The sequence below is a fragment of the Pongo pygmaeus genome, chromosome 3, assembly GCF_028885625.2.
Source record: "Pongo pygmaeus isolate AG05252 chromosome 3, NHGRI_mPonPyg2-v2.0_pri, whole genome shotgun sequence".
In the NCBI taxonomy this organism is placed as follows: Eukaryota; Metazoa; Chordata; class Mammalia; order Primates; family Hominidae; genus Pongo; species Pongo pygmaeus.
This window is the reverse complement of record NC_072376.2, coordinates 64,611,395-64,683,483: the sequence shown is the minus strand read 5'-3', so window position 1 is coordinate 64,683,483 and position 72,089 is coordinate 64,611,395. Positions and strand designations below refer to the sequence as shown.

Sequence of the window (72,089 nt, the reverse complement as noted above, 5' to 3'; positions counted from 1 at the left end):
AAAAAGATGGCAATATTATATAGTAAAGATACTACCATTCCTGTGTTATCAGTGAGAAGGCCTAAAATCTAGCACTTGACCTGCTATGAATTAACTAAATGATTCTGAGAAGGTCAGGCATGATGGCTCACACCTGTAATCCCAGCACTTTGGGAGGCCGAGGCAGGAGGATCGCTTTAGCCCAAGAGTTCGAGACCAGTCTGGGCAACATAGTGAGACCCTGACTCTATAACAAATACAAAAATTAGCTGTGTGGGGTGGCACATACCTGTAGTCCCAGCCACTCAGGAAACTGAGGTAGGAAGACCACTTGAGCCTGGGAGGTCGAGGCTGCAGTGAGCCAAGATCACGCCACTGCCCTCCAGCCTGGGTGAGAGAATGAGACTCTGTCTCAAAAAGAAAGAAAATGATCTTGAGAAAAATCACGTATCCTCCACTTCCAACTCTTCACTTATAAAATGGAAAAAACTTGTATCTACATACTTCTCAAAAATGTTTTAGGAGAAAAAATACAGAACATATAACAATGACTTGAATTCTTTACAAAAAAAGTATCGGGATTTTGCCCTACTTCACTATGTTTGACGATATGAAGGAAACTTAGAAGCAGGAAAACTCCCACCAAAATAACAAGTTAGCCTGCCACGGTTCCATTAACGCTGACTGAAGGCACTAGACCCCTGAGCTACAGACAAAGGACATTCTTAGCTGCAGCAGAACAGTAATGAGATTTACCAGCATGGTTGCATCAGTTTCTCAAGTCCCAAATCCCATAGGGCAATATGGAGGGCCCAGTAGAGCTTGCAGATACAGTGGGGTGAGTCACAGGAGAGGGATCCAAGCTTAGGGAATGTGTTGTTTTTAAGCAAGCCTATTCTTTGTCTGGAAAAAGCCCAAGTGCGGTGTAAAAACTGCAATGCACCATCATCTCAGAATTACCAGGTACATGAGCAATCCCGAGAAGTGACCCAGGTATAATAGTCAAAGCCCTGGGATGTTGGCAAATGCAGCAAGTTGTGTAGGAGCCCAAGAGGCCCATGGTGGACTGTATCTCAGCATACAGGGCATAACAATGAAAATGAATACAATTGTTTTAAAAGGTTATGCAGTTACTTAAAGAACTATGATTCTAGTTCCAAAGGAAAAAGATGGAGGAAATTTTACCATGCTGTTTTCACTGCCTTTGGAAAGAGGATCAAAAGATTAAAATGTGGAGACTACTGACTTTCCATTGTTTATGTTCACAGATTCCAATTTTTTGAAAACCACTACTTGAAGCCCATAGACTTGAAAAAAATTATTAAAAATTGTTAAAGCAACTGCCACATCGTGTAAATATCCTCAAAATAATGGTTGGTTTCTATGAACTAAGAAGAAAAGAATAGTCCTTTGGACCACTGTGGAATCATGAGAAGGAGGCCAATAAGATGTGATAGAAAAAGAAGGAGAAGAGGGCATGTAGAAAGGTTACAGAGGGAAGAACTGATATGTGGATGATATTTTTTCCAATAGAAAAAATCCTGGTTTTGAAGACTAAGTTGGGTTTAAAGCATCACAGAAAAAGCAGGAGGATTCCACATCCTGTTTCCTCTCTCTTGTATTGTAAAAGTATGGATGAGGGCCAGTCATTCTCAGCCAGGCTTTGAATTGCACCATTTGGCTGCCAGATACCCATTACACTAATTGGATCACCAGCCTCATCTAGATCTCATTGGCACAAGGATTCCAGGGCTACCCATTTCTTCTGCAGCGTTAAATTGACATACAATAAACCATAAAATATTCACATGGACCTGTACTCTCCTTTTGTATTATATGGTAACCCCAGAATGATTTTCCAACAGGCTACTTGAATTATGTGAAGAAATGCTAATACTAAATATGTTTGTCGGGCTTTAAACACTTAATTTTACACTTCCAGAGGATTTGAAACATTTGCGAATGGAATCACTGTCTGCCTTGAGAATTTTTTCTCATTAAGCCTACAGACACAACTGCTCCAACCTAAGAAATACGGAAATCAGAATATGCTTAAGAATAGAAAAAGAAAGATTTAATACATTCACATTCAGAAAGAAAAATGTCTACATCAACATACATATGGCTATATATAGTCATGTGCTACATAATGACATGTCAGTCAACGATGGAGATGGTAGCTCCATACCTATTGTTGCTCCTGAAGACCCTTCAGTAGGACAAGATGCAGAGGTGGAAGACAGTGATATTGATGATTCTGACCCCGTGTAGGCCTAGGCTAATGTGCATGTTTTTGTCTTCATTTTTAACAAAAGAGTTCAAAAAGTTTTTAAAAAATTAAATAGAAAAAAAGCTTATACAAAGGAACAGAAAGAAAGAAAATAAGTTTGTACAGTTGTACAAGTATTTGTATTTTAAGCTAAGCATTATTACAAAAGAGTTTAAAAGCTTAAAAATTTAAAAGTGTATAAAGTAAAAATGTTACAGCAAGCTAAGGGTAATTTATTATTGAAGAAAGAGTCTGGCACAGTGGCTCATGCCTATCATCCCAGCTATTCAGGAGGCTGAGGTGGGAGGATTGCCAGAAGTTCTAGACCAGCATGGGCAACCCAGCAAGAACTTGTCTCAAAAAAAGAAAGAAAGAAAACAACAACAACAACAAAAACCCTAGCTGAGTGTGGTGGTATATGCCTGAAGTCCTAAGAACTCAAGAGGCTGAGATGGGAAGATGCCTTGGGTCCAGGAGTTTGAGGCTGAAGCAAGTTACTGCCATTGCTCTTCAGCCTGGGCAACACCACAAGATCCCATCTCTAAAAAATATAAAGAAGGAAAAAAATTTAAATAAATGTAATGTAGCCTAAGTTTAAAGTGTTTATAAAGTTTAAAGCAGTGTACAGTAATGTCCTAGGCCTTCACATTCACTCACTACTCATTCAGAGACTCACCCAGAGTAACTTCCAGTTCTGTAAGCTCATTCATAGTAAGTGCCCTACACAAGTGTACCATTTTTAATCTTTTATACTCTATTTTTACTGTATCTTTTCTATGTTTTGATATGTTTAGATACACAAATAATAACATTGTGTTATAACTGCCTACAGTATTCAGTACAGTAACATGCTATACAGTCTTATAGCCTAGAAGCAATAGGCTACACCATATAGCCTAGGGATGTGGTAGGCTATACCACCTAGGTTTGTGTAAGTCCACTCCACGATATTTGCACAATGATAAAATCACCTAATGACACATTTCTGAAAACATATCCCCATTGTTAAGCAACACATGACTATATGTAAATTTTATACTGAAATCTAAGAAAAGCCTATGAACACTATTTATAGATATATTGATTTATTTTTTGTTTTTATTCTCCATTTAAAACAGTAGATTTGAATGAATATCGATGTTAATTTTTATTGAAAGAACTAATGCTTAATGAAAGTAACTCTCCACTAAAACTTTTGGATATCCACAATTTTTTAAATGAGACTTCATGTTAATGCTACACTATTTCCAAAAGAGTCATATACTCAACAGATTTTATATTAGAGATTTCTGAATTTCAGACAACAGAATTCACTCTGATTAGCTTAAGAACAAAAGGATTTACTGCAGGTAGCAGGTCGCTTACAGAATCTTTGGAAAGGTTTGTAAAAGGGTTTCTAGTCCAAACTTCCAGCAACAACTCTGGTGAAGATGCTGGGCAGACCTCAGAACCACAACGTCTCCACCAGAGTTAGGAAGGGGGCCAGGGGCGGGGGGCACCACATCTGACCAAAGAATCGCGTGATTTTTGCCAATGTCTGCACCAGAAAAATGGATGCCCCATGTCCTTCCTTTTTCCCCACATATATTGATTTTAAATGAAAATATCATGAAGAGCTATCTAATTGTCAGAATCTAAATCATTATACATTAAAAAGAAAAGGTAGGCTCAGAAAGGTAGCCTTTAGTTTGTTTTCTCTTTTGTTTTGTTTGTATTCTACGTTGAGATGATGGTGTTTACACTGTGAAAAACTATAAAATTATTAGAATCTGTTAAAAATATTTGAGATAACCTGAAATTACAAATGTTAACTGTATTTTATTTATCATAAAATGTAAGGTCTTCACCTAACACATTTTGCATGTTTTTTCACATTCTAGATAAATAAGTGGATTGTTATAGCAGTCTAATAACCTTTTTATTGTTTTGGTACTTTGCTTATATTGTTTGATCATTATCCTATCTTCCTTCCTTCTTCCTTCCTTCCTTCCTTCTTTCCTTCTTTCCTTCCTTCCCTCCTTCCTTCCTTTCTTTCTCTTTCTCTCTTTCTTTCCTTCTTTCCTTCTTCTTTCTTTCCCTCTTTTAATTTTTTTTATAGGGCCTCACTCCATCACTCAGGCTGGAGTGCAGTAATGCTATCTTGGCTCATTGTAGCCTCAATCTCCCAGGCTCAAGTGATCCACCCCAGCCTCCGTAGTAGCTAGAACTACATGGATGCACCACCACACCTGAATAATTTTTGTATTTTTTGTAGAGATGGAGTTTCACCATCTTGCCTAGGCTGGTCTTGAACCCCTGCACACAAACAATCCTCCTGCCTCAGCATCCCAAATTGCTGGGATTAGAGGCATGAGCCAGTATGCCCGGCCCATCATTCTAGTTTCAATCCTACTTTCCTTCAGGCTGGTTTGAAAACTCACCATTATATTACAGAGTTCAAAGAACAAACCCCAAATTATTACATACTTTTTGGTCAATATTTATTTGTAATGTGTCTTTTGTCTTTGAAGTTTTGTTAAACTCTATTCACTACCTGCCACTGCCTTTCTTAGGGGACTGCCAAGACCTAAATGGAATATTTTTGTGTTACTTACTCTTGATAGATTGCAGTCTGGCAAAGTTGAAGTTGCACTGTACTTGGCAAACTGAAAAATGACCTATTCTTCCTCAGCCATAGTTGAATCTTCAAAAGAAAATAAAGAAAATGAAAAAATAATAGCTTATAGGAAGGCTAAAGGAAAATTGTTACAATGCTTTGCTATAATCTCAAATTCCTTCAGTGTTTCTGAAACCAAAACAAGAATAGTTTGCACGTGTTCTCCAAGGTATAGTCATTTTTTATGTGATAGATGCCAGGAAGTAAAATCTTCTATATACAGATTCATGAGAATTTGATATGATCCTAATAAAGCAAAACTTCTCCTATGGAAGGGAAGGAGACATCAGATCCAGTAAGGAGCACTCTGAACTTCCGTGATGCTAGGCCACCTATCTCCATGAAGAAATTGGTAAGGAATCTTGCAGAACCTAGCTTGCCCAGCAAAACAGGATAAGCCAAGGACCAGAAAAATAAAATCTGATGGTGTTCAGGAGTCCTTCATTGGAAGACATTACAGGTGAGATTTAAACATGTCTTTTTTTCCTCTTCCAAAGTATTAGGTTTTGAAATGTATTAACATTGCATCTGCCTGCTATTTTTAAGAAGGAACAGTCTTAAAGGAGTTATTTAAGCAGAAACAAAGGATGACAATTACTTTCATGAATACATATGAAAGTATAACACTCACTGGTAGAGGTTAATACATAGTCAAATCCAGAATACTGTAATGGTGGTATGTAAATCATACACATCTCTAGTATGAAGGTTAAAAGTAATATGATTAAATAATAACTAAAGCAGCCAGGCATGGTGGCTCACTCCTATAATCCTAGCACTTTGGCAGGCTAAGGCAGGCAGATTGCTTGAGCTCAGAAGTTTGAGGCCAGCCTGGCCAGCATGGTGAAACCCCGTCTCTGCTAAAAACTACAAAAATTAGCTGGGCATGGTGGCAGATGCCCGTAGTCCTGGCTACTTGGGAGACTGAGGCACAAGCATCACTTGAACATGAGAGCACAGGTTGCAGTGAGCTGAGATCATGCCACTGCACTCCAGCCTGGGTGACAGAGTGAGACTCTGTCTCCAAAAAAATTAAAATTAAAATTAAAACTGAAGCTATAATAAGTTGTTAAGAAATATACAGTTTAAAAAGATATAAACTGTGACATCAAAAACACAAAATTGCAGGGGGAAGGGTAAAAAAGTCTAGATTTCTTTTTTTTTAGACGGAGTCTCACTCTGTCGCCCAGGCTGGAGTGCAGTGGTGCAATCTTGGCTCACTGCAAGCTCCGCCTCCCGGGTTCACGCCATTCTCCTGCCTCACCCTCCCGAGTAGCTGGGACTACAGGCGCCCGCCATCACGCCCGGCTAATTTTTTGTATTTTTAGTAGAGACGGGGTTTCACCGTGTTAGCCAGGATGATCTCGATTTCCTGACCTTGTGATCCGCCCGCCTCGGCCTCCCAAAGTGCTGGGATTACAGGCGTGAGCCACCGCGCCCGGCCAAAAATTCTAGATTTTTTGTATGTGACAGAAGTTAAGTTGTTATCAGCTTAAAATAGTAGACTATAACTTTAAAAGGTTTTATGGAAGCCTCATGGAAACCACAAAACAAAAATCTACAGTACATATTCAAATGATAAAGATAAAGGAGCCAAAGTTTAGCATTAAAGAAAAATCATCAAATCACAAAGATGGACAACAAGAAAGGAAGAAAGAAACAAAGGAGCTACAAAACAACCAGAACATAAATAACAAAATAGCAGTAGTAAGTCCTTACCAGTAAATAATACTCTTGAATGTAAATAGATTAAATTCTCTAATCAAAAGATATAGTACCTGACAAGATTTTAAAAAAAAAAAAAGCAAGAACCAACTGTATGCTCCCTGCAAAAGACCCAACTAAACTTTAAGGACATGCATAGGTGAAAGTGAAAGGGTAGAGGATGATATTCCATGCAAATAGTAACCCAAAGAGAGCAGTGGTAGCTATACTTATATCTGATAAAATAGACTTCAAGTCAAACACTGTTGCAAGAGACAATAAAGGTCATTATTTAATGATACAGGGGTCAATTCATCAAGAGGGCACAACCATTGTAAATATATATGTATTCAACATTGGAGCACCTAAATACATAAATCAAATATTAATGGACCTGAAGAGAGAAATAGATAGCAATACAATAATAGAGACTTCAATACTCTACTTTCAACAATTGATAGATCAACCAGACAGCAAATTAAAATGGAAATACTGGACTTGAATGAACAGTTTTGACCAAATGGACCTAATAGACATACACACAATATTCCATCCAACAAGAGCAAAATACTCATTCTTCTATAGTGCACATGGAACATTACACAGGATAGACTATAAGTTAGACTACAAAACAAGTCTTAACAAATTATTGCAATCGTATCTAGTATCATTTCAGACCACAAGGGTATCAAACTAAAAGTCAATAACAGGAAGAATCTTAGAAAAGTTACAAACACATGGAAATTAAGCAACATACTCCTGAAAAACAAATGGGTCAAAGAAGGAATCAAAAGGAAAATGTAAAAATAGGTTGAGACAAATGACAGTGGAAACACAATATGCCAAGACCCTATGGGATGCATCAAAGTCAGTTCTAAAAGGAAAGTTTATACTAGTAAATGCCTACATTAAAAAAGAAGAAATCTCTCCAATAAATAGTTTAATATTATGCCTCAAGGAATAAGAAGAAGAGAAATAAACTGAAGTTAGCATGAGGAAAGAAATAATACCAATCAGAACAGAAATAAATCAAATAGAGAACAGAAAAACTACAGAAAGAACTGATAAAACCAAGAGTTGGTTTCTTGAAAAAATAAAATTGGCAAAACCTTGGCTAGTCTATCTAAGGAAAAAAAAAGAATATTCAAATAAATTAAATCAAAAATTAAAGTGAAGAAATAACAACAGATACCTCCACGGTAAAAATGATTATAAGGGACTATTATGAACATTTTTATGCCAACAAATTAGACAATCTAGAGGAAATGGAAAAAATCCTAGAAAAATATAACCTACCAAGATTGAAATAGAAAGCCTGGACAGACCAATAACAAATAATTAGATTGACAGAGTAATTTTAAAACCTCCCCCAAAAGAAAAGCCCAGGACCAGATGGCTTCACAGATGAATTCTTCCAAAAATTCAAAGAGTTAATACCAATACTTCTTAAGCTCTTTTGAAGAACAATGCTAGAGGAAATACTTTCTCTAGCATTTTATGAGACCAGCATCACCCCAATACCTAAGCCAGACAAATACATCATCGTAAGAAAAGAAAATTACAGGCCAATTTCTCTGATTAACAATGATGTAAAAATCCTCAATAAAATATTAGTAAACCAAAACTAACAAACATCAAAAAGATATTATACATCATAATCAAGTAGGATTTATCCCTGACATGCAAGACTGGTTTAACGTATGCAAACCAATAAATGCGATACATCACATTAACAGAATAAAAGATAACCAATGATCATCTCAAATGACTCAGAAAAACTCCAACATCCTTTCTTGATAAAAACTCTCAAAAGTTTAGGTATAAAAGGAAAGTTTCTCAATGTAATAATGGCCACTTTTTAAAAACCCACAGCTAACATTAAAATCAATGAGGGAGAACTAAAAGCTTTTTCACTAAGATCCAGTACAAGGCAAGGATGGCCACTCTTGCCACTTCTATTCAACATAGTGCTGGAAGTACTAGCAACAGCAATTAGACAAAGAAAAAGAAAAAAAAAAGTGAAATGAAAGGCATCCAAACCAGAAAGGAAGAAGTCAAATTATCTCCATCCGCAGATGACATGATTCTATTTGTTTAAGAAGCCCACCAAAAAATTGTTACAACTAATAAATGAATTCAGTAAAGTTGCAGGACACAAAATCAACATGCAAAAATCATTAGCATTTTTATACACAAATAACAACATAAATGAAAAAGAAATCGAGAAAGTTATCCAATTTATGACAGTGTTAAAAAATTAAAACACTTAGGAATAAATTTAACCAATAGGTGAAAGATCTGTACACTGAAAACTATAAAACACTGATGAAAGAAACTGACGAAAACACAAATAAATGGAAAGATATCTTGTGCTCATGGACTGGAAGAATTACTATTGTTTAAATGTCTGTATTATCCAAAGCAATATACAGATTTAATGCGGTCCCTATCAAAATCCCAATGACATTCTTCACAGAAATTTTTTAAAAATCCTAAAATTTTTACTGAACCATAAAAGACCCCAAATAGCTGAAACAATTTTGAGAAAGAAAAACAAAGTTAGAGGCACGACACTTCTGCTTTATAATTATATTACAAAGTTACAGTAATCAAAACAGTATGGTACTGGCATAAAAACAGACACATAGACCAGTGGAATACAATAGAGAACCCAGAAAAAAATCCAAACATATATATGGTCAACTAAATTTTGACAAGCACACTAGGAGGACACAATAATAAAAGATTGGTCTTGTCAATGAATAGTGCTTGGAAATTTGTATTTCCACGTGCAAAATAATGAAACTGGACTCTAATACTATACACAAAAATCAACTCAAAATGGATAAAAGACCTGTATATAAGATCAGAAACCATAAGACTTCTAGAAGAGAACATACAGGAAAGGCTCCTGGACATTGGCCTTTGCAATTATTTTTTGGATATCACACCAAAAGCTCAGGCCACAAAAGCAAAAATAAATTAATGGGATTACATCAAACTAAAAAGCTTCTGCACAGCAAAGGAAACAATCCACAAAATGAAACAGGAGCTTATAAATTAGGAAAAAGTATTTGTAAACCATATATCTGGTAGGGGTTACTATCCAAAATTTAAAGAACTCATACAACTCAATAGTGAAAAAACAAATAACCTGATTTTTTAAATGGGCAAAAGTTCTCATTTCTCCAAAGAAGACATAAATATGGCCAATAGGTATATGAAAATGTGCTCAACATTATTAATCATCAGGGAAATACAAATCAAAACCACTATGAGATACCAACTCACACATGACTATTATCAACAAGTCAAAAGATAGCAAATGTTGGTGAGGGTGTGGAGAAAAGGAAACTCTTGTACATTGTTGGTGGGGATGTAGACTGGTACAGCCATTGTGGAAAACAGTATGGAAGCACCTAAAGAAATTTAAAATAGAACTACTATGTGACTCAGCAATCCCTCTTCTGGGTCTATACCTAAAGAAAGTGAAATCACCACCCTCTAAAGATATCTGCAATCCCATGTTCATTGTAGCATTATTCACAGTAGCCAAGATATGGAAACAATCCAAGTATCCACTGATGAATGAATAGATAAATGAACTGTGATATGATATGATATGATATATGTTCATTGTAGCATTATCCACAATAGCCAAGATATGGAAACAACTTAAATGTCCCTTGACAGATGAATGGATAAAGAAACTGTGGTGTGTGAGTGTGTGCGTGTGTGTGTGTGTGTGTGTGTAATGGAATATTATTCAGCTCTAAAAAATAATGAAATCTTGCCATTTGCCACAACATGGATGAGCCTGGAGGACATTATGCTAAGTAAAATAAGCCAGACACAGAAAGAAAAATATTGCATGATCTCACTTATATGTAGAATCCTAAAAATATCAAAAATACAGAGACATAGAATAAAACAGTGGTTACCAGGGGTATGGGGATCCAGGGGAGGAAATGGGGAGATGTAGGTCAGAGGACACAAAGTAGGAGGTGTGTAGGATGAACAAATCTAGAGCTCTAATGTACAGCATGAAGACTATAGTTAATAAAATTGTACTATGTATGGGTTTCATGCTAAACGAGTAGGTTTTAGCTGCTCTTGCTACTAAAACAAAAAAGAATAGGTAACTATGAGAGATGATGAATATGTTAATTTGCTTCACTGTAGTAACTTTTTTTTTTTTTTTTGAGACAGGGTTTCACTCTGTCATCTAGGCTGGAGTGCGATGGTGTGACCATAGCACACTCTAGCCTTGAACTTCTGAGTTCAAGTGATCCTCCCACCTCAGCCTCCTGAGTAGCTGGGACTACAGGTGTGTGCCATCACACCCAGCTAATTTTGGCTCTTTTTTTTACAGATGAGACTTCACTATGTTACTTAAGCTAGTCTCTAATTCCTGGCCTCGAGCGATCTTCCTGCCTTGGCCTCCCAAAGTGCTGGTATTACAGGCGTGAGCTGCCAAGCCTGGCCTATCGTAACGTTTTTACTATATATGGACCTTATAACATCGTGTGGTATACCTTAAATATACAGAATAAATTTTATTTTAAAAAATAGACAAAAGATTAACTTAGAGTTGATGATCTAAATAGAAGAGTTAAAACCATTAAAGCAGAAAACAAGTCTTTATGACCTTGGATTTCATAACAGATTCTAAGCTATGACACCAAGAGCACAAACATTAAAAGAAAAAATAAACTGGACTTCATCAAACTACTTTTTGCATCAAAGGACTTCCTCAAGAAGGTGAAAAGACAACAAAATGGGAGAAAATATTTGCAAATCATATATCTGATCATATCCAGAATATGTAAGGAACACTTACAATTCAATAACAATAAGGCAAACAACTCAGTTTAAAAATGGGCAAAGAACTTGAATAGATATTTCTCCAAAGATATACGAATGGTCAGTAGGTATTAGAACAATTGCTCAACATCATTAGTCATTTAGGAAATGCAAATCAAAATCACAATGAGATACCACTTCATACCTACTACAATGGCCATAATAAAAAGAAAAGAAAAATAACAAGTGTTAGCAAGAATGTGGAGAAATTGGAATCTGTGGGCATTGCTGGTGGGAATGTAATATGGTGTAGCTGCTGTGGAAAACAGTTTGGCAGTAACTCAAAAAAGTAATTGATTATATGACTCATCAATTCCACTCCTAAGTATATACCCAAAAGAACTGAAAACACGTACTCAAACAGACATTTGTACACCAATGTTCGCTGCAGCATTATTCACCATAGCCAAAAGGTGGAAACAATCCAAATGTCCATCAACAGATAAATGGATAAACAAAATGTACTATGCACATACTGTGCAATATTATGCAGCCATTAAAAAGAATGAAGTTATAATACATGCTACAACATGGACGAACCCTGAAAACATCATGCTAAGTTAAATAAGCCAGCCACAAAAGAAAAACTTATATATCTAGAATAGATACATATCTAGAATAGGCAAATTCATAGAGACAGAAAGTTGATTAGAATCTATCAGGGGCCGGGGGAAGTGGGTAATGGAGAGTTATTAATTAATGGTCACAGGATTTCTGCATGGGGTGACAGAAAAGATTTGGAAACAGATAGTGGTGATTGCTGTGCAATGGTGTTGTATGTGTAATTAATCTCACTGAATTGTAAACTTAAAATGGTTGGAATGGCATATTTACATTATACATATTTTACCACAATAAAAAAATCTTAAGATATGCTCATAACAGGTAGAAGCTATTACTTAAGGTTTTAAGTACCCTAAAATTTCAAGTGTTTTTAAATCTAGTAGCCATTGCAGAAAATTGTTGCCTAGCAGGTCAGAAAATGAGGTCAGCACTACAAAGGAATTTGGGGGACAATGAAACAGTTCTGTACATAACCATTATGGTGAATACATGACTGTGTATTTGTCAAGACCGATAGAACTAGAGTTCAACAAACGAAGAAATTATAGATAATGACAGCTAGGTTTGTATCTGTGGGAGAAATAAATTACAAACAGGCTAAAGGAAAATTCTAGAACAATCCCTGTGCTAATGGACTAGAGTTAGAGATATCATTATGAACTAATGTTTATTTAATATGTATACAGATGGATATACAGAAATAAATATAGACACATGGATTAGTAGTATACACACAATCATTTGCTAGCTCTAAAAGCTGAGAGGGGCTATAAGCAATGACCATCTAGAGGCAATGGGGAATCCTAGGTGCCAGATTTTGGGTTCTAAATGCCATTCTCCGAAAAAAGGAACCATGTTTCTTAAAGAAACGGGTGATTCTTGGGCTGGAACATGGGAAATAGAAGAGGTTCATCTTGCAACGACAGAGGTAAGTTAGTGCTGAAAAGAAACACGCAAAAAGATGAGAGAGCTCCTAATAATTTGAGCAATACAACAAACAAGAACAGTAATGAATTGTAACCCAAAAAGTAAAATAACTATCCATAAGTCAATAAATATCCATGAGTCCATATACAACAGAAAGAAGGAAAGAGGAGGAGGGAGGGAGAGAGGAAGAAAAGAAGATAGGGAGGGAAGAGGGAGGAAAGTAGGAAGGAAGGAAGGAAGGAAAGAAGGGAGGCAGGGAGGGAGGGAGGGATGGAGGAAGGGATTTTCCCTAACAGAATAATTCCAATTAATACATGGAGAAGAAATGTGGAAAATAGAATGTCACTGTTAGGGTGCCACAGTTATAACTGCAGCAGGCAAGACCCACTGACAAATGCTAAAATTAGTGAGCAAAACTTTAAAGAGGAGCAGGGCATTCACATTGCTTCAAAATATCTGCCATCAAATATTTATTAATAACTGTGGTAGTTTTAACATGTCTACAAATCCTTAAACACTCTCCCTCCAGGAAGTGAAGCTTAATACTCCTGGATTGGACTTAATAACTCCAGGGTCTGGACTTCGTAATTCACTTCCAAAGGACAAAGTATGGAAAGGGGAAATGGTAACTTTACAGTGCACAGACCTGGCAGACAGTACCTTAACCAAGTGATCAAGCCCAACATCACTAGTAATAACACAGTGACATTCAGCACCCAAAGTCCATAACCTCAGTCTAATCATGAGAAAACATCAGACAAAACTGAAAGATGCTCTACAAATCATCTAACTGCTGCTCTTCTAAAGTGTCAAGGTCATGAATGACAAAGAAAAACTGAGGAGCTGTCATAGATTGAAGGAGATTAAGGAGGCATGACAACTAAAGGCAGTGCAGTATCCTAACCTGAATCCTGGAACAGGAGAAAGATGTGAGTGGAAATACTGGGGAAATCTAAATAGTCTGTAATTTAGTCAATTTGTTGAGCTCATCTTAATTTCTTAATTTTGATTGTTGTACCGTGGCTATGTGAGATATTAACATTATGGGAAGCCAGGTAAAAGGTATATGGGGACTGTCTGTACTATCTTTGAAAGTCTTCTGTAAGCTTAAAATTATCAAAATAAAGAGCTTAAAATTTGTTTAGTCTCAGCTGAATACAAGGGTTATACTCAGCAACTTGGAGTGGAAGGGTTTCAAACCCCGGTGACTGAAGTTGAAAATTAAAACAACCCAGCAGTAACCACTTACTCCTTATTACTATTCACCAGGGTAATTTGTGTCCAAGTTTCCCAAACTAAAGTCTACCAGGAAATTGGCTAGGGGAGTGTTCTCGGTTGTTGCTCTGCCAGCTGGCCCTATTTCAATCCACCTAGCTGCAGGCCCTGCAGTGGACTAGGGAGATTCAGCTTCCAGTTCAACCCCTTTCTCTTGTTATCCCTGCATCATGGATGTGGTTTAGCCCTGGTGGGTAATTTGAATGTTTGGGATGGCTAAGCTGAAACAAAACAGATGGACAGATGGAAATTGGTGATAATTGGTACTTTGTAGAAAGGTGAGAAAAGCATAAAGAATGTACAGTTGATCCCTAAACAACATGAGTTTGAATGGTGTGGGTACACTTACACATGGATTTTCTTCTGCCTCAGCCACTCCTGAGACAACAAGACCAACCCCTCCTCTTCCCTCCTCCTCAGCCTACTCAATGTGATGACAACAAGGATGAAGACCTTTATGATGATCCACTTCCACTCAATGAATGGTAAACATATTTTCTCTTCCTTATGATTTTCTCAATAACATTTTCTTTTCTCTAGCTTACTCTGTGGTAAGAATACACTGTAACATATGCATAAGAATACACATTACATACAACATACATGTACATATAAGAGTACGTATAACATACAAAATATGTGCTAATCAACTATGTTATTGGTAAGGCTTATGGTTGACAGTAGGCTATTAGTAGTTTTGGAGGAGTCAAAAGTTGTATGTGGATTTTCAACTGCACAGGGAGTTGACACCCCTAACCCCTACATTGTTAAAGGGTCAACTGCAGTAATGTTCAGCTCTGTCCTTTCTTCTTTTTTTTTTTATTTTTTATTTTTTGAGACAGAGTCTTGCTCTGTCGCCCAGGCTGGAGTGCAGTGGCATTATCTCAGCTCACTGCAAGCTCCACCTCCTGGGTTCATGCCATTCTCCTGCCTCAGCCTCCCGAGTAGCTGGGACTACAGGCGTCTACCACCACGCCCGGCTAATTTTTTAAATTTTTAGTAGAGATGAGGTTTCACCGTATCAGCCAGGATGGTCTCGATCTCCTGACCTCTTCTTACTGAAAATGCATGCGGCATTGAGGTAAGCATCTACCTTAAGGACAATGCAGAGGAAACCCTCTGGCTGACAGAAATTTTATTCCCTGAACTGACAACTACTCTTACCTGATGAAATACAAACTTTCCATCCCTGCCAGTATCTTTTTGACAAAACCCAGAACAGGGATTTCCAACCTATCCCCTCTGGAGCTCCTTGAAGAAGTAAAAGGGGATTGGGGATAAGTGGGATTTTGAATTTTGAATATTTCCAAATGTCTAATGAGATCATTTATTTACCTGTGATAAAGCCACCCAGAATAATATGTAAATTGTATTTGCTTCAGCTGGAATCACATCCACTCAGTATGGAAATATGGGTTATTTTTACCATATTTTTATTTATAAAAAATAACTGATCAAAAGTGCTGATAGGAAGATTGTCTTAAATTTTCAAAAAAGGGAGATAAATGGACTATTAATGAATGACTTTTGTTCAGGAGGCCAAAACCTTTGAAAACATAGGGTTTGTGGGGCAGCAATGATTAGGAACTAGTGCACTACTGGGTAAGATAGATACCCTGCCCTTGGCTCTTGACTGTGAAAGTCCCCACTCCTACCCCATCATCAGCATCCTCACCCCCAGCACTTCTTCCTACCCTGGAAAGCCTTTTCTGGTGATCTTTTCCTGTAAATTAGAAGTGCTTGGTAATTTAATGTGATCTTAATTGATTTATGCATATACAAGAAAGCTATCAACCTCAAAACATGCACATGATTCATAAAGACTTGAGTAAATATAGTGTCTATTTTTACATCTTCAGGATTACAATTTGTTATTTAAAATAGATTCTCTAAGAAAGATGAACTGAATTTAAATCATGTTTATTTATACTCCTTTTTCCAAGTTGCAAATTCACTGTTAAATTGAAGTCTGCCTATGCCCACACACGAATTTCAGCTCATAGTAACAAGAATTTATATGGCTTTGATATTTACTAGTGTTAGATCCTTCTGGGCTAAAAGGATGTCAGTGAATTCAAGGTAATGTCATAAGCACAGAAAACACTGACTTTTAGAAATGTCTGGTGCCAAAAGATGATGAAAATACTTGTAATACAGCACTTTATTCTTAGGATATTCTGAAATGCTTTATATCTTAAAATGTTTAAAAATCAATACTGCTTTTTACTTTATAGCTGGTTTACAAAACGTAGTACACATCCTTTAGAAGCTAAAAAACAACAATTGTAAATCCAGTTTACCCAAGCATACAAAAATTTTCACAGAAGCAGAAAAGGTTCACCTAATATTTTAGGGACAGAAATCTATATCTATATAATGGATCACTGAAGTCTGCTAGTGAAGTGTACTAGTTCCTAATCATTGCTGCCCCATGAACCCTATGTTTTCAAAGGCGTTTGCCTCCTGAACAAAAGTCATTCATTAATGGTTCATTTATCTCTCTCTTTTTAAAATTAAAGACATATCTTCCTATCAATCAGTACTTTTGATCAGTTGTTAAATACATTAATTTATATTCAAAATTAATTATCTATCTCAAACACATTCCACAAAAAATACACATATTAGGAACTCAAGGATCAGTATTTCTTTAATCAGCGTACAAAATACATGAAAGGAAAGAACTGCTTAATTAGACCAAAGAAAATAGAAATATCCCAACCACCTTTATTTAATACCATTTTGTTTTCTAAAACACTAAAACTAAAGGAAGGATTAAGAGAGTAGAAATGTAAGAAATATAATTTGACATGATGTTTTTTATAGTGTGATATGGTTTGTCTCTGTTTCCTGACCCAAATCTCATCTCGAATTGCAATCCCCCCATGTCAAGGGAGGGCAGTTCCCCCATGTTGTTCCCGTGAGAGGAGGGAGTTCTCATGAGATCTGATGGTTGTATAAGTGTTTGGCATTTCCCCTGCTTGCACGTCTCTCACCTGCCACCTTGTGAAGAAGGTGCCTGCTTCCCCTACACCTTCTGCCATGATTATAAGTTCCTGAGGCCTCCCTAGCCATGCAGAACTGTGAGTCAATTAAACTCTTTCCTTTATAAATTACCCAGTCTCAGGTATTTCTTTTTAGCAGTGTGAAAATGCACTAATACATAGTGCTAGCCTGTATTTGCTTAAAATAATAAAATAAAAGCATACCTGGATAGTATTGGAATAATCATATATCAGAAAAAAATCTTTTTTTTTTTAACCTATCTGAGATTTTCTTGGCTTCTTAGATTAGGTTGAATGAACAACAATGTCTTCAGCTTTTCAAAATCTTTGCTCTATAAAACAAAGTGTATTTATATTGAATGCATCCCACTTGTCCCATGGACACAACTTCTTCTAAAAACTTGGAAAGGATTTATTGCCTGTGGAGCATGAGGTGTTATGTTTAATTTTGCACACACATTTTGTTGAAATGACTTTAAGAAACAGATTTACTTAAAACAATTGAAGCACCAAGCATGGAATTCATTGGTCATGTTATAGATAGACAAGTTTAATTATAACTAAGACAATAGGCCCATTATAATAAATTGAGAGTTGTTTGCATAACGAAATGCTATTTCTTGAGTTATGATTATGATTTACCCTATGAATATAGCTTAATTTCAGATCAACTAAGTCAAATAGGGTTCACATTCACCAAACAGATTTCATGTACCTATAAAAAAGGGTCAATAGTAGTCATTTTCTTTTTATCTAGGGAATTCAGTTTGAAAATAGTATTACCAACTAAGGGCTATGCCATAAGGCGAAACACAGCTCAGTTCAGTTGTGTTTATTTATCCCAATTATGCATTATCTTTAACTATTTATTCCAGGTCTTCAGTATCAACATAAAAAATTATTTCCATGCTATATCTTGCTATCACCCTACTCTTCACATCACATATGTGATGATAAAAATCTGAATACAGGCCAGGCATGGTGGCTCACGCCTGTAATCCCAGCACTTTGGGAGGCCAAGGTGGATGGATTACCTGAGGTCAGGAGTTCAAGACCAGCCTGGCCAACATGGTGAAACCCTGTCTCTAAAAAAATACAAAAATTAGCCGGGCATGGTGGTGGGTACCTGTAATCCCAGCTACTCAGGAGGCTGTAGTGGGAGAATCACTTGAACCTGGGAAATGGGGGTTGCAGTGAGCTGAGATTACACCATTGCACCCCAGCCTGGACAACAGATAGAGACTCCATCTCAAAAAAATAAAAATAAATTTTAAGAATCTGAATACAGATCTAAGATACTCCTTGACCTACTCTGATAACTGTTTTTTCTTAATAGTAAAAATAATAATAATAATTTATTGAGCATTCAGTATGTCAGACACTTTTCCAAGCACTTTATATGTATTAATTAACTCATGAAGGCAGTTTCCATTTTTTGGTTTCCTGTATAAGAAAAAAACTCTCCTGGTTATTTAATATTTCTATGAATGACATACAGGCAATATTCTGACTTAATCCTTCTGGTTTTTTGTAGCTATTTGTAAAAAGGGAATGAAGGAGAGCAGTACCATATAGCCTATCAAAGAAATGTAGCAAAGATGACACAACACGTAATCCTATACAGCTTGCCTACACAGGGAATTATTAATACATCATAAAGTGTATTATTCATTAATTCATTCATTAAGTCATCATAGCTGAAATTGTTCTAATAGGATCTAATACCATTCACATGAGCTCATGAAAAATGAAATTTTACCCAGTCTAACCCTAATGAGTCCAATCTACTCAAATGAATGCCAGCAAGCAGCAGAAAATTATTATTGATGTAATAAATAACAATGTACCAGTACCAAATAAAAATAACAGAGGAAAGTAAATTGTTTTATTTGATGTCGGTATATTCCCCAAATACATATATCAAGGAATTTAACTATATTAAGCATAATAAACTGTAATTTTCAGAATTAAGCTTTAATCTGTGATGGAATGCACATATATAAGCTTGAATTATTTTAACATTAAATGTGTTAAATTTCAAACTAGTCTACAAAAACACATAACTATGAAAATAGCTAATACATTCATGTGCATAGAAAAAATGGAGGAAAATATACCAAAATGTTAAAATTAATCATCTGTCATTTAGGAAATAGAATTTTTTAGCCATTTTTATTTTGTTCTTGATAACCTTTCTATAATATCCAAGTTTCCTACACTAAACCTGTATTACTTTTATTTTAAATTTTTAAAAATAGCTACAATTTTTTCTGATTATAAAAATAATACACTTACATTTCAAAAGTGAAAATTTGTTGAAATTCTACCAACCATAATCACTGTTAGATTGTGATGCATTCTAGATCTCTTTGATTCTCTGTGTCTTTGTCTGTGTGTGTCTATAGAGTGGGAGAGATGGAGAAAGGGAGATGTTTATATATGTATATGTATGTTAGTATGAATATATATTCACACACACATATATATATACATCTGTACAAATATAGAAACATAATTTTATAGAAATAAAGTTATACTATTCTGTTTTGTAGCCTGATTTTTTTTCCTTAATGGTTTATTGATTTTTTTCCCATGTGTATATCATTCTTTCTAATAGCTGCATCTTATTCCATTACATGATACATTAAAATACATTTAACCCAGTCACTGCTCAGCATCCAGTTTAAATATCAGTTCATCTAAGAAGCCTTCACTGCCTCTCCAAGTTAAGGTTCAACACCCATCTTATGTGCTCCAACCACAGTCTATACCACCAGCACCACACTCAATTAATGTTTAGTTGACTTTCTTCTTTACTTTCTTCTTTCCTAAACTGTAAGGTATGTGAGGACAGGGATCATCTATCTCTATTTAACTTTTATAGCCCAGTACCTACTACAGTGCCCAGTAGAGGTAGGTACCCTATAAATCATTGTTGAAATATAAATTGTTTCCTTCTTAAAAACTATAAACAGTAAGATGAACATCCTTAAACATACAAATCTGTGAACCTATCCAATCGTCCTCATGAAGAAAAAAAATTTCTAAAATTGGAATTGCAGAAAAAAAATGGTATGGGCTTTTTGAACTTTAATACATATTTTTAAATTTCCCTCCAAATCCCTGTAGGAATTTACATTCTCACCATCAGCGAATGAGTGTATCCATTTTACCATGTCCTTAAAATACTGAGCCTTGTTATCCCTTTAAAAACCTTTCCAAATGTGATATCTTATTACTTTTCAGCATTTTATCATTACAAAAACATTTTAACATATTAGAGATTTTGCTATCCTTAAAACTAGATTGGGATGTAAATAAAAAATACTAACCAAGTTATATTTGGAAAAATTGTTCATGCTAAATAATGGTCCATTCACTGAATGATTCTTCATATTCAAGTAAAAAAGTGCCCACTCTTCTGTGTGACTCTTTTCAATGTACCTAAAGATGATATAAATTTAAAATAGAAACACATAGAAAAAATATATATATAAGTACCTACTTGATGGAGAAAATCTGCACAAAAACAAGCTAACATTGAGATAAATCATGGATTCAAAAAACAAGGTGAAATTTCAATTTACTGCCAAGGAGGTGATGTGTTGCTCTGACACAGGAAGTTGGAAGATGCTCTGTTGTGCATTCCAATGGTCTGTTTTCTCCATCCACAGGGATGCTAAACAATACCCCAAACTCACTGTATCCAAAGTAAAACTCATGTTCTTCCTCTTTTCCCCAAGAACACTTAGTAAATTTTAGATCCAAGGCTATCATATTATGTCTAAGAGTTGTGCTGCCCAATATGGAAAAGCAGTTAATATAAACTGAGATGTGCTGTAAATGTAAAAAATACCCACTGCATTTTGAAGACTTAATATGAAAAAAGAATGTAAAATATCTTATCAATAATTTTTACATAGATAACTTGTTGAAATGACCATTGTTACTGGTGGAAGGTATCTGAGTTACCAGTGCCAAATCCGTACATGTCTGCAGCTACCTCAATTCTCGTCTCCTCAGAAGAAGGTATTCGACTGAGGGGCATAAGGCGGAAAAAGAGACCGAGGCAAGTTTCAGAGCAGGAGTGGAAGTTTATTTAAAAGGCTTTAGAACAGGAAAGAAAGGAAAGGAAAGTACGCTTGGAAGAGACCCAAGTGGGCGCCAAGGTCAAGGGCCTTATTTAACTGTGATCATAGGACTTTATAGGCTCACCTATTTCCCATGATTCATTCTTCCCTTAGGGTGGGCTGCCAGCATGCTCAGTGCCCTCCTTACCCTTGGGAAGGGGGCATGTGCAATGTGTTTAGGAAGTTGTATACATGCCCATCTGAGCCTTTCTTCCCTTTTCCAGTGGAGTGTCCCCAAAAGGTCATACTTCACCATTGTGTCTCCTAAGGAGCATGCCCAGGAAGTTCCTTCTGCCTGGCATCTGCATTCAATTAACACTTTAACATTAACAGCTGTGGATCATCAGGAGATTGTCTCTCCTTGCACCCTGGTGCCTGGTTGCCGAATTATCATTTTTAGAGAGGCAGTGTGATAATTGTTGAACCATCACCTGACATCCCTAGTGGGCTGGGGAGAAGAGCCCTCTCCTGCCCCACTCATGCCTGTCTAACTACCTGTAACAACCATATTTTTGAGATATTAGGTTGAAAACATATCATTCTGAATAACTTTACCTGTTTCTCTTTTCCCTTTTTTTAATGTGGCTACTAAAAAATTTAAAATTATATATGTGGCTCATGTTTATGACCTGTGTTATATTTGTATTGGACAGCTGTGGTCTAGACCGGTGAGATCAAGGGCTAGATTATAAAGCTAATTATCAGGTTGGATGTTATGTCCTAATAATCCTGCAGAAAGGAACAAGAAAGTGAGAATAAAAAGCAAAAAGGGAAATCCCGTGAATTGTGTTTGGCCTGGACTTTGGCAGTCAGTGAAGGGATCTTCCAGGCATGAGAGACAGAGTAGAAGCTGAGGAGAACCATAAACCTGAAGATAAGAAACCTATGTTATACATGCCAGATTGTCTAAATCTATGGCTTTCACTGTGTTATCTCTCTGATGTTGTTGCCAGAGCTTTTAGCAGTGCCTCGGGACATTCTAGTCATGTCTGAGTTGGACTATGAGGTAGCAAACTTGAGCTAGAGTTAAGGTTAAAATGAGAAGGTGTGGAAGCTAAACAACTCCATTTTGGATGCTAATCCACCATGTTGACCCAGTTCTGGGAATGCCTCTAAGATTTCTATTTGATTTACCATTCCTTGTGTACTTACATCCCCTTAGATCAAAACAATCTTGACCATAAATCCTGCCCTTAGGTAGACTCACATAGCATTCCTGCCTTTCCCTGAGGGGTCAACTGTAATTGTTCTACACATTCCTTCCCTAAGGTCTGGGGGGTAATGGGGTTAAGAGTGGGTAATCCACCATCTTGTGTTACACCACCTGAGGCACAGACTTGCTTCTAGTCATAAGTCCTTATTAAATGTTTCTTTCTGAGAAACTGGATTTGTCAACCTCTTTCTTTGGCCTCTCTGCTTCCTTGGACTCTGGGGGACATTTTGCATAGACCTGCCCACCACGGAATGATGGTATGTCTCCCATCGCCAGGAGTGACCCTAAGAGAGCCAAGAGGATTTGAAGGACAGAAATCTGCTGCCCCACCTACCAGGAAAGTCCTTTTCCACTGCCAGCCTTGAAGTTCTGGGTTTGGGTTGGGGGTTCTGTTTGTATGTTTTTATTTTGGTTGTGCAGTTCAAGGATGGCATCATTCCCTAAGGACCTCCTTTAAAGGACCTGCAAAACCCCAGTCTACCCCAATCTTAAAGTTTACCTGAACCCAATCTGAAGTTGCCACATGCTTTGGAATCTGTGTCCTGTTATCACCAAGTTCCTCTTTGTAACCATCCCCTTTCCCAGTGAGCAGATATCAGCCTAGCCCCAGTTACTTCAACTTCCCTCCTGGTCTTATTCCATGGAAATCTCCGCATGCTGAACTACTTGGTATCAAAGGCTAATGATCTCTGAGGTCTTTTTCAATCTATTGTTACCATAACAAAAAGCATATCAGTGGTTGCCTGGGGCCAGTATGGGAGTTATTACAATAACTTTTGGAAGTAATGGGTACTTTCATTATTTTGATTGTGTGATGGTTTATGGGTATATATATATATATAAAAAAATATCAAAATGTACACTTTACATATGTCAACTACACTTTCATAAAGCTGTTAAAAAACAGCATTAACATGTTTCCTTCTCATAATTAATTTCATCAAACGAGAAATCAATGATGAAATACTTATGTATAACCCACTCTAGCTATCTGAGTCCCTGGTAGGAATAGGGACTCTCTTGGCCAAACAGCATCTCAAAGGGAACTTATTCTATCATCTGCTTTACACACATAAAACAATATTTTGGCAGCATACCTTCCATAATATATCTCAAGGTGCTCATCAGAAGAGAAAGTCATCTGATATACATTTGAAACCATTGGATTGGTTGGTTGTCTTTCCATACAAAGAAATATCTCTAGTGAATAAAGAATAAAACTCTGAAAACCTTCACCACCCGGTATAGTAGAGTCATTGTCTTAGATCAGGTTTCATAGAAGCAGAGCCTGAGAGGAGAATTCTTGTGAAAGTGATTTGAGGCTCTTGAGTGAGAACTCTCAGGAAGTGCCACAAGCAGGACAGGAAATGAAAGCAGCCAGGCAAAGATGCAGGGCCAGCTGCAGTCCAGCCCCAGCCTGATCCCACAGGGAGCAGTGGAAAAATGACTGACACCACAAAGGTGTTCCCTATAAGGCAGCAAGGTTGGCTCTATGTACCCCCTGGTCAGTCATCCTTTAGCTATTGACCATACCTGAAAGTCTTGAGGTGCAACCTCCTGGGCATCTCCCAGCAGGCAGCTTCCATCAGCAAGGACAATTCTTGAGACAGGGTGCAGCTGTGAGCTGTTGGCAACCTATGCTCGTAGCACCTGGAAAATGGGGATATGATTTGTCCTCACTAAACTCATGTTGAAATTTGATCCCCAGTGTGACAGTGTTAGGAGGTGAGGCCTAGTAGGAGGTGTTTGGATCATGAAGGTGGATCCCTAAGAATGGCTTGCTGCCCTTCTCGTGGTAGTGAGGAAGTGCTCACTCTGCCAAGGCTGTATTAGTTCTTGCAAGAATGGATTAGTTCTTGACAGAGTCGGTTGTTTTAAAGCCAGGACATCCCTCATGTTTTATCTCTGTTTGCATTTGTCCACTGCCCCTTTGACCTTCTCTGCCATGTTATGATGCAGCATGAAAGCCCTCACCAGAAGCCAGGGCCATGCCTTTGAACTTCCTAGCCTGCAGAACTGTGAGCAAAATAAACCTCTTTCTTCATAAATTACCCAGTCTCAGGTATTCTGTTGTAGCAACATAAAATGGACTAAGACATCATATAATCTTAGAAAAGTTACTTAACTCTGTATTTCAGTTTTCTCATCTGTAAAATGGGGCTTATGAGAGCAGCTGCTTCATATGCTTGCCAAAACTAAATAAAATAACAAAGCACTCAGAATAGTACTTTATAGTAAACTGTATATACAATTTACTTAAAGTTATGCATAGCACATAATGATCAATAACTGTCATAAATTTTATTGTTGTTGCTGTTATCCTGTCCTCAGGGATGCCCACACCAGGTGTCTCAGTGCTCAAGTGCCATCCAGGTGCTTTATACATCTGGACACCCAGGAGTGAAATTTTTTGTCTCAACATTGAACTTAAGGGTAATCTAAAGATTCCACATCTAGGTGACTGCCTAAATAGATACATGCACATATCCATTTAATCTGACATTTCTCCAAGCTCAAAATCAAACAAGTGTAGAGCCAGGCCAGGCGGCTCATGCCTGTAATTCCAGCAACATGAGAGGATTGCTTGAGCCCAGCAGTTAGAGGCTGCGGTGAGCTATGATTGCACCACTGCACTTGGCCCTATCTCTTAAAAAAAAAAAATAAAAAATATTTAAACAGGGGTAGCCTTTTGTCTGTTTCTCTTTAAAAAGTGGGATGGGTGCTATTTCATCATTGGCTGCTTTTTACTTATGTGGAGACCCTCAATAGGCAGATTCTTCTTCTAGTCTGTGGTAGGAAAAACAAAGAAAAATAAAACCCCTCTCTTTCCTAAGCCTCCAGACCCCAAACATGAAACCAGAGTTTCCCTCAGGCAACAATGTCCCCACAAAGTTACACCCAAGTATAATTTTGCACAAAGTTATACTTGAAGCAACACTTCAAATCAAAGTCCCAGTGGCCAATCCTCTGATTCTTGCACCCTCCAGAGGCAAATGTGAAAAACTTCAGACGCTTCCTCCAGTTCTGTCTTTTAGTTTGGGGAAACAAACTGGTATCTCTGACCCACACCTGACTAGAGAAGGTGGGATGGGTCAGTGGCGAGTAGGCACGGCTCTCGGCAGAGGGAAGGCAGCGATTCCAGGAATCGGGGTCGCCTCGCTGCGATGGCAGGTTCAGCTTCAGTTCACTAATCGCAACCAGCTCCACCGCGGGAGACGGGGAGAGCCCTGGCGGCTGCAGGCCGGCACCTGGGTAGATGTTACCTTTTCCTGCACAGAGTCAGTCCACAGACGTGCACTAGCACCCCGGCGACTCGTCGCAGCCTTCCCCTCGCCCCGGGCGGGCGCGGCCTCCGGGAGCCCGCAGAGCTTGGGGCCAGGACCATGGCCATCCACGCGCTTCGGCCTCGCAGTCCCCGGGGATGCTGCGGGCCCTCTCCATCCTGGGAGGCGGGGACCGGGGAGGACACACCCCCGGCCCCGCCTCTCGGAGCGACCCTTTGGATTTTTCTCTTCCACACCGGCTCATCCGAGTGGAGCCCCCCACCCCACACCCCGCAGTGATCTGGGGATGGGGAAGAGGGACGGGCGCTAGCGGTGGCTCTGCAGCTGGAACCGACCATGCGTATGTGGAGGTGGGGGATTTGAACTTTTATTTTATATGAAATTAATAAGGATAAACTGAGGAGGCAGAATATAACATCTTCTTTCATTTTTAAAAGAATACATGGCTTTTAAATAAACGTAGCGGGGCAAGAGAGACCCTAGGGGTAGCGTTGCCTTGGGTGCAAGTTTGAGAAGCGGCTTTTAGGTACACAGGTGCTTCTTTCTAAATTCGAGTTATTGACGCTAGACCCCGCGACGCGCTCTGGGTCTGGGTCTAGGACACGCCTTCTGGCTGCGATCCACGTTGACCCCCAGAAGCCGAGGTGCTAAGGAGGATCGCAGACCTTCGCCCGGGTCAAACTCCTTTACCGAGAGACCGTGTAACCTGCATCTGGGCCCTCCTGGAGAAAACAGAGAGGCCTGGCGCATAAAAAGCCATTTGCAGAACGTTAGACAACTGGGCGGTAAAAGCAGAGGTCTCTCCTTGGGCTGTAGGATAAACCGCACTGATGGCTCAAGAGGCCCTAGAACAGTTCCTTCTGTTAGATTGATTCATAAGTCATTGCTGCGTTGGTGGATCAACAGAATAGGCCCGGTTGCTTTAAATTTCCTGGGAAGTGAAGCTAAATATGCTTTAGTCATCTATAAGTAGTTACAATGCCATGAGCAACAGCCATGTAAAGAACTGTTCATTAAGAAATGTAATGTTTTCTATAATTTTCACGTTTTTGTTCCATTAGAAAGGCCTCAGAATGGAATTATGCCAGAAATACATGAAAACACACATGATTTTATTAGACTTAACTAAAATATGTGGTTTATAAGGAAACTAATCTAAAACAGTAAATCTGTGAAAGCCACTGTTGCCTTTATAATTCAGCTTAATTTTTTTAAAAAAAGTCATGAACACAATCAAGATTTTTTTTTTAACTGGGGAAGGATAGAAGGATGGGTATAAGGATGCCCAAATCTCCAGATTTAAGCTGATTCTGAGTCTGATATAAATAATGATCATGAATTTAAGAACTATCTAGTCTTAAACATACACTGATTTAAGAACTATCTAGTCTTAAACATACACTGATTTAAGAACTATCTAGTCTTAAACATACACTGATTTTTTTTTTTTTTTTTTTTTTTTTTTTTTTTTGGAGACAGAGTCTTGCTCTGTCACCCAGGATGGAGGATGGAGTGCAGTGGTGCGATCTCGGCTCATTGCAACCTCCACCTCCCGTGTTCAAGCGATTCTCCTGCCTCAGCCTTCTGAGTAGCTGGGATTACAGGTGTGCGCCACCACGCCCAGCTAATTTTTGTATTTTTAGTAGAGACGGGGTTTCACCATGTTGGTTAGGCTGGTCTTGAATTCCTGACCTGGTGCTCCGCCCGTCTCGGCCTCCCAAAGTGCTGGGATTACAGGCATGAGCCACCATGCCTGGCCAAACTTACACTGATTTTTCTTATGCAAAATCAGCTCAGTAAAAATAAATAAAATTTTAAAACTGTTGGAACTCTCAAAAACACTTTAAGCCTTGACAAAGATGTGGCTGATCTGAGTCACATATGGTTACAACTTCTGTTCTCGGATTGTAGATTAACTCATTTTCTTGTTCTCTACAATGACTAGTGAGAATTAAACAGCATCAGGGACAAAAATCTCCTGCCTTCTTAATTCATGACCCTTGTTATAGATTAACTTCTCTCTTGTTGTCCTGCTTTTCTTAGACCAGATGAGAGAAAACTCAGGACTGTTAGACCCTCTGTTTTAAAAAAGTGTTTTATGTACATTTCCCAAAAAAGAACATTCCCATAACTAATCAAATTGCTGTAACTATTTGCCAAACTCGTATGAATAATGTTGCAATCCTGCTAAAAACACCTCTGTCTCTGCCAATAGAAACGAAACCTTAACTTCCCTACTTGTGAATGCTTACTCCATTCCTTTGGAGTTGGTGTTTCCAGGTGGTCCATTCTCACACTTTGCACTTGAATAAACTCTCTTTAAATTAGATTCTGATCTTTTTGATTATTTTAGATTGACAGCTCTGATCAATTAGATCACTCCCCTAGATACTATAACAGACTTCCTCCCCCCAACCAGAGGCTGTTCCCTGTCTCAGTGAATGGCACCAACTTGTCCACTTGTCCAAGACAGAGACCCAGGAATCATTTTTTATTCCTCCCCCATTCTAGCGGCTCTCAAATTCATTCTCTCTGTGGCTACCACAATGATCTTTATAAAATACAAATTTGTACACGTCATTCCTTTGCTAAAACCCCTTAAATGATTCCCCATTGACCAGAGGATAGTCCTAACCCCCTCATTAGATTTTAAGGCTCCTTCTAGTTCACTTCATCACCTCCACCCCTTCCACCTTCTTCTTGCCTCTTTTTACTCTCTTCACCTCCTGCCATCCCTCCTTCCCAATGGCACTTGTGGTTAAATTGCTCCAATTTCCACAAGGTACACGAATGTCCGTTTGATCACTGAGCCTGAAACACCCTTCAGTCCTTTCTTCCCTGACAAGCTCCTACTGCTCCATCAGATCTCTGATTAGATTATTTCCTGTAGGTAGCTTCTCAGATTCCCTGCCTACAGGTTCTTATAACCCCACCAGCCCTTATCACACAATATTGTAATTACTTTTTCCTCCATTTCACCACTAAACTAAGCTGCTGATCTGTGCCCAAAAGGAAGCTGCATTTGGAAAGAGCCCGAGCTTTCAACTCAGAGAGACCTGGGATCTAAGTCCAGGTCTTGCATTTACAAGTTATGTGCACTTCAACAAGTTTCTTAACCTGGCTGGCTGCATCTCAGTTTCCTATCTGTAAAGAAAGAGGATCATAATGAAAATTAATGAGACAATGTGTGTAAAGCATTTTGCAGGTAGCCAGGCGCTTAGTAAATGCTCAGTAAATAGTAGTTACCAGTGGTAACCCTTCTGCCCTAAAGCTCCTCCCAGACTGGGCTCCTCCCAAGAGAGTGGACAGCTATTATCACACCAACCACAGACAGATGAAGAAGACTATAATTTTTCCTAACCCCAAAAAGATTCATATTAGCTGTATATATTCACAGAGGTTATTTGACTGGTCTGTTCCATGCCTGTTTATCTATGTGAACATGCTTCATGCCACCAGTATAATCAAAGAATAGCATGAAAGTATGTTGAACAAAATATAGCATTTTGAAATGATATATTCCTTTTTTATTATTTGTTGAAAAAATGTGATTTTAAAACATTAAAATATTTGAAACTATCTTAGGGCTAAGGGACCATAAATAACTTAAAACAGCAAACCCTCACTTGTAGCCAAGATCATCGACATTTTCCTTTAGCATCCTTTTTACCAGAAAAGATAAGTTGTAAAACAAATTGTTAGGAATTTTACCACACTTTCTGCCACCATCTACTATGATAGTGATATAACTAAGCAAGTGAACAGCTAGTATAATAAGACAGGCCCCAGGAATCAGGAAAATCTGTATCTTGTATAACATAGCCTTAGATAATTAAGATTAGGGTTTTGTTTGTTTGGTCGGTTGTTTTTTGTTTGTTTGTTTGTTTACAATTTATCATACACATCTTAGACTAACAGATTATTAGAACTAGAAAATATATAGCATTCTGGAGAAAAGGAGAAGATTGAACACATACATACTTACTTTCACTACCTCCAAATTCCACAAAAATGATAGTAAAAAAAGGTGGTTGTAAAACACATAAGTATGGGAGAGGAAACATTGCAACAAAACTGTAAGCTGGAAAACAGTGGATGAGAGGAAACTTACTCAGACAGCTGATTTAGACCTCAATCCTAAACCTGCAGGAGAAAGCTAAAAAGCAACCCAGTTTCACTACAGAATCCAGGATGTCTCCGGAATAGGCAGCACCAGGTACTTCTGAAGGTAGGGACAAAACTAGGGCCAATGAAGGATTGGATTGGTTAGTTTAAGAAGCGATTAGAACTTCTGATCACTCATTGTCACTCAGTGTAGCAAATCAAATGCCTCTCTAACACCCCATCCGAACACTGGAGGTTTACTCACTTTAGATAGAAAAAAGAGTTTCTGGACTAGGAGTTATTAGGCACAGTTGAGGGAGTATTATGCTGAACCCAGTCATATTAACAGAACATTGACATGCCGAATGTTGAGAAGACACCCCTTCCCTTCCAGTCTCTCTTCTTCAGCTCCAGAATGAAGAGAGCCAGCACTGTGTATTTTAAGCAGGAAATGTAAAAATACTTCTCTAGGAAACATGAGTAGTCCTAATTAATATATATTAAGGATACCCACAAAATGGCCCTGGCAAATCACCCTCCAGGAATCCCACAGTCAACAAGCTTAGAGCTCTTAAATATGAGCAAGTGGCCAAAGATCACCAGATTATCTGAGGGAAAGCTATGGCGTGAAATAAACTAAAAAAAGGAATAAAGGGGAATAGCAAATTGAAGAAATAGAGACCACTGTAGGAAGAATAAGTCCTTAAACAACTATGATTAATGTATTCAGACAAATAGGAAAAGTTATTTTATTCATAAGACAATAATAAGATGTTCTCTTTAAAAAAGAAATATTCTGGAAATTAAAAGTTCTTGGAAATTGCATGTATAACAGTATAAATAAAAACTCAATAGAAGAGTTGGAAGATAAAGTTAAGAAAATCTTCCAAAAGTAGAAACCAAAAATACATAGAGTTCTGCTTTGGCAGCATATATATTAAATTTGAATGATACAGAGAAGATTAGCATAGCCTGTTGCAAGGATGACACAAAAATTCATAAAGCATTGCTTTAAAAAAAAAACAGAAAGTAACAAGTGTTGGAAAGATTGTGGGGAAGCTGGAACCCTTGTGCACTGTGGGTAGGAATGTAAAACGGTGCAACCACTATGGAAAATAGTATGGCAGTTCCTCAATAAATTAAACATAATTACTATATGATCTGGCAATTCCACTTTTGGGTATATTCTCAAAAGAATTGAAAGCAGAGACTCAAATAGATATTTGTACACTCATGTTCATAGTAGCTTTATTCACAATAGTCAAAAAGTAGAAGTAACCCAAATTTCCACTCACAGATGGATAAACAAAATGTGACATATACATATAATGGAATTTATTCAGCCTTAACAAGGAAATCCTTACACAGGCTACCACATGGATAAACTTCAGAGACATTATACCAAGTGAAATAAGCCAGTCACAAAGAGACTAATGTATGATTCCACTTATACGAGGTACCTGGAGTAGTTAAATACATAGAGACAGAAAGTATAACAGTGGCTGCTAGGGGCTGGGAGCAGGGGTTAGTGAGGAGTTATTGTTTAGTGGGTACAGGGTTTCAGTTTGGGATGATGAAAACATTGGGATGGATAGTGGTGATGGTTGCATGACAATGTGAATGTGCTTAATTCCATGGAGTTATACACTTAAAATGGTAAATCTTATGTATATTTTACCACAATAAAAAAACTGGCACTGTAAGCATTAACTTAAGTGATATAGAGGCAAATATTAAAAGAAATAACCAGAGTTGGAAGTGGTTTCTTCCAAGGATGGGAAAATGTCAGAGGAAGGGTTAATGTTTTTCAAAGAAGCTTTGTAAAACTATTAATCTCTTTAAATTATGTGCATGTAAAACTATGGTAACAATTTTACAAATAACACTAATAATGAACTTGAAGACTGAGCATGATGAACAAATAACACTAGTAATGAACTTGAAGGCTGAGCGTGATGGCTCATGCCTGTAATCACAGCACTTTGGGAGGCTGAGGTGGGTGGATTGCTTGAGCCCAGGAGTTTGAGACCAGCCTGGGCAACATAGCAAAACTCTGTCTCTACAAAAAATATAAAATTAGCTGGGTGTGGTGGCATGCACCTGTAGTCCCAACTAATAGGGAGGCTGAAGTGAGAGGATCACCTGAGCCTGAAGAGGTTGAGGCTGCAGTGAGCAGTGATGATGCCACTGCACTCCAGTCTGAGCAACATAGAGAGACGCTGTCTCAAAAATAAATAAATAACATAAACGAGATATTTTTAATTCCCTCAATTTCATGGGAGAGTAGGACCTTTGGCCAAAGTAATCTAAAACAGCAAGTGGCAGAATAAAGACTTGAACCAGTATGTTCTAAATCAAAGTTCAGCATCTTACCACCACAATGCATTGTAGTCTATGATAGCATCTTCCGTAGTACCCTAAAATAAACTTTTCTGGGCGTCCTGCCTTAAACCTTCTTAAATTACGTTTCTTAATGTTTTATTAAATGCCTAATAATACTGCAGATTTTTCCATTTTTACCTAGCATTATTCATTAATACCTAATGACATTTTTTCTAATCCAAATATGCTTTTGAAATAATATACTTTTCCTGACTTTTTTCTCTATCTTCATACTTAAAATTGAATAGGTTTTGGGGTCCTATATTTAGGGTTGCTCCTTAAATAGTTGGAGAGACTTTGCTATTGCTGAATAAGATACTGTTCTTTATTTCTTTTCTTTCTTTCTTTTTTTTTTTTTGAGACAGATTCTTGCTCTGTTGCCCAGGCTGGAGTGCAATGGCGTGGTCTCGGCTCACTGCAACCTCTGCCTCCTGGGTTCAAGCGATTCTCCTGCCTCAGCCTCCTGAGTAGCTGGGATTACAGGCGTGCACCACCACACCTGGCTAATTTTTGTATTTTTAGCAGAGATGGGGTTTCACCATGTTGGTCAGGCTGGTCTCAAACTCCTGACCTCAAATGATATGCCTACCTTGGCCTCCCAAAGTGCTGGGATTGCAGGCATGAGCCACCACACCTGGCCAGTCCTTTATTTCTTGGGTGGGATATTTTGTACTGAGTCCAAAGAGCTACACATGGTCACCTTTATGACAACAAAAAGCATTGCCAGTTCAATTCAACTCAAGTCACTAGTCTAATATTAATTTTAATCTTAACTTTTTCCATTAGAAATATGATATCATTATAAAGAGCATGTAGACTAAGGAATGATATATAATTTACCATGCTTCAGACTTTACAATGAAGCCCTTATTTGCACAGCACTTCCAATAATACTCCATTAGTTATCAGTTGAACATATACTAATGGACATCTATGAAATATTTTTTAAAGAACTGTGAGGACCTGTCATAAGCATATCCTCCAACACTGACAAAGTGCCTTTTCCCAGAATAATGTGCTTGATAAATTATCAATGTGAAAACTCTAAATGAGATCTATTATGCTTTTAAGATATCATCCCTTATCAAAATAGTGTAGATTACTGTGTATGGTTTCTCATCTTATGTGACTGTTTCAACCAGGTTGTGTGCTTCTTGAGGGCAAGGTAGTACAGGACTACACACGTAATAAGTGATCTTTAAGCATCTGTAATAAGTAATGAATCAGGGTATGGAATCATGGAAAGTTACAGCTGAAATGGGGCTTAGGGATCCATAGCCCTACCTACCTCTTTTCACAGTAAAGGAAATGTTAATGGATATTTGAATGTATATTTATGTGGGATATTTCATATGCATTTACTCACAGCAGCCCCTCTAAATAGGTACTGTTATTACCCCATATTAAGATATTAAAAAGAAGATCAGACAGGTCAAGTAATGTACTCAAGGTCACATAGCTGGTCAGTGCTTACACTTGGACTGTAGCCAAGGTGATTGGAGTCCAGAGCCTGTGCTTTGCTAAAGTCTAGAGATAGATGTTAGTTCATTTACATGTGATCACATGGCTGGCTGCTAACAGAGGCAGGCCTAGAATTCAGATTGGTTGGCTGCCCAGAGCAAAAGCTTATCTTGGGACCCACTGATGCATATTTTAAGTTAAAAATAAGTTTCTGTGTAGGGATGCTCTTGGCTATAATTTCTCATTTTTATATAGCAAAATTTGAAAAGATTACATGTAAATTACTCCTGCAAAATTGTCTCTTTGAAACATATATCTCAGAGCTGAAAAAAGTTAGCATTGATTCGCTTCCATTTCTTAAATAAGGAAACCGGCTCGGAGAGATGAAGAGACAAATCCAAGACATCCCACAGCTAAGGGAAGGTGGGCAACAGGGACCAGGTCCCCTGCTTCCTGGGGCAGAGCTGCCTCCGCCACATTCTGGTTCCATGTGTCAACAGAGTCTTCTATTGCCCATGCTCTATAAATCCATATTCCAGATATATCCTTCTGGAACTTTCCATTTCCCTAATTACTTTCATCACACTTCCAATCTCTGATTTACTCCTTATCTATTACTGTCTATAATATCAGACTCAATTTATGCACATCCTCAGATTAGCTCTTGCCATCTGCCCCCTGCCACTTGCTCAGTAGAAAGCCCTGGCCACTGCCACCATTGCCTCTCTGCCCAACACTGCAGGATATCTGTTCATTCTATGGGGGGAGGCCAGAGGCTGCATGGCCTCCCTTGGGCCCCACATGGGAGCAGCCATAACTGCTCACGCATCAAATCCAGCTTATAGACTCTCTGAGGCCCTGTGCTGTGCAGCACGGGATGTGGATTTCCCATCAGCTGTCCCAAGCAGTCAAATAACACGACAAAAATGGGTCAAACTTTGACCAACGAGAGACATAAGACAGGAAGGAACCAACAGATAAGTTTCTTTCATTTCATTTCTTTCCCATGACTTTTCCATGGACAGCTTCAAGGCATAATGGTTTCATATAGCCTATCGGGAGACATCCTTGTAACCGAAATATCAGCTGCATTTTCTTTTGAAGATTTTTCCAGTGCAGTAACGTTCTACCACTCTATCTGTATGGCCCCTCACTCTTGCTACCCTGGCGTTGCACTCCCCAATAAAACAATGGCAAGAACCCTTTACCCTACTCCTATCACAAAAGCTTCATAGCAATGAATGAGTTTTGGAGGAATAAAACTCAAATTAAAAATATCTTTGGCTGGCCACAGTGGCTCATGACTATAATCCCGGCATTTTGGGAGTCCAAGGCAGGTGGATTACTTGAGGTCAGGAGTTCAAGACCAGCCTGGCCAACATGGTGAAATCCCCTCTCAACTAAAAATACAAAAATTAGCTGGGTGTGGTGGTGGGCACCTGTAACCCCAGCTACTTGGGTGGCTTAGGCAAGAGAATCACTTGAACCCAGGAGGCGGAGGTTACAGTGAGCCAAGATAACACCACTGCACTCCAGCCTGGGCGACAGAGTGAGACTCTCTCTCAAAAAAAAAATCCTTTCACAAACTCAGTTGGCAATTGTGGTGGGTGAGCATTCTTTTCTGAGATCTCCTGAGTCCTGGCAAGGAGGAGAAGGGACACACAGAGGTTGTCAAGGAAGAGGTCAAGGGAACTGTAATACTCATCATGGATCTTCATTTCTTTCCTCCACTTTCAAACACTTCAGCTCTCAGCAGATATTTTTGGACCTAGGAGAGGAGGTCCTCAAGTAAGGAGAGGTCATGGATATGTATATTCTTCTAGGATATCTAGAATATCTAGGCAATTAACTTAGAGTGTGGAATCTTTGGGTTGCTCTTAAATTCAGTGCTGAGGGCCAGGTGCTCCCTCCCCTTTGAAAGTGAGGCGTTGCTACCCACTCTGATTCTGGAGGAGGGAAGAGGTTTCACTGATGGGAAGGAAGAAAGGCTTTGGAAAGGAGCTGGCAGCCCTGGAAGTTGAGCTAGTAGCACATGGCTCTGGGTGTCCAGCTATGAAGGGGACCTGGGCAGGACTCAGGCAATCAGGCATCAGGTATGGGCACCTCTGGTCAGGTTATAACTGCTACTATCTACTAAGCATTTTCTACAGTAAGCACTACTTTAAATGCTTTACAAGAGTTAACTTATGTAGTCCTTGCCACAAACTGTAATATACGTAATATTATTATCTACATTTTATAATTAAGGAAGCTAAGACAAGGTAGCACAGGAAGGTTCAGTGACTTGCCCAAGCTCACTCAGCTTGAAAGGGGCAAAGCCAGGATTCAAATCCAGTCAAACTGACTCCAGAATCTACTCTCTTAGCTATTGTAACACTGTAATACTGTCAAGGAAGCTGCGGAAACCCCAGCCCATGGAGAGGACAGAGCAAAACCTTCTTCTGTGGTCATTGCTAAGCTATTGTCTCTCGGCTTCAAACATATCCTATACCTGGCTTGGTGATGCTGTTGCTACGGCTCTGCCAACCACATTTCAGCTTTGTCAACTGGCTTGTCTTTAGCATTGCCAACGGGGGCTCCATGGAATACTTGCAAGGCTGGAAGAGGAAGAAGGGGCTGTCTGTTTCCTATGGGCTTCTTGCTCCTCTCTATCTTCCTGCTCCAGTAAGCAATATCCCAGCAATTCTTCTCCACCCTGCAGGGGCTGTGCCTTTCTGTAGCAGCAGCTAAATTCAGTTTACAGTTTTTCAGCATTTATAGAACCCACCTTCATCACATTCTCATCAGAAACGTCCAGAACTAACTGGCTGAAGGTCCCTCCTTAGAGGTTAGGGTCCCAGTCCCCAGGCCCCCTCCTCTGAACTCAGAAACACCAGTTCAGCTGAACAGACCTCCTCCTCAGAGACCTGAGTTTCAACTCCATGGGTGCCTACTCTAAATTTGTAAGTTTTCATCATTTCAACCTCTTTTCTTTGTTTCCTCAGTCCTAGGGGTGGTAGAGTCACTTCCTGCTGTTGCCACTTCCATGATACAGAGTTCTTCTTTTGTCTTTTACCTAGTCAACAATTATTCATATGAAATTTTCTAAGTCAAAATAACTGTTGTGTTTTCTCCTTCTTGACTAGACCCTAACAAAACAAATATACCATCTTATGGTTAATCCTGGCACTTGAATTTGCATCAGAGTTTAATAATTTATCAATAGCTCGTGAGATATTGCCAAAGTTGGGGGAAGATATGTGTGGAATAAACCCACCCAGTAAAAATTCTGGGAAAACAAACAGATTCAGATCAATTTACAATGTGACATCCTCAAGAAAATAATGCTAAATTCCTCACACCTGCCAATGTTTCATCTTACACAACAATGATATTCTGTCTTCACCTTTTATTAAATCAATACTGGAGACAGATTCAAGTATCTGTTGTCAATAAAGGTCATGATAGTCTTATGGAAATGGAGAGGATTTCAAAAACGTATATATAATGGAGAGCAAGATCTTGCCCTGTGACAGACTTCTCAATGACATCTTTATCTTCCTACCACATAGGAATCACTCAGCTAGGCTAGCTATTTTTGTAATGATGGGGAGTGGGAAATACTCTGGAGTAGGTAGCAAAGTACTTGGGTTCTAATCCCAGCTATGCCATTTCATATTAACTTGGTGCCCTTGGGAAAAGCACTAACTTCTCTGAACCTCGGTTTCTTTATTTCAAATGAAGTTATTAATACTACTTACGCTGCCTCCTTTATAGGCTTACTCAATTTGCTATTTATTCATCATCCATAGGCAAGATGTGTGGTAGGTATCCGAGGATTTAGATAGAAAAGTAAACTACAGGTCAGGCATGGTGGTTCATGCCTGTAATAATCCCAGCACTTTGGGAGGCTGAGGCGGGCAGATCACTTGAGGCCAGGAGTTCGAGACTAGCCTAGAAAACATAGCAAAACCCCATCTCTACTAAAAATACAAAAAATTAGCTGAGCATGGTGGCATGTGCCTGTAATCCCAGCTACTCAGGAGGCTGAGGCACAAGAATTGCTTGAACCCCAGAGGCAGAGGTTTCAGTGAGCCAAGATGGTGCCACTGCACTCCAGCCTGGGCAACAGAGCGAGACTCTGCAAAAAAAAGAAAAAAAAGAAAGAAAAGTAAAATACAGTCCCTGCCCTAAAGAAGTTTACAATTCATTATTTCTTTATGCATTCAACAGTTATGAAACACTATCTGTCAGGCACTGTGCTAAGAGCTAAGAATACAGTGATGTCTAAAGTATGATTCCTTTATTCAAAGAGATTACAGTCTGTACAGCAATAAGACAAGGGTGCAGATAACTAGAACAGGAGGCAGAGTGTACAATAAGGAGATGAAACTAATCAGTTAAAGAAACAGAGGACGTACACTGAGTTGAGAGGGTCAGGAGAGGCTTTGTAGGTCTGGTGTCATTTGAACAGACTATGGACACAAACTTAATGAAGGAAAGACAAAGGGAGTAACTAAAAAAACGAGCTTCATGAAAGCCTAGAGGCCAGGCATGGTGGCTCATATGTGTAATCTCAGTGCTTTAGGAGGCTGAGGTGGGAGGATCACTTGAGGCCAGCAGTTCAAGATGAGCCTGGGCAATATAGCGAGACCCTTTCTCTATAATTTTTTTTTAATTAGCCGGGCATGGTGGCATGCACCTCTGTAGTCCTAGCTATTCAGAAGGCTGAGACAGGAGGATCACTTGAGCCCGGGAGTTTGAGGTTATGGTGAGCCAAGATTGTACCACTGTATTCCAGCTTGGGCAACAGAGCAAGACTTCATCTTAGAAAACAAAACAAAACAAAATCCTGAAGTGGAGTGGAGTTAGTGGAAATTAGAAAGAAAAAATGAATATAAGTGATACTAGATAAACAGTGCTCAAAAATCCATATGGGGCAATTATAATAACAAATGAGTTACTGTTGAGGATATAGTAATGGATAAGGCAGACGTGTGGTCTGTTTTCAAGAAGCTTTTGATTAGTTGAGACTATGAAAAAGTTTTAAGGTTTCCTTAGTATGGTCTGTCTTAAAATATAGTGTATTGATAGAAAATTTGAGGTTCCATAAGGCCAACAGATTGGGAGACTATTGCCAGTGAAAAGATGGCTTCGTCTTACTCACAGATCCCAGGAAGAAGGGAGGAAGGGGCATACCATGTCTCACAATGGAGTCGGGGGAGACACAGGGAAGCACCAGGTTTGGTCAGGAGGCAGAGATAGGGGGAAATTGTGGGCAAGAGCTTTTATTACGGTTTCCACAGGCAGGAAGAGATGACACAGGGTAACCAGGTTTAGGATTGGCTAGTTTGAATAATTTCAGCAGGCTCTGGAGCATAGAGACTGGCCTAATTGTCTAGCACTTGGCTCTGGAGTGATTGGGGCAGATGGCCAGGAATATGAGATAAAGAAAGTAGAGGGTTATGGGATCTGGATTGGTTGGTTTGCAGCTGAAAGTTATACTTTCAGGTGAGGTATTTACTAGCTCTAGAAATTAACGAACTCTGGGAGGAGACATCCCTTCAGCGTCAGCAAGGCCCCAGATGTCAAGGCATCAGATTACAGAAAATACAAGACATAGTTAACACAGCCTCCTTAAAATAGGGGAGCGTATTCAGCTTTGTATCCCTAGCATCCACCATAATACTCTGCACATGAGTGTTGGTTGGATGATCAGATTAATAAATCCCCTCTTTGACTCTTTAACTCTGTTAGAGTTTGACAACTCATCCTTCAGTTCTCAGCTGGGTGGTCACTTTCTTAGGGAGGCCCTCTCTGATTCCTTACACAAAGCAAGTTACCACTTTCGTGGACACGTCGATGCACCGCCCCAACACCCCTTCAGTGAAGGAGGGTTGACAGACAGCCTTCAGTAGGTTACGCATAAAAGCTAAAAAAGCAATCCTTTTAAAAATTAAAGGTACTTTTAAAACAGAAAATGAAAGGTGAATGAGTGGTTATTTTCTTTGTGGCAAGGCTACTTTATATCATAATTAGTATTCTTTCAACTTTGAGAGACAGAAATCCAACCCAAACTTACTTAAGAAAAAGAATTTATTGGTTTATATGACTGGACAGCTATCTTCAGGCATGGCTGGATCCAAGGGGTCAAATAATGACATCAGAATTCTCTCCATCCTCATTTATCTCACATCTATTTCTCTCTCTGTGCATGACCTCATCTTTTTCTTTTTTTAACTGAAAATAGCCTCCCTCTCTGTCACTGGGGACAATGGCATCAAGCAGCTTCTGTTTATCTTATACTTAACAGCTCTCAATTAAGTAAGAAGATAAAGATCATCATTTTTTTCGCAGAACCTGTATAAAATTTCAGAGGACATTTATATCAGTCAGGATCCATTCTGGACACAGAAACCACATCGGTTATCTGAACAGGAAAAATTTAACAAAACAATTTTTAACCAGGGCAGCAGAAGGTGGTTCAGTAAAAGTTAACATCCCCTGCAATTTTTTTAAATAAGTGACCAAAACACCACACACACACAAGGATGCTATTGAGTCCAGAAATAGCAGGTACAAAAGAGCAGCTACTAATTGTAGGCTCGGGATGAATTAACAATAAAGGAACCAAGGACTAAAGGAGCCCTCTCCTGTGGAAGAATGAAGCTGAGACCTCTTTGAAAATGATGTGGCTAATGCAGGAGCCAGAAGCCTGCTGGTGGTAAGTCAATTTGCCATAGGTCACAGACCACAGCCAGTCTATAGAAGCAGCTTGCAATTGAAGGAGGGTGTGGACAGACTGCAACTTGTCTGTTGAAGCAGCCCACTGCTGCCTAAGGGTGTGGCTGAGCACAGCTGCTGAAAAGTGGTTGCAGATGGAGAGCACATGGCCTGAGGATACAACTAGAGCTCCCTGGTGCAGCCCCTGGGCTCCCACCCTAATTAATAAGAAGAACAATAATGTTATATATTTAATACGCAACATATTATAAACATATATATAATAATAATGTAGGACCAGGACCTGGAAAGGAAGATTCTTCTGCTGCTATTGCCTTGCAGGGACACCCCATTGTTCTCGATTGGTGCAGTTTAACATTCCACTAGCAAGCATAGGAGAAATGTTTACAGGTCTCAGTTTCAAGATCCCAAAGCAAGGAAAAGAAGGATGGGTTTGAAGCTGGGAGACAGTAAGTTAGGCACAGTCCTGCTTGGGTCATATACACAGCCCTGAACCAATCACTGTGCCTAGGGGAAGGAGGACTCTGATTAGCTAAGTCCAGGCCAGATTCATGCATAAGCAAGGGGCAGGAGAAACAGCTCCACCTCTACACGTGGAATGGCTTCTTCATAGAAAAGATGGATTCTTCTACCAGAAAAAAGGAAGAATGCTAGGCAGAGGAAAACAATAGATATCCTTTGTATATTATATGTTGACCTTAAAATGTCTGGTTCTATTTGAGGTTGTTATATAAGAAAGGGAAAATTAAAGCCTTTCTTTAAGACCAATGAAACTGTGTTCATTCTTTCATTTAAAAGATGGTTATTAAGCATCTATTATGAGAAGAGTGCATCCTTATCAGTTCTGAACTCCTGGCATCTTTGTGCATGTAGGCAAAATTGAAAGGTCTGGCTGGGCAGGAAACTCATGCCTATAATCCTAGCATTTTGGGAGGCCGAGGCAGGAGGATCACTTGAGCCTAAGAGTTCAAGACCAGCCAGCCTGGGCAACATGGCAAAACCCCATCTCCACACAAAAACACAAAAATTAGCCAGGTGTGGTAGTATGTGTCTATATTCCCAGCCACTCTGGAGGCTGGGGTGGGAGGATCATCTGATTCCAGGAAGGTCAAGGCTGCAGTGAGCAACAATCAGGCAACAGAGTGAAACCCTGTGAAAGAAAGAAAGAAAGAGAGAAAGAGAGAAAGAGAGAGAGAGGGAGGGAGGGAGGGAGGAAGGAAGGAAGGGAGAAAAAAGAGAAGGAACAATCTAAACATGAAAGAAAAGACAGTCAAACAAAAGGTTAAGATAAGAAAATGGTAACTTGGCCAGGCATGGTGGCTCATGCCTATAATCCCAGCACTTTGGGAGGCGGAGGAGGGCAGATCATGAGGTCAGGAGTTCAAGACCAGCCTGGCCAATATGGTGAAACGCTGTCTCTACTAAAAATACAAAAATTAGCTGGGCGTGGTGGCACGCGCCTGTAGTCCCAATTACTCGGGAGGCTGAGGCAAAAGAATCGCTTGAACTCAGGAGGCAGAAGTTGCAGTGAGCCGAGATCGTGCCATTGCACTCCAGCCTGGGTGACAAAATGGGACTCCGTCTCAAAAAGAAAAAAAAAAGAAAGAAAAGAAAATCTACCTTTCTTTAATGATTAAGATGTCCAGAGAAATATGTGTACAATTTTTTGGCAACTTTTTTTCTTTTCTTCAAGGTTTAAGTTCAGGGGTACATATGCAGGTTGTGCACATTTGTTACATAGGTAAACATGTGTCATGGTGGTTTGCTGCACAGATCATCCCACCACCTAGGTAAAAAGCCAAGCACCCATTAGCTATTATTCCTGATGCTCCGCCCAACCCCCCACCTCTGAAAGGCCCCAGTGTGTGTTGTTTCCCTGCATGTGTCCATGTGTTCTCATCATTCAGCTCCCACTTATAAGTGAGAATATGCAGTGTTTGGTTTACTGTTCCTGTGTTAGTTTGCTGAAGATAATGGCTTCCAGCTACATCCATGTCCCTGTAAAGAACATGATCTCATTCCTTTTTATGGATGCATAGTATTCCGTGGTGTATATCTACCATATTTTCTTTATCCAGTCTATCATTAATGGGCATTTAGGTTGATTCCATGTCTTTACTATTGTGAATAGTGCTGCAATGAACATACACGTGTATGTATCTTTATAATAGAATGATTTATATCCCTCTGGGTATATACCCAGTAATGGAATTGCTGGGTCAAATGACATTTCTCCCTCTAGGTCTTTGAGGAATCACTACACTGTTTTCCACAACGGTTGAACTAATTTACACTCCAACCAACAGTGTAAAAGCGTTCCTTTTTCCCCACAACCTCACCAGCATCTGTTGTTTTTTGACTTTTTACTAATAGCCATTCTGACTGGTGTGAGGTGCTATCTCATTGTGGTTTTGATTTGCATTTCTCTAATGATCAGTGATATTGAGCTTTTCTTCATATGTCTGTTGGTAGCATGTATGTCTTCTTTTGAGAAGTGTCTGTTCATATCCTTTGCCCACTTTTTAATGGTGTTGTTTGTTTTTTCTTGTAAATTTGTTTAAATTCCTTGTAGATTCTGGATGTTTGACCTTTGTCAGATGAATAGATTACAAAAATTTTCTCCCATTCTGTAGGTTGTCTCTGATGATAGCTTCTTTTTCTTTGCAGGAGCTCTTTAGTTTAATCAGATCCAGTTTGTCAGTTTTTGCTTTTGTTGCAACTGCTTTTAATGTTTTCATCATGAAATCTTTGCCCAATGTGTACAGTTTTTTTGAGATGGAGTCTTGCTCTGTTGCCCAGGCTGGAGTGCAGTGGTGCGATCTCAGCTCACTGCAAGCTCCACCTCCCGGGTTCACGCCATTCTCCTGCCTCAGTCTCTCGAGTAGCTGGGACTGCAGGTGCCCACCACCACGCCCAGCTAATTTTTTTTGTGTGTGTATTTTTAGTAGAGATGGGGTTTCACCATGTTAGCCAGGATGGTCTCGATCTCCTGACCTCGTGATCTGCCCACCTCGGCCTCCCAAAGTGCTGGGATTACAGGCGTGAGCCACCGCACCCCACCAATGTGTACAATTTTTTTTAGCAAATTTTTAACTACTACTTACAGTCAAATTGGAACAAACCAGTAGATATAGTAGTTAAGAGGACAAACTGTAGCATAACACTGCCTGCATTCAAATCAGCTCTACTAAAATGTGACATTGGACAAGATATAACTGGTAACTCGCGTCTAAGTTTCCTCATAAGTAAAATTTGAACAATAATACCTATTTCATGGGACTGCTTAAAAGATTAAATAAAATACATCTGTAAAGCTCTTACAACAGTATCTGGCAAGTAGTTAGCACTATATGACTGTAAGGATCATTATGAATTGGTTGTTATAGCTATTATAATGATGAATTGGTTATTATTAGTTGGATATCAAGTAATATAATTTTCACTCCATTTGCTAATTTGAAATCCCCTTATCTCCAAAATTAGGAAAAAACTTATTTTAAAAACATCTAACTGCTATATATACGTTGGCACCCACAAAACAGGACATCCTATAGGAATAGTTTTATTCTTTTTTCATTACCTTATGATATTGAAGTAGCCTTTTCATAAACATAAATCATATTTCATAGAACCAAAAAACAAAAAACTTGTTATTGGTATTATCCTATAGAATATGGAGGAAAATACAAACCTTTTCTTTATAAGCTTTATTTAAATATTCATAGATTTGTATGAAAACACAATCTTCCTGAAAATCTATTTGTGTATATATTTTTTCAGAAGAATGTGGCTTTTTTTTCATGAAGTACTTTCAGGATTTCTTTTATTTTTCTCATTTAAAAGGAAATTGCCTCTGTAAAACCAATGTTTTAAAATCACACCAGAACATTCTGAGCAAGAGATGTACTCCAGCTCTGGCTGAGTCAGAGAAACCCATAATGAGGACTCTGGCACTGATTATGAGCCTCTGAGGCCTTCCTACTGTGACACATTCTGCAATATTAGTGATAAACTGATGTCTGAGGTATCAGGCATCTCAAATCCTCATCAGTGAATACTACAATGTCAGGCAGGAGTGGTCACAAAAAGAAGCAACTATATTTCTTTTCCTTTCACAGATAGGGCTGGTCATTTATTAACTCTTACAATCGAATTGTGGGATTACAAATATCCATAACCAAATGGAAACAAGAGAAAACACCTCACAAAGTATACCCACTTGAAACCCACCCTAAATCATCATAGTGTGCACAGACAGGCACTCACATGCATATACACACACTCACAAAACGTTCCTAAACTATAGTCACCAAAGAAGTATGAGATTAAGTAAAACTCATATGATACAATAATAGAATGTTTGTATGTAATAGAAGATTAAATATTTGGATAACAATACTGTCCTGATTCCTACAAATAAATTTAAGCAATACAATACAGAACTGGCATTTTCCAATCTGGTGTGTAATCACACATAAAAAGATATCAAATTCAGGACTCTATTAATAAAGAAGTTTTAGTTACAGCAATGTTTTATTACTAAACATTGATTTAATAATAGTTAGCTTTAATTCCTGAGCTTGTGATTTCAATGTTACTTAAGACATTATTACCAAGGGTGGAAGCAACAAATGTGGATCAGAGATGAATTATTTTCCTTGTCAGGCTTTAAGGAGGGCTACCATGTTGCCATAGAAAGCTCTGTTTTCTCAAGACAAGCCACAGAGTAGGAGAAAATCTTCACAATCTATACATCTGACAAAGGACTAATATCCAGAATCTACAAGAAACTCAAACAAATCAGCAAGAAAAAAACAAACAATCCCATCAAAAAGTGGGCTAAGGACATGAATAGACGATTCTGAAAAGAAGATATACAAATGACCAACAAACATATGAAAAAATGTTCAACATCACTAATGATCAGAGAAATGCAAATCAAAACCACAATGCAATACCACCTTACTCCTGAAAGAATGACCATAATCAAAAAATAAAAAAATAATAGATGCTGGTGTGGATGTGGTGAAAGGGGAACACTTTTACACTGCTGGTGTGAATGTAAACTAGTACAACCACTATGGAAAACAGTGTGGAGAGTCCTTAAACAATTAAAAGTAGAACCACCATTTCATCCAGCAATCCCACTCCTGGGTTTCTACCCAGAGGGAAAGAAGTCATTATACGAAAAGGACTCTTGGGCATGCATGTTTATAGCAGCACAATTCGCGATTGCAAAAATATGGAACCAGCCTAAATGTTCATCAATGAATGAGTGGATAAAGAAATAATATATACCATGGAATACTACTCAGCCATATAAGGGAATGAAATAATGTCGTTCGCGGCAACCTGGATGGAATTGGAGACCATTATTCTAAGTGAAGTAACTAAGGCATGGAAAACCAAACATCGTATGTTCTCCCTCATAAGTGGGAGCTAAGCTATGATGATGCAAAGGCATAAAAATGAGACAATGGACTTCAGGGACTCAGGGAAATGGTGGGAGGGGAGTGAGGGATAAAAGACCACACATTGGGTACAGTACAGCGTACACTGCTCAGATGATGGGTGCATCAAAATCTCAAACATCATCACCAAAGAACTTATTCATGTAACCAAACACCACCTGTTCCTCAAAAACCTACTGAAATAAAATAATAATAATAATAATTTTAAAAAGAAAACTCTGTTTCCTCATAGATAAAATGAAGACAATGATATCTACCTGTTAGCTTTGTTGGAAGATTAAATGGAACAATGTATATTTTAGAGGCCAACACACAAAGCCTGTCATTGATAGTGGTGGTAAATAGTATTTCTCCTCCTGTCCTAGAGGTCACTCAAGGACTTAGTGATGTGAGGCCATACATAACCACCTAAGCCAAAAAGGCTTTGGAATGTGGGCCTAAAAGAAGACACGGAAGTTGGGGCCCAGCCCTTAAATTTTGCATAGTGTTTTCTACTACATCCTTATGCACCTGAAGAGCAGCCCTGAGAAGAACTTTGGTTTAGCAAACTCCCAACAAGGCCAACTCTGTAATTCCAGAAGAGCAATTAACTACCTTAACTATGAACTCTGTACAGACCTATTATTTGAGTAATTTGTGAATGTGCAAAGGGGATTCCTATTATCATTTGCTCACATGATGATCCTATTACTTATGTACAGGTAGCAGACTTCCAGATTTCTTAAGCAAATAAATAATTCTATGGTTGCAAAAAATGTGAAAATTTTAAAGACTAGGTTGGGAAGTGATTAATGCAAGACTCCAAAACTGAAAATTAAAAGAAAAAGTATTATTTCTCTCTGAAAACAAAATTAATAAGGATAAAATAGGTCTGGACTATTTTTAGACTTAGAAATGATAGTTGACCCCTTTAATTGTGGATATTTTAGAACCCAGGCTTCAGTTTCTCAATTAACTCAAAGTTTAATCTATAGATCTTATATGCAAGGAGGTCTTTTCTTCTAAGTATCTAGCCTTCCTCTATACCATCAAGGTTACATCCATATAAACTGAGGCCTCCCCAGCCATGCTTCATCACTTAATCAGATGGTGAACTAGCTGAGCCTCACTAGTGCAACAATAGGTATTAAAAAGTCCTTTCTTGTAGGAAATACACTTGGGGGACACTGGGGTTCTTAAAATGAGTCTTTCCAGAAACATACCATTTTGCCACAGTTTCCTTTTTATCCCCACTGACAATTCTATGGCATTTCAGAAAATAAATTTACAGACTAGAATAATCTTTAGCTGTGAGGAAAAAATATTTTAATAGCTCTATTAAATATCTTACTGAACTTTTTTGGATACATTTGTTACTTTTCAATAACCTCTTGTTTTGATGTTAGTTTTCAAAGTTCTGATATTATACTCCTCTTAATTAACAAAGAAATCAAGGTCTCTAAAAATTTTCCTTTTTTCACTTTTGGTGAATTATCTTTTATACTCCTTTTAAAGTTGAATCCTTTGAATTATTTAACTTAGGTAATGTTTTGATAGATTGTAGAATTATTGAGAACCTTAAGAAAGATATTTATTAGCATTTTAACATGACTTTTTACTTTTCCCTTTGACTCTTATGGTTTGGGTCTGTGCCTCCACCAAATCTCATGTAAAGTTGTAATCCCCATGTGTTGAAGGTGGGGCCTAGTGGGAGGTGATTGGATCATAGGGATGGTTTCTAATGATTTAGCACTATCTCCCTAGTGCTGTATCATGATAGAGTTCTCACAAGACCTGATTGTTTAAAAGTGTGTAGCACCTCCCCCTTGTTGTGCTCTCTCTCTCTCTCTGTCTTTCTCTCACCATGTAAGATGTGCCTTGCTTCCCCTTTGCCTTTCACTGTGATTGTAAGTTTTGTGAGGCCTCCCCAGCTGCGCAGAACTGCGAGTCAATTAAACCTCTTTTCTTTGTAAATTACCCTGTCTCAGATAGTTCTTTATAGCAGTGTGAAAATGGACTAATACAACTGTCAAACAAATTGATATAAGAATATTCAAACCAATGGCATATAGTTTCTGAACACACTTGATAGCACACATTTCATTTTGGAACTACAAAGTCACTAGGTCAGTTCCTGAACTTCTGATTTCAATGTTACTTAAGACAATACTGGAATACATACACATTCTTAAGAACCTAAAGAGAAAGTTGCAGTAGTTTCTCCAGAAGTGCATCTGAGACTCTCATAAATTAAGATCAATTCCCCTCTATCTGTAAGGATATAGCACTACCAAATCAGCTATGCAAAGTATTTCCAAAAAGTCATTACAAGACTTTTTGATTTACTTATTTGTTCTTTAGTAAACATTAATAAATAAATGAATAAATGAATGCAAGAATGCCCATTATATGTAAGTCACTACAGCCCACATATCTTGGATATGTAGTAAGAGAAAAAGCATGGTTTCTCACCTCATGAAACTTGTAGTCTAGCAGGTAACAAAACATGATAAAAAGAATCATGAAAATAATTATCTAATTACAATTTCAGTAACAATATTGTTGATGAGTTCCTGAGTCATATGATTTTTTTTTCTCCATATGAAGATGAAAACATATAGGAAATACTTTTTTTTTTTTGCTCTGTCACCCACACTGGAGTGCAGTGGTGTGATCTCGGCTCACGGCAACCTCCACCTCCCAGGTTCAAACAATTCTCCTCCCTCAGCCTCCCAAGTAGCTAGGACTACAGGCACGTGCCATCATGCCCGGCTAATTTTTTGTATTTTTAGTAGAGATGGGGTTTCACCGCGTTAGCCAGGATGGCCTCGATCTCCTGACCTCATGATCTACCCGCCTCACCCTCCTAAAGTGCTGGGATTATAGGCATTAGCTACTGTGCCCGGCTGGAAATACTTTTTTAAGTGTAAAATCTGAAAAATAATTTCTCCTCAAAAATGTATCTCCTATCATGGGAGGCCATTTACTCATTCCCTAGGTGGATGTAGAAAGCAGTTGTGACATATTGACTCCACTTTCCATCTTTCACATTCAATTGTGTGCCACTGCTTACTGATTTTATTATCAGATGTATCTTATATTCATCCTCCTTTCTCCATTTCCATATCCAAACATAGTGCTACTTGATATGGTTTAGATTTGTGTTCCGACCCAAATCTCACATTGAATTGTAATCCCTAATGAAGGAGGAGGGACCTGGTGGGAAGTGATTGGATCATGGGGGCGGATTTCACCCTTGCTGTTCTCACGATAGTGAGTTCTCATGAGATCTGGTTGTTTAAAAGTGTGTTGTACTTCCTCCTTCTCTCTCTTCCTCCTGCTCCAGCCATGTAAGACTGTGGATCCTTCCTCTTCGCTTTCTGCTATGATTGTAAGTTTCCTGAGGCCTCTCCAACCATGCTTCCTGTACAGCCTGTGTAACTGTGAGTTGATTAAACCTCTTTTCTTTGTAAATTACCCAGTCTCAGGTATTTCTTTATAGCAAGGTGAGAATGGACTAATACACTAGTCCTTTGGTCACCTTGCTCAAATTGTTTTCATAGATTCCCAGAATCACAAACAAAATAGGAGGATATTGAAGGTCAGAAAAGATCCTAGAGAATATTCTTCAGATGAGGAAACTGAGGCTCAGAAAGGCAAATGTCTCACCCAGGACTCCACAATTCAGCCTAGCTACAGGCATGTCATAGTTTTTCTTTAGAGCAGCCATGGTAGACACTGTCGGTTATCTGCTCATAGCTATTCCCATCCCTTTCTTCTTTGTTAGAAAATTCCACCTCCCATGATAGCAGTCAAAAAAGACAAATACCATTATGCATCACTTAATGATGGGGATATCTTTTGAGAAATGCACCATTAGGCAATTTTATCGCTGTGCCCACATAATAGAGAGTACTTACACAAACCTAGATGGCATAGTCTACTACACACCTAGGTGGGCTATATGGTACAGCCTATAGCTTCTAGGCTACAAAACTGTGCAGCATGTACCGTACTGAATAGTGTGGGCAGTTGTAACACATGGTAAGTATTTGTGTAGCTAAACATATCTAAACATAGAAAAGGTATTGGGTTGACATTGTGGGGGCTATGATGTCACTGGGTCATAGGAATTTTTCAGCTTCATTATGAGATGATGGGATCACCATCCTGTATGCAGTCTATTGTTGACTGAAATCTTGTTATGCAGCATATGACTGTACTTGCTTTCCTAGGGATGCCATATGATCCATTTATGGCCACTGAGATGTAAAGGAAAGTCTGCTTGATGGTTTTTGAAAAAGATTTTGCTTCCTCATGAAAAGAAACATAAAAGAGCTACCTCTCCTACTTTCTGTCTTTGGATCTGAACCACACAGCCTCAGGACAAAAAAGCCAACATCTGAGGAAGGTAGATCAGAAGAATGGAAAGCATTTGGGATCCTTATCTATGAATCCTGAGCTAACTCTTGGGACTGCCTACCTGCAGATCTTCTATTACATGAGATTAGTTATATCTTTATGTCATATATTCTGTTACTTGCAACTGAGTGCACCCTGGATATCTGCTTTATTTCTTCATTTTCTATCTACCCCATTGAGCTCCGTAGAGCAAGGAATTGGCCTATTTTTTCATTGCCGTATCACCAGTTCTTAGAAAAGAGCCTGGTACATAGTCAATTCTTAATAAATGTCTGTTGAATGAATAAATGAATGAAAGAATGAATGTCAATAATCTTAATTGGCCCTCTACTTCTGTAGAATAAAGTCCAAAGGCTTAGCTGGTATTTAAGGCCCTTCATGATCTGGCCCCAATCTATCTTTCCAGGCTAATCTTTTACCTTCACATACCCTACAACTCAGGAAAGCTGGGCTATTTCCTGTCCTTCCAAATATCCTGTCTTAGTCCATCTGTGCCACTATTACAAAATACCACAGACTGGGTCATTTATAAGAAACAGAAATGTATTTCTTACAGTTCTCCAGGCTGGCAAGTCCAAGATCAAGGCACTGGCAGGTTCAGCTGTCTGGTGAGAGCTGCCTCCTCCAGATGGGAAGAACGTGTGTCCTCACATAGCAGAAGGCAGAAGCGCAAGTCAGCCAAACCTGCGTGAAGGCTCTTTTATAAGGGCCTTAGTCCTATTCAGGATGGAGTAGCCCTCATGGCCTACTCACTTTTTAAGGGCCCCACCTCTCAATACTATCACATTGACAACACCTGAGTTTTGGAGGGGACTCATTCAAACCATAGCACAACCGTCATGCTTTTTTGGCTCACTGGACTGGCATATGCTTCTCCTCCTCCACCTCTCTACTTTTCTGTCATTCTTCAAGCTCCAGATCTTCTCTCATAGCACTTTCTCCAATACCTTTCAGGTATAAATGCCTTTTCTATTCCGTGTTTCCTTCTCTTTTGTGCCTTTATCACTCTTACACATTTATGATAACTGTTCGGTGTACTCATGTCTGTTAGATTAGAAGTTCCTTGAGGCTAAGAAATTTACTCTCCTAAGAAAAATATAATGCTTTACCCTAGTAGGTGGCTAATACATTTTTGTGAGTGGAGGCATAAATAGTATTAAAGTGAGCCCATTAAATATTTCCATTTTAAAAATAATTTAGACCCAGGAATTGGTGCAGACTGTCATGGAAGCAAAGATCAGGAGGGGAAGGAAGGGAGGGAAAGAGACTTGTTGGAAGTGTTAGGAGCAAGCACAGATGTCTTTTCTCTTGCCGATGATAGCAAAGTTCTTAATGGAAGATGATCCCAATCAATAGAGCCAGACAGCTGATTTATATAATGGCATCAAGCTGAAATCGTGGTCTTTGCATAGTGTTGTGAAAGGGGAAAAGGCTACCAAGACTGGAATAGCCAGGGGACTCCACAAGTAGATCTGTGAGTATCAGTCGGTGGTCTTAAATATGTTTCTCCACCAGCAAGCCACAGAAGAGCTCCAGAGAGCAGCCTGCTTGAGGCTGGTCGCGGAAGACTGACGGTGGGGCTAGTGAGGCTGCTGTATTTTGGCTGCCGCCGCCGCTGCTGCCACTGGGCAGACACCGCAGTGAGGGGTCTGACCGCGCTGAGTGCTCTCGGGAATCTGGGCTCTGGCTAGGAATGCGAAGTTAAGAGAGGCAGGGCTGAGAGGTGGGCAGGACTCACCAAGGAGCTGCAAACCCAAACGAGAAATCTAGGGAGCAAAAGGAGAGGAAAGAGTGAGCTTGAGCCAAGACATCAGGCCAAGTGGAACTGGAGGAAATGTCATCATTGGTAAAGGAGGACTTGGAGAAGAAACTGTTTAAGCCACTCTCGCAGAATCTGTACGAGTTTATTGAAATAGAGTTCTCCGTCCAGGACAGGTATTACCTCTGTGTGTCAGGTAATCTGTTCCTTCTGTTATCATTTCAAAAAGCAAGTCACCCAGAGATGCTTGGATGATAGAGGGAATTTTTTTTTTTTTGTATTTATTTTCCTATACAGCACGTGTACCTTCTTCTGATAAGAACTTAACTATGCAAGGTTTAAGAATTTGGGTTCTACAGAATTTTTTAGAGTGTTAAAAATGAAAGAAAAAAACATTGTATTAGAATACTTTGGTTAATTGTGGAGAAATGAAACTGATGTGTCCTTCTCCTGATTTGATTATTTTGTCTCCAATCGTTTGTTTAATTCATTTGCATGGCATGCAATTTTATTGTGTAAGAGCTCATTTTTAAAAACGCAACAGAGAGCTCTCTGTATATTCTTAAATACATTGGAGAATTGAGTTATACAGCACCATTTGCAACTAGTCTGGAAAACTGGCATTCTCCCTTTTCATCCTAGGAAAAAAACAAAGCCTTAGATTTTCTTCTGAGGGCTTTAGACTTCCTGGTGGTTTATTTGAAGACAGAAATTATATTTTAAAACTTCTTTCTCTTATAGGAAGTGTGCTCACAAAAACAATACCTTAATGGTGAAACTAGTTCAAGAAAATGGAACTTTAAGGATAAGAGGATGTCCTCCAAACTATTTAACTAAAATAAAGATTTTTACTCTCATGTTTCCAAAATTCATAAAAATTGTTCAAAGCTAGGAACAGGCTTTTGCACTTAATTATGATTTGCCTAACCTGTGATTTCTGTGCTGAATTTAGACAGGAATGCTCATGCCTTTACTGAACAGAATATACAGTATTCCCTTTTCTTGGTCCATGCCTTTTAATACTTTTCAGGCGCTTAGGAGAAAAGAGCTTAGAAACTTTGTGTTCATTGTGGACTTGCCTATCTAAGGCACACACCTATTTTCAGAAAACAACTTCTTATAATTCCCTTTCTGGTAATTGACTTAGAAGGCCTTTCAAAGTTGTCAGGAGGGAGTGCTGTAAGGGAAATAGAATGTCTTTAAAGAACATGCCAAGAATTTTTAGAATTCTGTCATTTCTAATAAATATAGTAATATTTACCCAATAATAACATTAGAAATATTTATCTGACACTTTAGCATATTTTGCTATATAACTACAAAGTGTAAAGGGTATTCTAGTGACATAAAAAAATTAATTGGCCCAGGAAAAAGAAAGAAATTAAGTATTTTTAAAAGTCAATTAGAAACAATTTAAGAAACTACATCGTATCCTAGCCATCAAATCACTGTATCTTAAAATATTTTTACTGAATATATTAGAGAAGATGCTTATTCCAACATTAAAATGTAATAATTTTGTATTTGTTGTAATTTCCACTTTATAAAGCTGATTTCTCATTGGTAACATTAGTATACACATATTTTTAAAGAAAAACATGAAAAATTAAATAATCACAATAATTTATATATCTAACTTACCAAATATATCTTAGTTTCTCCCTCCAAATTATGTAATTAACTAGACTCGTTCTATCTGACATGAAAAAAAGTCTCCTAGATTTAAATGTTTGGAAATAATTCAATAATTCTGTCATGTAAGAAACAAGGAAAAAACAAGATCTTCCCAGAGGTGAGGAAGAGAAAACAATATTGTGCTATTCTAGACAATATTAAGACAATATTGTGCTATTCTAGATACAAGTTAACTTTATAAGCCATGTCAGTTCACTAACTTTTCACGACTCTCTTCTATATCACATCATCAATTTGAGAGCACTTTCTCCAAACGTAACACCTTTTTATGGCAATTTAAAAATTAATACATTTTGCTGGAACAGTAATTTAAAATAAGTCAGCGTATTGCTTGAATAGTCTTGGCTTTGACCATGCTTGACTCAGACAATTTCCATTGGTAATGAATCAAACAGATCACATCGTAATTGTTGAGACATGAAACTCCATACTTTGAACAATGGCCACTTTCAGGGAGTAGAGTCACATTATGATTTCCTCTTTATTCCCTACAACTAGCGCTTCTAAATTTGTGAGACTTGAGAGTCCAGTGTAGTCAAATTCCATCATGTATTTTTTCAATTAATGAAAATATGTTTAAATATGGTTAAGCTTTCTATTTATATGACCAGAGTCTCTCTTTTGCAGTGGTCTTGCAGCCAAAGGATTGTGACTTACTGTTAAATCTTGATATTTACCTGGTTGATATCAAAATTAGATGTCAAAAACTCAATTTCCCTTTCTGGTTTGCTAGGAGGTACATGGGGGATTTCCTGGGACCTCAGCCCACTCCCACCTTAGGGTTTGCATGGTCATTTCTCCCTGGGACTAGCGTCCCCTACCTAGAACATTATCACTGGAAGTTAAAAGTAGCATCTTCTTATGAAGGAGGGAGGAGCTCTATTATGTGCTGGCACTAGAAAGGAATAAGTCACATGTGCAATGATGAGAGTGCACATGAATTAAAGAAATGCTGAAGGACTCGACATAGTATATTAAAGAATTAGCCAAAACTGGATGGAAAGTAACAGGGCATAGTGGAACAGACCTTCACACACTTGGAATCAGGCAAACTTGGTGTGAAACCTGGTGCTGCTTTGCCACCCACCAGCTGTGAAATTTGGGACAAGATAATTAGGCTCTCTGGCCTCAGTGGTGACATCTCTGAAACAGAAATAAAAACACTTATATCTGCCCACAGTGCTCCCCTGTTAAATTCTTACTAGGATAAAACCAAATGTGATGCATTATATTCTAAATAAATAAAATTAAATTAAGGTTATAATTTTCAGATATGCAGAAAAAATAATTTATCATTAAAAATATGCTGAAATATATGTGTATATATGTATATACTATAAATACATAGTTATAGTAAAAACAAAATAGTAAACATATGTGTGTATATTTAATATAAAATAAAAAATTGATATATTGTATATTATGTTAATTTAAAATTGTATGTATATTCAGATGTTGATTATTTTTCAGTATTCTCATACTTCTAGAAAAACGTCTTCCATTCATAGATATTAATCTGAAAATAAATGGCATTTGCTAGAATTGTAAAAATAATATGCATAAATTCTCTCTATATATATTTTTTAAGCCGTACCAGAACTTCTCTGCGAATCAAAGAATCTAATAATCATTTACAATAATAATGTTAACAATAAGATTGTTAAATAAGAATGAGTTAACGAGAAAAGGAGGTTGCTAAAAATGATTTTAAAGACTTCATTTGGGACAACTACTGCTACATTTGTGAATTCCCAATATCTTAACAACAGAGAGCACAATCTAAAGAATTTCGTTCCTTAAGTTGTCATTTCAGGAGACAATAGTATTGTCTGGAAGAGGTTAGTTTAATTTTTCAGCTGTGAATTGAGAACAAACTATCGTAATACATAGTGTTTTGAAGATTTAAACATGGACTAATGTTTTAAAAAGTTTTCATATAATTAAAGATGTTATTAGCAGTAGTAGAATAACAATTATGCAGGCCAAAATATATCCAAACAACCATGCATATGTTCTGATTATAGAGCCAAACATAGTTTATGTGTATATTCTTTTTTATTTTTTCAAGTTGCAGGTTTACTCAAGGCTGGTTTTTTTTTTCTCGTTTTTGGCTTTTTTTTTGTTTTTGTTTGTTTGTTTGTTTGTTTGTTTTGAGACAGAGTCTTGCTCTGTCGCCCAGGCTGGAGTGCAGTGGCATGATCTTGATCTCGGCTCACTGCAATCTCCTCCTCCTGGGTTCAAGGATTCTCCTGTCAAGGTTGTTTTGCTACATAATAATTTAATATCTTCCCTTTTATGACCTATCATACTTCCTTTAATAAATATGAATAGATTTGGTTCTGTGACAACACAGAAATCTTGTGCTCAAAAAGAGAACACACTTGAAGAAATTCTAATTTGATGGTGTTTATTATTCTCTATGTTAAAAAATAATGAAAAGAAGAAATATAGGATTGATTTCTAAGTGATGCATTTTATTAAAAAATAAAATACATATATCATAAAATTCACAAAACTTACCAATTGTTACTGATTGTAACAATTAATTACAATCAGAATTGTCAAATGGGGAACAGACCTTGAATATTAAAGTAGATTTTATACTTTAAAATTCTTGCTCTTTGTCTTCTAAAGGTAGAAAAAAACACTTTATTATTTTTGCTCAAGACTCTGTATTTTTTTCAAGTCTCTCTCTCTCTCTCTCTCTCTCTCTCTCTCACACACACAAACACAAAATGCATTTGTGGAATATCACTAAATGTCTCTATGGAGGAATTTATTTTTATTTTATTTTATTTTATTTTTTGAGACAAGGTCTCACTTTGACACCCAGGCTGGAGTACAGTGGCCTGATCTTGGCTCACTGCAGCCTCAACCTCTGGGGCTCAGGTGATTCTCCCACCTCAGCCTCCTGAGTAGCTGGGACTATAGTCATGCGCCACTATGCCTGGCTAATTTATTAGTGTTTTTTGTAGAGATGGAGTCTCGCTATATTGCCCAGGCTGGTCTTGAACTCCTGGCATCAAGCCATCCTGCCTCAGCCTCCCAAAGTGCTGGGATTACAAGCATGAGCCACCACACTCAGCCCTACGCAGGAATTTAAATAAAATATTCTGATTCTCCAAATCAGGGTAATTGTAGGTGAAGGTTACAATATGGAAATGATGAAGCTCCCATTTGAGGCCTCTTGTTACCTTGCGTTTACTGTAACTTAGCATTTAGTTCTAAAAGGGCCGGTAGCTTGGATTTTGGAGTGGGGATATTATCATTATCTCTAAAATGAACAACCCACATCACCATCATCAGTTAGTAACTTATGAGACAGATTTTCCCAGTGGTTAATCTATTACCTTGGAGATCTAAATGTGGAAATCAAGATGATCTGCCAATTCTAAACTCCAAGCCATTTGCATCATTTGTAGAGTGACTAGGAGCTTGATTTCAGAGCTTTGAAGGGGGGAAGTATTTAAAATTTTTCATTATTAGCATGGCATTATTGATGATGCAATAAAAGGGATAGCTGTAAGGCATACCTGCTGAGTGCCAGGCACAAGTCCATTTAGTACCATTTATATGCTTTATTCCTTTTAATCTTCACAACCAGCTTATGTGATAGATAAAATTCCTGTTTCACAGATGAGGAAACCATAGGTCACAAGAAGTTAAGTACCTAGTCCAAGGCCCACAGGTCATAAATCTAATTCTAAAACCCAAGTTTTTTTCCACTTTACCATATTGCTTCTAACCAGTAAGAGTAGATGCTTTTCTTAACACATTAGCCCGGCACTATGGTAAGTCCTTCACATATTTTATCTTATTTGCCACATCTATGCATGATAAAATTGAAGCATACAGTAGCTAAATAACTTGCCCAAGATAATCAGCTGCTAAGTGACTAATGGAGGCTTTAAATCCGGGTCCACTTGTGCCAAATTACTATGCAATATTACTTTTAGTAGGGACACTGACAAATGCTAGATTGGAACTCATAAAGCCAAACCTTGCATATGCCTCATTGGATGTCCCTTCTCTCTTGGTACTTCTATTCCCACAAAATCACTTTCCTTCTCTTTCATTCTATCTCCCATTCTGTAAAAACATCAGCAACTCATGTTCTTACTTGCTTATACCAATTTTTTTCATTTTAAAGACCCTCAGTGTAGCCCAAAATTTGATTTTAAAAATATTTCTAAAGAAAAATATTATTTGAAAATTACTCTTTTGGCCAGGCATGGTGGCTCACACTTCTAATCCCAGCACTTTGGGAGGCCGAGGTGAGCATCTGGATCACCTGAGGTCAAGAGTTTGAGACAAGCCTGGCCAACATGGTGAAACTCTGTCTCTACTAAAAATACAAAAATTAGCTGAGTGTGGTGGTGGGTGCCTGTAATCCTAGCTACTCAGGAGGCTGAGGCAGGAGAATCACTTGAACCCAGGAGGCGGAGGTTGCAGTGAGTCGAGATTGTGCTGTTGCACTCCAGCCTGGGCGACAAGAGCGAAACTCCATCTCAAAAAAAAAAAAAAAAGAAAAGAAAAAAAGAAAATTACTCTTTTGATGAAAGTAATGATAGTCTTCTCAGTGACCCAAGACAGCACCATATATGTTGTAACATTTCACTGATGCTGCTTTTCTTCAATATCTCATAGTAATTTCTCTCCATTATTTAACTTAAATGATGAAAACAATTGTATAACAATAGAATGTAAAAGAAGAGTTGTTTCTTTAAAGCATTCTGTGCAACTTACTTGTGAGCTACTGTTTTCTTCTATTCTGCCAAATTGTATTGGATCAATCGGGCAATGTTTCTTCCATTTAGCCTCATGAATAATAGTGACTATTTTACCGTGGTAATAGAGGCATTTATTAACGACAAAGTTTATTTTAAAATTTAAAGTGAAAATAAATGATTGGTATGAAGTTAAAATTATAATTCTGAAAATGCTGACTAAAATTAAAACTAGAACAGATTAACTCTGAAATTCCCTGAGTCTATAGATATTACTCACTAAATCATAGTTCGATAATGGAAACTCTGATGTTACTGAAAACAGCTAACATTTTGATTATATAAACACATTTCTGTTTTAAGACAATGTGATAGGTTTCCACTTTGCCACTGCATTAATGTGGATACGGCCATTTAATTTTAGCTGGCAGCAAAGCTCAAGTGTGGAAATTAGGGATTGGGTTGACTCCAGGCTAAGTAGACTTCTTTGGCTTGTGGCTAAAGACAATTCTTGGAGACTCCTTAGCTACAAAGGAAGCTGTTTTGTCAAAAGGTTAACTTTTAAAGAATGCTCTTTTACTTTCTTAGTTTGGTGTTAATGGGACAGTGACCATTAATGTAAGAAAATGTGATGACTCGTAGGACTCTGCTTCTTCACGTCTCTTCTCTCCATTCCCCACCTCCAACCTATCCTTCATGGAAGATCACAAAATAAGTTTCTGAAGCTTAAAAGCTCAGTCTGTCCATTCACTTTAAATCCTTCAGTGACAACTTCTCTGTCTTATACAGAGAAATGCATGGCTTTCAGAATAACCTTTGATCTTCTCAGCCTGGTATTCTAGACCCCTCAGGAATTAGTCTTGCCTAACTTGTTCCCTGCCACCTGTGCACCCTCACACCTCATGCCAGCAATACCAGATGCTTTTAATGACTTAAAAGTGTCAAGTATTTCATGCCTTTGTGTGAATGGTTTTCTAGAACTACCTTTACCCATCTTCATTCTGCTAACTTCTACGCCCTTTACAACTCAGGTTACCTCTCTCAGGAAGCTCTCCCAGACCCCCACTTGGATGAAGACATCCTTCCTCCACATTCCTCAATTACTTTGTCTATTTCTTATTTGCAGAACTGTGAGCACAGGTTTTCTTTCTGAAGATGCCTCTCCCTACAATCTCAGTGACAGCAGGAATGATGCCTTATGAGATATAATGTTTTCAATTCCTAACACAGTGCTTGGTACAAAAAGGGCACTCAAATATTTATCAATTTAATGAGATGAATGCATGGCCTGCAAATGACCATAACATGCTTTTCATAACATGTAGATGAGGCAGTGGAATTTGCTCCGTGAAAATTACATTTTTCATACCTCCCCAACCCCATCCTCTCCCACCCCGTAAGCAGCATGTGAGACAGCTAGCTGGAGCAAGAACATAGTCCTTTGGTTCTGGGGTACAGCTTCTTTCTGGACATACAACTGCCTCCTGGTGGAGGAAAATGTCTCCAAGATCTTGTCCTTAGTAAGCATGACAGATTCAAGTGTGCCTCCACTTCACCACCTCTGCCTAACAGCTTCACTTTGAATCCTTTCATCTTCCCAAGGCTGACATCTACACCAGTGGAGATGGAACCTTTTTAGTGCTAGAGAAGGATAGATGGGCAGAAGCCCACCAACTTTGGCACACTGTCAGAGGGATCACAGACTCTAAACTAGCTCATTGACCCCAAGTTAAGGTCTTCTGCTTGAGGTCCTCTCCAGAAGATGTGCCTTAGTCACTCCCTCTGCCTCCAAAATGTATAATCCCTCCTCTTCCAAACTCCTAGAATATGTGATCTCCATCATAGCCTTTAGTCTTCCTTCCTATTACCTTTGTAAATCCTACCTAACCTTGAGGCTGGCACACAATGTGCACTCAAATAGTGTTAGTGCATGAAGGAGTCCTCTGCAAGTTGTCTTCTGCCCTCAGCATTCTAGAGAAACTTTCCTCATGGAGGAAATTCACGATCTTCTTCCAAGTCAGATTCAGTGCTAGGGCTGAACTCTGCCTTACCTAATAAAGGGACTTCATGGGATTGTCTCCAAACCTTTAAACTTCACTGTCCTCTTGATTCCCATAGCATTACATAGCTGGGCCTGTCTCTCAGACCCCTTCTCAGACGTCTTTCCTGGCATCTATTTTTCTTCTCACTTTCTCTCACCTCTTTCCTCTGCTCTTTTCTCTACAAATTTGGTTTGGGGGCCAGGCATGGTGACTGTCACCTATAATCCCAACATTTTGAGAGGCCGAGGCAGGAGCATGGCTTGAGGTCAGGAGTTTGAGACCACTATCATTATCACTGGGTAATACAGTGAGACCCGTCTCTACAAAAAAAATTAAAAAATTAGCCAGGCATAGTGGTGCATTCCTGTAGTCCCAGCTACTCAGGAGGCTGAGGTGGAAGTATGCTTGAGTCCAGGAGGTTGAGGCTGCAGTGAGCCATGATCATGCCACTGTACTCCAGCTTGGGTAACAGAGTGAGACCCTCTTTCAAAATGAAAAACAAACAAACAACAACAACAAAAAACTGGCCTTGGAAACCTTTCCACACAAAAAAACCCAAGTATCTCCATTCCTAAACTACAAAACTTCCATCTCATTCTCTTTTGAGATAATTTGTGGCTACTTCAACTGTGTGTCAAAAACAAAACTCATTTTTCCACCCAACCAACTCACCCTCTCTACTTTCCTATTTGGGTTTGTATTCAGTGTTTGGTTTTCATTCAGTGTTATTTCCATCCAGTGTTATTTAAAATCTTACTTGGGTTTTCCACTTCTTTATCCATGACCCACATCCCATGCCCAGGTTACTACAACAGCCTCTTAAAACAAACAAAACAAAACAAAACATTTTTAACAGTTACTGTAAACCAGGCACTATCCTAAGTTCTTTATATATTTTGTCTACTTTAGTCTTTACACCCTATGAATTTATATCATTCTGGTGTCTATTTTACAACATAAGAAAAGTGAGGTTTAATCTCTCTAGAGATTAAATCATTTACTTAGACCACACTGTTAAGAGATGGTGTCATGATTTAACTCCAGAATGTCCAGTGCCAGAACTCATTAAGCTGCAGTGCATTTTCCGGGGTCCTCCAGTTCCTCTTTCATTTCCTCTTCCATGTATCCTGTATGTCACTGCTGCCAGAAAAATTCTTCTTTAATAGAGTACCATTTCATTAGTCTTTTGCTACCAAAAGAGGGAGACTTAACGAACAGGTGTTGCTAAAAGAGCTTTCGCTGAACACCTGACACAGTGCCTTCTTCTGAGATTTGTCAGACTGCTCCCACTCCCTTCTCCCGAGGACTGAGCTCTGTCATCAACTCTCAGCTCAACTGGCTGTCTTGATTTCAGTATCACTGGCGCCATCAGGCAATGGATGCTCCTTTTGCTAGACCCAATTCTAGAGCCCTTACTATAATAGATCAGCCTCACATCACTCCATCCAGAAAAGAGAATTCAGACACAGGTCCAAAGTGGTTTCTGTTGCATTTCAAATCCAGAGTCTTTCAAAACATTTTCACAACCTTCTGTACCTAGTGAATCCTACTGCCCACATGTCTTAACATCAGCCAACCCATGCAGTCCACTTTCTTTGATTCTACCTGGTGACGTTAACTTCTATTGCTGATGCATTTCCACATGCTGCCCTTCACCTAGAAATGTCTGCAGTATGACCTCTGTCTTTTCAAAATTTAAGCCCCATCTCAAATTCTACTTCATTTGTAATTCCTGCCTTAACTACTTCAATCCTTTCCCTTCTCAGAACTCCTATTGAACATGTAGTCTGCTCCACATTACTTATCTTTCACTATGATTATACTGTGATATATTGTTTCATGTCTACAGCGCTAGGAGAGCATGTCAAAGTGATGCTTTCCAGAACCAAGAGAGAGTCTTCCCCCACCGTGAGAAAAAATTCCAGAGTCACTCTTAGAAGACAGAACCAGCTTGCAACTCTCTAAGTAACATGACTCATCTTGAAGGGAAATCTTAGGAATTCGATCCCCACCTGCCACCTCTTTATAATATGCTATTGTATGTGACAAGTGTGTTAGCCTTGTCTCCCCAATGAAACCATAAATTTTTAGAGGGCAGGGCCCATGTCTTTTACTTGTATCCCCTGTGGCATCTATTACAGTTCTATCATGCAAGTAGCAAATACTCAGTAAATATTCCTTTACCATAATAACTCATTGATAATTTTCAACTTAAGAGCTCTATGCTCAAATATTGATTCTTCCGATGTGTGTATATAAGACCAAATGATTTTAAGACCAAAAAAGCATTTCCCTCATTTTGTTCCCACAAAATAAGCAAAAATTTCCCACATCTTTCAAAGTATAGTACTAAAACCTTTTGTGCAAATGGCACATTTTGAATACTAGAATTTGAGAGACACACTTGAGAGGATTACAATCTCGAGCAATACCAAACGGGTTAACAATAGCTGTGATGCAAGCATTTCTACATTGTAAGTCTCAGAGTGAATTTAAAGCCAAGTGTCCACAGTTACTGCAGTATTTGCTTGGTCACTTACTCTTCAACACTATGTTGCTGTAAAGCATTACTGTTTACTTCCATGACCTCACTTTCTTATATTGTCATAAATTAAAATTCCAACCTGTTCTGATAAACACTTGGCACTGACTGTATGCTAAGGCTAAGCCTCTTATTTCCTGCCCCAAGATGAACCCTATTCTCTACCACAATGCTCAGAGCTCAAAGCACATAGCTCAATGTTCTATTTAACAGACATTACTGTGGCAGTATGTAACCACAACTGTAGCAAAAATAAAGTTAATACATTGAGCAAATTTGGGGGCATACTGTGAAGATTCAGATACATCAGGGCTCACAATTGAGGCACATCTATAATGTGGGTTCAATGTCATTTTATTAAAAGGGGATACATAAATACCAAAAAGTATGACTTGAATAATTTATTAGCTTCTAAGAATTTATGTAAACTAAGTATTTTTCTGTCCTACAGTGACCAAAAAGGAAGAAGTAAAAATAATCATGGTGAAACACTACAGAATAGGTTTAGATGAAAAATATGAAGTAACAAAAAAGTGGTCTTTGAACGATCTGCAGATGATTGATGGAAAAGAAGCAGATACTGTAAGTATTACATTTTATAAGGAGATGTGGAATCAATATGCTGGAGATCTTTATGTTCAATATCCTGCTTCATATATTCTTGGCATGTACTAAGTGTTAAGATGACATTATATTGTTCGTAAGTGGCATAGTTTAATCTACTGGGATGATGTACTGGTTTTTTGATTCTGTTTTTATGAGTTTCAAGTGGAATTTTGTCTATTAAATTTAAAAGCACCTTTCCCAAGGGCCTCTTAACAGGTTAAACACAATCTACCAGTCAATCCTGAAAATTTAAATGCCATTTTTCCAAATATATGATGCTTCTACCATCACTTTCTCCCCACCACAATTTCCTCTATAAATTTAGGAGATTTCTTCCCTCACTTCAAATTTTACCATCAGCAAGCCCACTTCGTCCTCTAGAAGGATGGAAATCCTATAATCTTAGAGTTGAAAGTGGAGAAAGAGTAGATACTACAATCTCCCCACTTGACCCCTGACAAGTGATTTTCACAGTCTGTTTTTGAACTCTGCTCTTGATGGAGAACCCTTCCCCCTTGAACTTTCTACCTCCACAATGCTTAAGTACTGACTCCTGAGGCTTCAACTGCCCAATTACCTTTAACTGTTACCCAGATTTCCCATTGAGTAAAGTCTTATTGACTCTCTGCCCTCATACACTCATTATGGCATGGGTGGAAATGTATTATAACCATAATCCTACAAACTGCAATTGTTGGGTTACTCTGAATTCCCTCTAGACAGAAAGCTCCTTAAAAATTAGGACCATGGTTTTCATCCTTTATCATAGCCTGATAGATGATAGGCACTCAGTAAGTCTTTGTAGTGTTATTGTTGAATGAATTAGAACTTTAAGCTCATTTATTCTCAATCTTAATAAATGCCATAGTCTTCATTTGGCCTATTGTTCCAACCTTTAAAATCTTCTAATATTGTTATTTTTTAATATCACTATAGTATGATTCAGATTTAATGAGCACAACATTTAGGACTTCATCCAAGTCAATAATAAAATTGATGAGGCAGGCAGGCCAAGTATGTACCTCTAGATCATTGATGGTTACCATTACTACTGCTAGTAGTACTGTTACTTGCTACTACCAATATTCAGTAAACTCTTTGAGGTGCCAGAAACCAGGCTAAGCTCCTTTCATGTATATTTTTACATAATCACCATAAAACCTTTTGAATTAGATTATATTATTCCATTTTACAGATGAAGAAAATGAGACTTAAAGAGATTGACTTGCCCAAGGTGACATAGCTATTGAGTGGTAGAGCTAGACTTTACCCAGAAATCTATTAATTTGCCTTCTTTGGATTGGTTGTTGAAAACCTCTACAAATTCATATATTCATTTATTCCTTCATTCATTTATTGAGAATTTATTGTATACCAGTCCCCGCTAGGCTCTGAGGATACTGTAGAGAATTAGCCAAAAGCACTTATCTCTGCCTTAATTATTCATCTAATCTGAATATCTAAAATTTGTCATTTACTAAAATCAACATATACTATCTGCTATTACCTGGACTTTTCAACTTAAAAACCTTTTTAAAAAAGTTGATGTGTTTGACATGACTTCTTGGCAAAAGAATGCTGGGTTTCATTGCTGTGTTTCCTAAATATTCATGTAACACCTTTCTGACAATATGTTCTACCTAAATGTTTGATGCTTAGGAAATGGTTAAGTATATTATTACATATCTGTATGATAGAATATTATACAGCCATTATAAAACATGCTTCCAAAAGAATATCTCAGAACACAATTGTTCAGCCACTTAACAAGTTTTCTAAAAATCAACTAAATATAAAACTTTTCTAAAATATTACATCAATTTTGCATATTTAGTCATGTTATTGAAATATGAATCTTAATGTTTTTACAAAAAAAAGTCAGTATATGTATATATGTATATACATGTATATGTAAAACAAACCGGTACTTTAATAAGTTACCTCTGTGATAAGATTACAAATTGTTTAATTATTAATTTCTGTTTTATATTTTTCTGTACCTGTCAAATTTCTATAATACTGCATTTAATTTGATCAGAAGTGCAGGTCAAGTTCACTAATCTGTAGTTTCAGGAACTAGCCCCACAAATTAACTATCCCCACCAATCTTTGGCCCATTTTTCTTGTCTTTTTTCTCCAGCTCTCAAATATTACCGATGTTATCATTGATTTTTACAAGTTTGCTCAATGCCCAGGATTGTATTCACCAGGACTGTCAATTTAGATTCATTTCAAATCAACTAACTGTGCTCTATTTTTTCCTCACTTTTCATGGCCTTTAATTCCATCCCAACATTGTTGATTCTTCCCTTTTCCCTTTCCAATTTGAAGATTATTATCTTTCATAGTGAACAAGATACAAAATATAGGTTGAGTATTTCTGGTTTTCTCATCACTTTAAGACCTAAAATATTAAATTGCCAGAAGAAAAACCATAATATCTAAAGAGTAGTTCTTGCAAGATTTATTTTCTATGGATGAAGTAAAAATATCCTGACTGTTCTGGGAATTTCTACTTCTCTTTTTTGAAATCTAATCCTTGGGGATCAGCATTTATTACATTTTTTACATTTACATGATTGCATTTAATTTACAATAAATGTAATAATTTATATTATTACATGTATTACATTTACATATTAATAGCAATGATACAGTTTTATAGAGAGCAATTTTGAGCCAAAAAGTTGTCAACTTTAAAGTGGAATGGAATTGAAAATGAAGTCAATTTATAAAGCAGAAATCAAAATGACTGGGGATTTGGAGACTGGTGCAACAGGAGACAGGATGATGTAGCAAAAATTGAGCTTGTGCTGATTGAGATCTTGGGTTTTGTCCTGGCTCTGCCAATAACTAAATGTGTGACCTGGACTTCATATCTCTGGAAACTACTGTGTTATCCCAGCTAAAAACATATCAATAAATGATTCCTGAGATCCCTTTTAGTTCTAGCATTCTATCAAAAGAGAGAGAGACAGAGACAGGCAGATTTGTATCCTATGTGCATGCATATTCAGGCTCCAATTATTACGCTAAAGGAAAATATTACTCATTTGCAATTATCTCAAAGGCATGAGGGGTATTTTCTACCTGATGAGGAGCAAATGTTTGCAAGAGAAAACTCCCTAAGGAACATGATTTGTATCTGGTGATGCAATGGATGTGCTTTCCCTTTATGGAGATTCTTGGCAGAACTGTCTTTCAAGCTGTAGTTATGAGCGCCAGAAAAAAAAAAAAATGTGAATGTGACTATAAAAGTGCTGCACTTAAAAACCACACCACCTTTATACATTTTTTTTAAGTATGATTATGGTTTTTTAATTTTTATTTTATTTATTTCTTTTTATTTCAATAGGTTTTTGAGAAGCAGGTGGTGTCTGGTTACATGAATAAGTTCTTTAGTGGTGATTTCTGAGATTTTGATGCACCCATCACCCAAGCAGTGTAACTGTACCCAATGTGTAGTCTTTTATCCCTCACTGCTCCTCCTACCCTTTCCTTGAGTCCCCAAAGTCCATTGTGTCATTCTTATGCTTTTGCATACTCATAACTTAACTCCCACTTATGAGTGAGAATATGTGATGTTTGGTTTTCCATTCCTGAGTTACTTCTCTTAGAATAATGGTCTCCAATTCCATCCAGGTTGCTGTAAATGACATTATATCATTCTTTTTTATGGCTGAGTAGTATTCCATGATATATATTATATAAATCATAATATATGTTATTTATATATTATTATTTCTTTATCCACTTGTTGGTTGATGGGCATTTGGGCTGGTTCCATATTTTTGCAATTGCAAATTGTGCTACTATAAACATGCATGTGTAAGTATCTTTTTCATATAATGACTTCTTTCCATCTGGGTAGAAACCCAGGAGTTGGATTGCTGTATCAAATGGTAGTTCTACTTTTAGTTCTTTAAGGAATCTCCCCCTTCTTTTCCATAGTGGTTGTGCTAGTTTACATTCCCACCAGCAGTGTAAAAGTGTTCCCTTTTCACCACATCCATGCCAACATCTACTATTTTTTGATTTTTTTATTATGATCATTCTTGCAGGAGTAAGGTGGTATTGCATAGTGGTTTTTATTTGCATTTCTCTGATCATTAGTGATATTGAGCATTTTTTCATGTTTGTTGGCCATTTGTATATCTTCTTTTAAGAATTGCCTATTCATGTCCTTAGCCCACTTTTTGATCAAATTGTTTGTTTTTTTCTTGATGATTTGTTTGAGTTCCTTGTAGATTCTGGATATTAGTCCTTTCTTGGATGTATACATTGCAAAGATTTTCTCCCACTCTGTGGGTTGTCTGTTTATTCTGCTGATTATTTCTTTTGCTGCCCAGAAGTAAAAGCATGATTCTGTTTTGTTTTTAACTTTTTTAAATGGTAATATCACAGTCTTTAGGAACTATCATTTATTAAGCTCCACACTCGTTTATATGATTTTTCGCATGTAAATTTCACAGCAGCACTATCTAAAATAAGGAGAAAAATGAGAGTCAGATCAGATAAGCATTTTGCCCATGGAATAATCAAAATGGTTGTCTAACTTTAAAATTCATCCTCTATTTCCTGCCTCCTGCAAGAATTTTCCTATTTAAAAAAAAAATTGCAAATATGTAAGTTGCTTGCATATGATGTTACATACTACATGCTGGTGAATTATTAATACTCCTGTTTGGTTGAGTCCTCTGCCTATTTGTTATTTAGGGCAATGTTTGCCTCCACTTCTCCTTTCTTAGGACTACTTCAGGTCAGTTCAACACACATTTGTTGAGAAATTAGTAGTCATCATGCATAAGTACTAGGAACATGATGATAAATAATGCAAAATATCTGTCTTGAAGAAGAGTTAGGAGTTAGTCAGATAATGAATGTGAAAGCATTTTGTAAACTTTTTAAATGCAAGGCCTCATTGTTACTGCTATTAACAGTAGCAATTATTATTTTAACATGTAGGACCTAGATCAGGTTTGGTTTCCACTTTTTCTTGAAGCATTTCTGCTACAGATATAGTAAGAGCCTAGAGGCAGTCTTTAGTAAATTTGTCAGTTTCAGTCGAATGATTCAATAGTCCTTGCTATTACCTTCAAAAGTAATTCCTTGCTGTAAACTTCAAAGGCAGCAAATTGGTGATCTGTATCATGCCAATGGCTAGCTATCATGTATTTCTTCCTTCTACTTTGAAATAGCACAAGGAACCAACCTCCTACTAAAAAGGGAGAGAAACCTTTTCTGTTTTCCAGAAGTCTGTGAGTTTATTCTCTGCTTTATTTATTTATTCCCTACTCATCCTCTCCAATTCATTACACTGAGAAGACTTAATAACTGCACAGTCTGAGTCACATTTTATTTGTATAATTGAAAAAACATAGATGCTTCAAAAATAACCTTTCTTATTGTTGATTTTTAGAAGCAACTACTTTGAAGTAGGTAGCTTTGGAAAGCCCATTTGTAGATTTTAGAAATATGTTTGATATTGATACTTTACAATCAATAAACATATCCAAGAGAATATGAGAGAATCCAGGAAACCTAACTACTTTCTTGGCTACCAACTAAATCATGTCTCTCATTCTCTTCCAGGACAATCCATTTTTTGATCTGCATTTCAAGAAAGTGTACAGTTTGGAAGCATATAGCTGTGCTTCTAAATATGCCTTTGCTCGAACTGTAAATAAGCTGAATCATGCATATCTTAAGAAGGACTTACAGATCGTGAACTTTGATTCTACATACATTAACGATGATTCCATTTGGTCCTCCAACAATAAGGATTGTTTGGTCCTTATGAGAATATGCTTTTATGCTTTCAATCTTGTGTGCTTGTCCCTATGTCCCTTGCCACTCTGAAGCTGTGTACCACGTTCCTTCATCAGTGGCCTATGAAAATGGTTTCCCAAGTAAATATTGATGGTCATAATTTTGTTTTTCCTTCATCAGTGATTATTATAATTTAAATAAAAATAAAGTAATGCTTTGTGAATTGCAGTGTAATGCATTTTAATGTAATCATTCAACATTCAAGACTTCTTGCCAGTGTGATCCTTGGTAACTTTGGTAGGAATTGGGTGGTTTTGACTAAATTAGTATTCTCCTAAAGAGTGTGAAGAAAAACCATAAAAGACCTAAGTATGTGGAAAAACACCTTGTGTTCATGGATAAGAAGACTTAATATCATCAAGATGTCAATACTACCAAAAGTGATCAGCAGATTCAATGCAATTACTATGAAATTTCCAACAGCCTTTGCTGCAGAAATGGAAAAGTTGATCCTCAAAATTCATATGGAATTTCAAGGGGTCCCAAATAGATAAAGAAAAAGAAGTACACAGTTGGAGAACTCACACTTCTTGATTTCAAAACTTATTATTGAAGCTATAGTAATCAAAACAGTGTGGTACCTATATAAGGAAAAACCTATAAACCAATGGAATAGAATTGAGAGTTCAGAAATAAACTCATACATTTATGGTCAACTGATTTTTGACAAGGGTGCCAAGTCCATTCAAAAAGCAAAGAATAATCTCTTCAACAAATTGTCCTGGGATGACTGTATATCTACATATAAAAGAATTAAGCTGGACCCCTACCTCACACCATGTACAAAAATTAACTAAAAACATAAAACAAGAACAAAACATAGAGGTAAATGGGCAATGGGTTTTTGTGACATCAAAAGCATGAGCAAAAAAAAAAGAGATAAATTGGACTTTATTAAAATTAAAATCTTTTTGCATCAAAGGACATTATCAAAAAGTGAAAAATAAACCTACAAAATGGGAGAAAACATTTACAAATCATATATTTTATAAAGGTCTAATATCCAAACTATATAAATATATTCTACAGCTCAATAACAAAAAGACAAGCAATTCAATTTAAAAATGGGCAAGAACTTGACTAGACATTTCTACAAAGAAGATAGACAAATGGCCAATAAGCACAGGAAAAGATGTTTAATATCATTAGTCCAGAGAAAAATGCAAATCAAAACCGCAAAGAGATACCATAGCACTGACAATACCACTTAGATACCACTAAGGATGACTATCATTTTAAAAATGGCAGGCGTGGGAGGGAATAAGTGTTGGCAAGAGTGTGGAGAATTGGAACCATCATACATTGCTGGTGGGAACGTAAAATGGTTCAGCCACTATGGAAAAGAGTTTGGCAGTATCTCAAAAAGCTAAACAGAGAATTAATATATGACCCAGCAGTTCCACTCCTAGGTATACATACACACACACACAAAATGGAAACAGGGACTTGAATAGATATCTGTACACCAGTGTACACTGTGGCATTATTTACAACAGCCAAAAGTGGAAACGACTCAAGTGTCCATCAAAAGATGAATGAATAGACAAAAAAAGTGGTACAGCCAAACAATGGAATATTATTCTGCCTTAAAAAGAAATGAAGTTCTGATATGTGCTACAGTATGAATGAACCTTGAAAATGTTATTCTAGGTAAAATAAGCCAGACACAACAGGATATATATTGTATGATTCTCCTTACATGAAATATCTAGAATAGGCAAATTCAGAGACAGAAGTAGATTAAAGATTTACAGGAACTGGGAGGACAGAAGAATGGAGAGTTATTGCTTATCTGTTACAGAGTTATTACTTATCAGTTTCTGTATGGGGTGATGAAACAGTTTTGAAAATGGTGATGGTTATACAATCTTGTGAATGTAATTAATCCCACTCACTGAATTGTACATTTAAAATGGTAAAATAGCAAATTTAATGTTATATATAACCACAAATTAAAAAAAATAATGTAATAAGCCAAAAACCATTGAACTGTACACCTTACTTGGGTAAATTTGTATGATATGTGAATTATATCAGTATCTACATACTTATATAACCTAGATCTATAATCTATAATTATATCTAAGGCTATTAAAAAGAGAAAAAGTGGTCTTTAAACAGAAGAAAATCTTGTCATTTGTGACAACATGAATAACCCTGGAAGACATTATATGGAGTGAAATAAGCCAGGTCCAGAAAGACAAATACAATATGATCTCATTTACATGTGGAATCCAAAAAAGTATATTTCATAGGTGAGTACAGTAGTGGTTACCAGCGGCTAGGGGGTTGGGAGGGTTAGAGGGATTAGGGAGATACTGTTCAAAGGATACAAAATGTCAGTTAGACAGGTGAAACAAGTTCAAGAGATCTATTGTATTATATATTATGGTAACTACTGTTAATAATTACATATTGTTTACTTGAAAATTGCTTAAGAGAATAGATTTAGCTTGATTTACCCATTGTACAATGTAC

At 37.8% G+C, this 72,089-nt stretch overlaps 1 protein-coding gene and 1 pseudogene across 1 annotated transcript; both read left to right on the top strand.

Annotated features, from left to right (window-relative positions):
- The first annotated feature begins 30,888 nt into the window (after nucleotides 1-30,888).
- LOC129035922 (U6 spliceosomal RNA) lies at nucleotides 30,889-30,987 on the top strand (annotated as a pseudogene).
- Nucleotides 30,988-52,008: 21,021 nt separating this feature from the next.
- Nucleotides 52,009-69,779, top strand: EXOC1L (exocyst complex component 1 like). Its single transcript, XM_054484421.1, has 3 exons — nucleotides 52,009-52,366; nucleotides 63,628-63,758; nucleotides 69,375-69,779. The coding sequence occupies exons 1-3, from the start codon at nucleotides 52,246-52,248 to the stop codon at nucleotides 69,639-69,641; spliced, it is 519 nt and encodes a 172-aa protein (XP_054340396.1). The 5' UTR covers nucleotides 52,009-52,245; the 3' UTR covers nucleotides 69,642-69,779.
- The last annotated feature ends 2,310 nt before the right edge of the window (nucleotides 69,780-72,089 follow it).

Excerpts from the sequence above, each read along its gene's own strand:
- EXOC1L (XM_054484421.1), top strand. The coding sequence starts at position 52,246 with ATGTCATCATTGGTAAAGGAGGACTTGGAGAAGAAACTGTTTAAGCCA. Across the intron at positions 52,367-63,627 it reads GTATTACCTCTGTGTGTCAG|TGACCAAAAAGGAAGAAGTA; the intron begins GTAATCTGTTCC and ends TCTGTCCTACAG. Across the intron at positions 63,759-69,374 it reads ATGGAAAAGAAGCAGATACT|GACAATCCATTTTTTGATCT; the intron begins GTAAGTATTACA and ends ATTCTCTTCCAG.